Here is a 71,283-nt window from a genome sequence, read left to right on the forward strand (position 1 = left end):
TGGGGACCGCCGGCCCGAGGGGAAGCCCGCCGCTCAGCTCTCCTTGCCTGCAAGCGGCGTCTCGGCCACGGAACCAGCCCCCGCCCCGCCCCGCCCCGCCCCGCCTGCGGGTCCCGGGGGAAGGAGGGGGGGCTTCTGGGGCCGCGGCTCCCCCCACCCGCCCCGCCACCTTCCGCGGCTGACCGCCCGGCGGGCCCAGCCGGAGCGCCTGTTTCTCGGCCGGCCCCCGTTGCTTAGTTACTGGCGGCGGCTGTTTCCTAGCAACCGGCAGCCTCGCGGCGCCGCCATCTTGCCCGGCCCTTGGCTCCCGGCTCCCGCCCGCGACCCCTCCGGCTGCTGCCCCGCAGCCGAGCAGCCCCCGCCCCCGCCATGGCCCAAGGGGCCCCCCGCCCCGAAGCCCCCCCCGCCGCCGCCGAGGGGAGCCCCCCGGAAGGGCCCCGCACCAGCCAGGTCTACCGCGTGCAGGAGGGCCTGCCGCCCCGCTTCGACCACCCGGGCTGGTTCCGCGGCTACCGGTGAGCCCCCCCCCCCTCCGCCGCCCCGGCGCCTGGCCGCCCGCCTCCCACTCCCAGGGCGGGAACGAGGCCCGCCGCCGCCGCCCCGCTGGGAAGCCAGGCCCCTGGCGGCGCCGCTTTGCGAAGAGAAGGCCGCGCCTCCCCTCCCCCCCCCGGCGCACTGCGCACTGCGCACTGCGCACATGTGCCGCCACCGAGTGGCGCGGCGAGGGGGGACACCCACACTTCCCCCCCCCGCACCTGCTGAAAAGCGCAGGAGTGGCAGAAATGCCCCCGCGTCTCCCCCCCCCCCCCGCTGAGCCACGCTGAAAAGCTCCGGCCTGACTCAGCCGGGTAAAGACGCCGCCCTTTAAAGGGGGATGGGGGGCGGGGGCGGGACAGAGGGAAGAAATGCCGGGCTCGTCCTCGGCCCTTCCCCAGCGGGGATGCGGCCAGAGCAGCCCCACGGACACCCGCCAGCTGCCGCCCCACAGCTCCGCTTGCAAACTGGACCAAGGCGGCTGCTCCCCAATCTGGGCTTCCGGGGGGAGCTCCAGGGGGTCCCTGGTGGTCCCACGTGGAAGATCTCTTTCCAAAAGTGGCTCCCTTCATTCCATGGAGGAGAAAAACCCAGCGCGGAAGCCGCCATATCTACCTAGGTTGTTTCCAGACAAATCTTAGCTTCCTTACAGCACTATTTTGGGGAGCATCCAAATGACACTATCTTCTTTTTTAAAAGTTTTTTTTAATGAGTTTCAGTGCACATTTCCCATTATAACTCTGGAAGGAAAAGGGCTAGGGACTTTAAAAAACAAGAATGCTGAGTAGATTGTGTCATAGATTGTTATAACGTTAGAGTGATCTAACAATTCTTGATTTTTTAAAGAAAAGCCCTCCTCCATGGGGGGGTGGGGAGAAAGGAATAGTGACCGCAGTCTGAGGCCATGAAAGTGCAGGGGAACCTGCTGTGCTGATGAGAACATCCCAAATTGTCTCCATGCGGAAGCAGCCCTGGTGATATACTGGCTGCAGCCAGATTTGAACTGAGGCATTTCTTGGCTCACAGCTCAATCTGTGGCCTGCATCACTCTTAAGTGTATGTCAGTTCCCTAGAAACAGCTCATTGGTACTGTCCTTAAGCATGCCCACCTGCCAAACTATTGTTTATTTGTTTGTTTGATTGACACTCAAAAGCCATATCAGGCATACATGAACATTCATGTCCTAAGCATTTCTGGGAGAGTAAGACTACCATGCAAGGGTTTCAGGAGTTCCCTCAGTGAGAAAAGCAAAGGTGGCAGATAGATTGCTTGCCCACCCTGCCACATACCCTTGCTTCCTCTCAGCCCGCATCTGGCAATGGGGAAGCCAATGGGGTGCCTTCACTCTAGAATGGCCCCCAGAATCCTCTGTAACATGAAGTAGAAACTCATGGGATGGCTTCCCTGAAGTTAGGAAAGTTGAAGATCACTGCTGTTTCTGGTTATAATTGATCTCTATAGCTTTGTTATTGGTTTTGGAAGAACAAATTAGAGTGGGAGGGGGGAATCTTGTGCCCCAGAAATCTGACATGAACTTGAACTCTTGTAATTCAGAATGAAAGAACGCAACCCATTGTTCAGAACAACTAACATGGACTACGGCGGAAAACCACCCACCGTACATGAAATGCCGGTAAGTACAAGACCAGGGATGAGCACAGTGGTGATGAATTCTATGGAGCTGGGCACATATCTCCATGCTGATTGACAGCCTTGGTTTTCAACCCAGGCACTCCATTTCTGCAAGGCAGCATGTCAGTCAGAGGCCTGGCTGGTGCTCTGACTGAATGTGCCCCAGCATCTTGGGCAAGGGACAGGGACCCTGTGGCAGCGTTCCCTAGAGGGAATGAGGGGGGGGGGAGGGGGGGGAGAAGGGGACGGGGGGGTTGCACCAGGGCCTCAGGTGCCTGCTTTGTCTGAAGGGGGCTCTGGGGTGTCCTGCAAGGAATGCTCTTGGGGGGGGGGTGACCATTGTTGGACGTGGGCCTGGATCCTGAATAGAACCTTAATGAGACACTCACCTTACTCAGAAGCCTGGAGGTTACAGGGTGGGAGGGACAGCACACCAGACCACTGTTCCAATTCTAAGACCCTCCCCAGGAAAAAGGTGCCCTCCCATATTGTCTCTGCTATAATTGGCAGTGTAAAAATATTTAAAACAGTATAACAAAACTAGAGACTGGCAGCCAATGTTTCTCCTCACTGAAAACACTTCATGCCTGTCTGCTCCCTCTGTGCTCCCTTTCACCCCTCCCCCCACCTCTTGAGTCCACTTCGTGCCCACCCCTCTGTCTCTCTCAGGCCCAAACTAGACAGTACATCCGCCTTGAGCACTTGGGAATGCTAGTTCCCTGACTTGACTCCTATTAGAGTTGCCAACCTCCAGGTGGGCTGCGGAGAACTCCCCGAATTACAGCTGATCTCCACACTGATCAGTTGGCCTGAAGGAAATGGCAGCTTCAGAGGGCGTTGTCTCTGGCATTATGCCCTGCTGAGATCCTTCCCCTTGCTCCACCCCCAAATCTCCAGGAATTTCCCAACCTGGAGATGGCAACTGAAGCAGGTCTAGTTTATACAATATTCCGTCACAAGCACAATGGGAAGCAGCCCCCAGCAGGGAAATTGGTCCCATGGCCTGCTTTTCTTCCCCAGGCAGGAAGGCCTTCTCCTGCAGCCAGTGACCGGCAAAACTTAAGCCCTGCTTTTGAAGACCTCAAGCAGCATTGGGAGGCAATGTCCAGGAGCAGGACAGTGTGTGGATTGTTAAAAGGGGCCCCACACTCAGCTGCTGAGCCTGAGGGGGGCAGGCTGGCCAAGGACACCTGGGCTGCATCCATACAACCTTGGATAATGTCCTAGCGTTGCACTAGATAGAGCACTTGTTCAGAACAGGATGGTCTTGTCTGCACAGGAAACCCGTTGTGAATTATTGCAATAGTGCAGCCGCAGCATGATACTGCAGGCGGTGTGGATGCAGTGCAGGACGGTTGACAGCTCTCCTGGCTAGGCTAGGGCTGCAAGAGTCTGCATTTCCATCCTGGTGACTGAGCCCCAACATCTAGGGATTTTGGACAGCCCATCTGTGTGTTTGTGTATAGATTCTTTGCATGCTCTAGCAAGTCCTCCATTTATTCATGCAGCAGTCGTCCCTCCCCAATCTCCCTTGAGGAAAGTGCCTTGGAATGGCCACGTTCCTTGGCTCAGGCAACAGTGACCCCAGGCTGATCTGCTGCTTATCAAAGGGGTTCAGGATTCCCCCTCCTCACTAGTTCTATTCACTTCCCCAAGGGTGCTGCTCAAAGGATGCAGCCCACAATTTGCCTAGGCAAACTACATGGAAAGGTAGCCCTCTCCCCCATACTTTGCTGCTTAAGGAATGCATCGCATCACCCACTCCCAGCCAGGAGCAACAGCTGTATACGAGAAGGACCAAGTAGTAGGTGATGGAAAAGCCCTCTGCCAGAGACCCTGGAGCGCTGCTGCTAGTCAGAGGAGGCAAAACTCACCTTGATAGGCAAAGGTTCTGACTCAGTAAGAGGCATCTTCATGCCCTCAGGTGTATTCCCTGTAAATGGAGAAGCAGCTGCTCTGCATACGGGTCCCAGGTTCAATCCTGGCATCTCCAGTGAAGAGAATCAGGTTGCAGGTGATGGCAAAAACCCTGCCTCTCAGACTCTGGATTGCCATGGCAGTCCCTTGGGAAAGGTCCCCCTATATGTTTACTTGGAAGTAAGCCATTCTACAAAGGCTCCTCTTCTCCCTGTAGTCAGTCTTTTACTCCTCTCTTCGAGCAGCCAATTCTATTTGTCAGCTTATTTGGTTAGTGACTCTTCCCTGATGGCATTCCTGAATCGGACCTTCTTTCAGGGTTGGGGTTGCTTCCCCCCCTTTTAAAATCATTATGTTAATTTTCCAGTTTCACAATTATATTCCCCTTGAATGGCGGCCAATCATTTTGGCTGCACAGGGAACAGCAGTAATGAAAGCCCCGCCTGCTACCAACCCAGGAAAAGAACTAATGATATGTTCAGGAATGCTGCAGCCATCAAGAGTCAGAGAGGATAGGATTAACATGGCTGCAAAAGAGCAGAATGGTAAGGGGCAACATGCCCATGATAGTTGCCCTGGGAAGCCTTTGCCACCCCACCCTGGACAAGCTGATGCTTCAAAGGAGCTTCCAGCTAACAAAGTGAGGGAGTGATGCCGTTCCAGGTGGGCAGCCTGGAGCTGTAGGACGTTTGGGTTAAGCTTTGAGGCCTCTGGCAGAAGGCCAAAATATCCCCTTGCCCTTTGTTCCTAACAGACCTGCTTCCATGCCAGCCCACACACCTTCACGGATCATCTCATCAAGTTTGGCATGTACAGGAATACCGGGATCAACACCTCTACAGAGAAGAGTGAGGTGACTGGCCCAGACAACTTCATCACTTGCTTTGACACGTTCAACTTCCACCCCAGTTACAGGACGGGCGGCCCCTCCTTCTGCGAGTAGCTAGGAGCCAGTTTTTTTCTTCAGGTCCTGCTGGTCAAATTACCAAGTAATGAAGCAAGAAACATTTCGTAAAATTCCTACCAAAAAATCCCAGAAGAAACATTTCATGGTGCTCCGTCCCCTTTGGGCTGGGGTGCAACCCTGACACTCGCTTCTCAGTCACTTGGAATGCTCCCACAGACTTTTATGAGATCCCCCTGGAGTAACTGTTTTGTGGATTGCAAGCTGCACCAAAGAGATGACTTTTGGGTTTAGCAAAGTTTGTTTAACATTATCACTTGCCATTACAAAAAATTGTAAATTAATAATGGATTGTTTCTTGTGTTGAGGGCTTCACCCCTCTGTGCTGTTTCACATGGGCCTTGATCCAAGGTTAGGGCCATGTGGTAGGCATTTATGGGTCTGAAACATAGATAAGCAAACAGACAAGAAAATAAACGCTCTCATGCAAAAAAAAAAATCTTGCTTAGAGGTATATACATTAACAATACAATTCAGAAATCGTTTGTTAATTATTATTTGCAACTAATGCAGCAGCATCTAAAAAGACCCAGGCCCCATGTGTGAATGAACCAACAAAGATAAAACATTTCATGTCATCTTGCCTCATGCCAAGCACAGTCCTTTTCAAAGAAATCTGTTCAGCTGCAACTCAAGGGATGAGAAATTCAGGAGCGTACAAGCATGTGCCAATGTGGCCCTCTAATTGTAGAAAGCATACAAAACACACCAAGGATTTTCATAGAATAAAAAAGTTTCAACAGCACAATTAAATGAATCTGATAGTCCCACCTCCAGGACAGCCACCAGGGCCTCTGCAACTATTCTTTCACAGGTCTGATTCTACTGGGCTTGGGGAGTTGTAGTGGCACATGTTGCGCCATGAAGCTGCATAGTCTGAGTAAAACCACTAATCTGCACAGCCCTGTCCTAGCTAGTTTCATTGGCAGTGAATCTTGGATTTCCAGAATCTCAGGCAAAGGTCCCTTGGCTCATCCGAGATACTTTTCAGTTAAGGAAACCAAGGACTGGACTGGGACCCAGCACTCTCACCCTAAGCCTCAGCAGCCAGTCCCCCAAAAGCTCAAACCAGGACTCACAGATTGAGCCATCACATTGGCACCAGGCAGTCTATTATAAACACTCCCTGCACCCCTTCAGAAAATTGGGCTACACGCCCCAAAAGAGTACACCATGTAACATGTACAAACATGCAAGGGAAAAAAAAACACATTTTATTACAACTGTGATTCGGTAGAGAACAGAAAAACATTTTGTGTACAAAACAAATACTGGAATAAAACACAAATGGCATCTTTCTGCCTGGAATAGTTCACCTATTTGTTAAGGAGACGCCTTGTTGTGATGGTGCTCGAGTGTTGCCAGGGAATCCTTCTCGTGATGCAGAGCAGGGTCAGCTCTGAGGTTTCACAGAATGCCAGGCCAGGGATTAGCAGAAAGAGCCCTTCCTCTCCCCCAGCAAGACACACGCCTGTGATCCCCTGCCTTCTTGCTAGTCTCCCAAGCACTGGCAGAGGGTCTGATCCAAGTCTGGGCATCAACTGATGGACCTTCCCACTAGCCCTCATACCGGACCGCTGCTCAGCTGGCTAGGTGCTGGCACAGGTCATCCAACAGGAAACAACTAACATGGTAACATTGCACACAACATTTTTGTTACAGCAAACAGGTTACATTCACTCTAGAATCAGGAATGCAACAAAAGGGAGTGCCTAGTGGAACCAGATATACGTCGAGATCTCTGGGACAAATCCAGTGCTACTTGCCATGTGTGTTTCTCAAACACATGAATATCTGGCAGAATCTGACCCCTGGCTGGAAGTTTATTTATCTTGTATGTTTCACATATCTTCGGCGGTTGGGGTGGGGGGAGGACACAATTACATCGGCCTTCCTCTTCATTTCCCACAATCAATATTTTTTCTAGGGCTGCAGAATGCATTTTCAGAGACTACAAATGTGCCATTAGAATACCTTCATTCCTTCCTGGGAACACACACAAAACAGAATAAATGCCCCTTCACTAAATGCTGCTGAAATCAAGGGGCTTCATTCAGAAGTTGAAGCAAGATGGAGACCAGAAACTAAAGTTGCTATATTTGAAATCTTCATACTCTGTGCTACAAAGGGAACAAAGAATTCTGTTTTGCAACAATTTACTAGTTTTCGTATTGAACGTTCAACGCAATGAAGGTTTTTAAAAAATAGAATTTGAGAGGTTTTTTTAAATTTTACAAAGATTCCTGTGATTATCTAAAGCAGTGATGCCAACCTCAATACTTCTCATTTGCTAAGTAATATTCTCCCCACGGAAAAATGCAGTGGCATCTTGAATACTTTTGTGGTTCAATAAACACTTGTAAAAAACTGCCCTGTACCAGTGTTAAGTCCATCACCCTCTCTTGTGGCCCTGTTCTCAGCATGTTTGTAAACCGAAAAGCAGCAAGTTCAGAGGAGCAACTCAGGCAGAGACACACGGAACAGCAGAGATGCATGGAACTGGTCATTCTGCCTCTGTTTCGGGAGTGAGTGGATGATTCAACCACCCCAAATGCAGAATTATGACAGAATTGCCTGTCCCTCTCAAGGAAGTAACAAGAACTAATGGCAGTACTAAGATGCAGTCGGTAGCCTCTTCTGCGAATGGGTACTTTGGTCATATGGAGGCATTCACTTATTTAATGAAGTCTCTACGGCACACATCCGAGGTGGTCTGATGATCGCCATCAATTACCAGGTTCTGAGCAAAAACCTACACATACGAATTCCAAAAGACAAACAACCATAACTACAACATAACTACATCTCTGATTGTCCTGTCTCCTGCCTTTATATGTTATTGTTCTGCTAATCCCTCCATCCTGGAATTCCAAACCGTTCCAGGTTTCCATCAAGCACCTATGAAAATGATAACCAAGAAAAATGCAGCATCAGTTAATGCTATCTGCCTCGTTTGTTGAAGCTGTAATTTTCCTGAAATGTGACTTTCAGGAACACGGAAGTTCACTATGGACACAGAGCTGTCTGTGAATGCGCACCTGACCTCTCCAGGTTTTTAAAGGGTTGCTTGTTGGTGAAAATGTGGTTGGAAAATCCATAGCTAGAAAGAAAGGAAGGAAGTGGCTGTATAGAACTATCCAGGGTCCCTGTTGCACTGTGCCCAACATCATTGTTAAAGCTGGAATCGTGCAAAACTTTGCTTGTGGACCTGGCCTGGGTGTATCTACACAAAAAGACCAGCAAATACAATCTAAATGCTGCTTCCAAACATTGCTCAAAGCAATTAATCTTTGACTGGGATGCCTGCCACTCAGCCTGTTCATGCACAAGCAGCACACAAGTATCTGCATGAGAGACAGACATACCGGAAGCTTGTAGAGCAGCAGCCCAGTTGGAAAGTCATCTCATCACATACTTTTTCCTCTTCTTTCCAGGCCTGCAAAGTCCCCAAGATACCAGCAGCTCCAATACCCAGCAAGTTTTTGAAATGTTAACTTTTTTAAAATACCAGGTGAAGGATAACTATGTAAATAGACACATTTGCATGCTTTAAAAATAGTAAAGTAATGCAGGTACCCTACCTAAAGCATGGGGGGGCAGTTGACTGTCATAAGCAACAGGCAGCTGGGCTCAATTACAGGGGAAAGATCTGCTCCTTCTCTTTCAATATTATTTGTCTTTTTTTTACCCTGAGAATTAATATGCTCCCCGGGGGGGGGGGAATAAAAGGGTAAGATTGCGATTTGTCCCCCTCCTAAACCCAATCTCCCCCTCTAGAGAAAGGCTGAAAGGCACATTACAGCAAGCTTAAGAAAGATAAGGAGGCGTGGACCTGATCAGAGCGCAAGGAGAGGCTGCCTGTACTTTGCCCGGAGTTCTACAATGGGAACCATATCCATCACGACTCTCTGAGCTTCTCAGATGAAGGGCAAGTTAAAATACATCCAAGATCTTAGGGAGGAGCAAGAGGATTTCCCCATCTCATCCCCACCCTGTTAGCAGATTACTTGCAATGGGGCCAGTTCCAGAATTTGGGGGTTCCTGAGGCAGAGCGTTCTCAGGGAGACCCTTCCTACCCACTCACCCATGAGTTTCACCACCTGCCTGAGCATCCTTCCCCTTCACCTGCTCACAAGCTCTCCCACTGCCCATCCTCACAGCCATCTGCACTGCCTGCAGCCCTTTCCCTGATGGCACTGGCCTCATGGGTGGCAGAGCACCCAGAAGTCAGCAGAAAGGGAAAGACATGTTGGGTGTGTGTGTGTGGGGGGGGGGGTCAGCAGCAGTCAACCCTTCCAGAAGGCCTGGGCCTCAGCAGCTGCCTCACCTGAGGATATGCTGACACCAGCCCTGGCCTTCAAAATGGAGGATTAATGAGCATGCTTGATGCTCAAGTATGCAGAAACCTTGACTTTGGCTGTGAACAGAACCTTGGCTTACCCGTGAGGGTTTCTTCTACTCTGAGGTCGGAGGACACCTTCAACAGCAGGTGGTTTCCTTCCCACGCTCAGGGAGGCAGGATTCAAAACTTCCTCTTCCTGTCCCCTGAGCTAGTACCGCCCTCTATGCTTCAGTCTGAGGACTTCCAAAGCTAACTTAGACAGGAATAAATGATAGAAAACACAGAGAACAATACGTGTGTGTGTGTGTGTGTATAAAACACAGAGAACAATACGTGTATGTGTGTGTGTGTATCTATACACACACACATATGTATATGAATGTATGTAAAGTAACTATTGTTAATAACAACTGAAATGTAGTTTTAATTTGATAACTGTAAGGTAAAGGGAAGAGTAGGGGATCTTCCATAGGTTCATAGGCACGTAGTGATGTTTATCTCTTCTGACACATGTTGTGTTCTTCATTAGATCCTTAGTACTTCACCCTGGTTGGGCAAGATGTCCTCCTTCCTCAGAGTAGAAGGAACCCTCACAGGTAAGCCAAGGTTCTGTTCTCACTCTCAGGTCGGAGGACACCTTCAGCAGCGGGATTTTCTAAACCTGGTAACTCTTGGGTGGGATCAGCTGTCACTCACTACGTGCTATAGTATTCTACCGAATGCTGCGACAGAAGATGCATAGGTGTTGAGTTTGTAGTGACGTACAAATGTGGACAGTAGACCACATTGTTGCCTTATATATTTCCTCTTTCTTATCGAAGGCAGCCGATGTTGCCACACTGTGTACAGAGTGTGCAGTGATTCACATTGGTACCAAAATATTGCTGTGTTGGTATGCTGTCTGAATGCACTGGTGGATGCAGTTGCTGATGGCCGCATTGGACATTTTGCCACCCTTATGGGGTGTAGAGACCAATATAAACAAGACATCCGAGCGGCAGAATGGCTCAGTTCGTTTCAGCTATATGTGTAAGGCTCCTCTCATATCAATCTTTCTCCCTAGCTGGGGGCAGAAGGAAGGTAGGCTTAGTTCTTGCTGCCTGTGGAATCTTGTAGTTACCTTGGGGGTGAAGGTTGGGTCAAGCCAAAGCACTACTTTATTGCTGTGGAACACACAGAGACTTTTTCTTGCCAAGAGTGCCCCAATTTCTGATACTTTTCTGGCTAAGGTAACAGCAGTAAGGAATAATACCTTCATCTGAAGGTGATTCAATGTCGCCTCTCTTGACGGTTTGAAGGGAGGTTTAGTCAGGGCATTCAGTACCATGTAGAGTCGCCAGGTGGGGAATCTGTGCACCACTGGAGGAGAAACAGCAGTTACTCCCTTTAGGAATGCAATCACATGCGGATGCCTAGGAATGGGATGCCCATCCGATTGAGGTATGCTATGGCAGCTATTTGGCAACGTAGTGTAGATGATTTTAACTTTTGTTGTAAGCCATCTTGTAAAAATTCTTGTAGGCTTCTCATGGATATATTTAGTGGGTCCAGACAAATGCCATCCAGGTAAAATTATAGATTCGCCTGGATGAACACATGAAGCTGCCTTATACTGAATCAGCCCCTTGGTCCATCAAAGTCAGTATTGTCTACTCAGACCAGCAGCGGCTCTCCAGGGTCTCAGGCAGGGGTCTTTCACATCACCTACCTGCCTAGTCCCTTTAACTGGAGATGCCGGGGATTGAACCTGGGACCTTCTGCATGCCAAGCAGATGCTCTACAAACTGAGCCACAGCCCCTCCCCCTGAAAGTCTCCTCACCTCCTGTATGGTGGTCACCACGTCCAGGGAGTACCCAAGGTCTAGCAGCCACTGCCTTTCAAGGCCCAGTGGTCAGATGAAGCCACCCCGAATCCGGATGAAGGAGGAGATCCTGGTGTAGCAGATGGACAACTCTTGTGGGGTTGAGAACCACGGCCTCCGTGGCCAATGCAGGTCTATGAAGATGACATTGGCTTTCTCCATTCTTATTTTCCATAGAGCCTTGGGTATTATCAGGAGAGGAGGGAAGGCGTAAAGAAGTTCTTTTGGCCATGGGGACAATAGTGCGTCTGTCACCTCTGCTCTTGGGTGGATAAATCTCGAGAAGAGTCTCTAAGTCTGATGATTTGTCGAGGATGCAAATAGGTCCACAGCGGGTTATCCAAACCTTTTTGTTATTTGTTGGAATACCTCCTTGTTTATGGCCTATTCCCTTCATTCACTTGTTGTTGGCTGAGCCAGTCAACCTGTGAATTTGGTGTGCCCTTGATGTGTTCTGCCCTTAGTGAGGCCAGATGTTTTTCTGCCCAATTTAGCATGGTTTTGGCTTCAGCATGGAGTGACAAGGAACAAGACCCTCCCTGTTTGTTTATATGTGCCTTTGCTGAGATGTTGTATGTTCTGATCAGTATGCAATGATTTTGGATCAGTGGTTGGAATGTCAGAAGGGCTTTTTTTCTCACTCGGTGACCACTGGCTTTGAGTAATGTGCTGTTGGAAAGTCGCTCCTCAGCCTTCCAAGCTGGCATTGGTGAAAACATGAGTTGTGGATATTTGCAGTTAAGTCTGGCCCTTGGACAGGTTGGTTGTTCTTGTCCACCATGTGAGACTGATTTTGACTTGATTGGTCAAGGTGAGTCATGGATTTCTCTTTTGCAGTATTTGCATTTGATGTGGCTTCAGGAACCACTGCAGAGGTCTTGCATGCAGTTGGGCCCATGGAACGGATCCTATGCAGGATACTATCAGACCTTGTAGACGCTAGGCCCACCGATCAGGAGTTGTTGATTTCTTTTGCCGATTTGGATATGGTGAGTATCTTGTCTTGAGGTAAGTATAGCATGTTGTGTGAGGTGTCTATGAACACTCTCAGATGTAGGATTTTCTGAGATGGAAACCGGTTGCTTTTGGCTCAGTTCACGAGGAAGCCATGTTGTTCCAGGAGGTGAAGAACTGTCGAGGTGTGTTGAATTGCCGCCTGTTTGGAGGGGGCACTCACCAGGATGTCGTCCAAGTAGGGAAAGACGTGGATCCCTTGCTTCCTCAGAAGCACTACCAGAGTGATGAGTACCTTTGTGAAGACCCTCAGGGCTGATGAGTGCCCAAAGAGAAGAGCCCTGAATTGGTAGTGATGTTGACCATGAGGGAACTGAAGGTACCTGCCTCCATGAGATCTATGGATGTTAGGAGTGACTGGGGTCGCAGAGCCTCGATGATGGATCGAAGAGTCTCCATCCTGAAATGTTTTTGTTTCACGTACTTGTTTACACACTTCAAGTCTAAGATTGTGTGCCAGTCCCCATTTCACTTTGGCACAGTAAAGAAGATGGAATACAGCCTGGTGTGCCACTCTGAAGATGGTACTGGTTCTATGGCTCGTATTTCCAGTAGATGATGGATCGCTTCTTGGTTCTGGAGGTGTTTGTCTCACTTTGGTGAGACTGGTGATGGGGTAAACCTGTCCGGTGGGGGGTATCTGAATTCTATCAGGTAACCATTGTTTATGATTTGTCAGATCCAGGCATCTGCCTGGGCTAGGTTCCAGAAGTTGGCGAAATGTAGAAGTCTTCATTTGAGTTGGAAGGCAGTCATTGCTTCCCTTGCTTATTGGAGAATTTTTCCAATTTGTCTGCTCCCTGGTGTTGAAATTGGAAGTTTTTGCTGAATCTGTATCCCCTACAGAAGGATCCCCTTCCACCAGACCATGCATTTCTCCTATTGTTTGTTCTTGGTCATGCCAAGGAATGAAAGGGCCAAAAGGAGTTTGAGGATGAGCTTTTCCCCTCCTTCCTGATGCATTGCCTCTTTTTATCCTTTGTTTCTATGAGGATATTGTCTAGTTTTTCGCCAAAGAGGCAACCTCCCTCAAAGGGGTAGGCCAGCAGGAATAATTTTGATGAATAATCTGCTGGCCATGCCCTAAGCCAAAGTGCTCTCCTGGAGGCAGAGGAAGCCACTAGGGCCCTTGCTGAAAAGGACATAGAGTCCAGAGTGGCATCTGCCATAAAGTTAACTGCCTTTAGTTCAGACCTTCTGACACTCTTCTATTTTCCTGTGGAATTAGGTCTATTAACTTCCTGGTCCACATAATGCATGCCCTGGCAAACAGTGGCAGAGGCTTGGACCGATTGGGCTGCAGTGGCAGAGGTTTGGACCGAGAGGGCAGATGCCTCGTGAGCCTTTTTGGTGGCAAAATCCGCCTTCCTGTCCAAGGGGTCTCTAATGTTGCCTGCCCCATCTTCTGAAAGTAGGCCCGAGGATTGGAGGGCTGTGATGGGGGCAGCCACCAACAGAACCTGAAGAAGGTCCATAGCATGTGGTTCTAGGGAATATAGCTTTTTTGTGCTAATGGGGAACTGCCTATTGGACATAGGCTTGACCCACTCTGCCCTTATTAGGTCCTCGAAGTATTCAGGGGAAGGGACGGATCTAGAGTGAGTTTTTAGCATGGAGAAAAATTCCATATTTAGACTTATTTTTGACAACTTCTGTCTCCTCATCTGAGTGTAAATCAAGCACTGCAAGGACTTTAGATAGTCTGATCATCCTTGCCTGCAGGACTGCTGCTCTTGGTGCTGTGATCCCTCCTCCCCTTCATCCTCTCCTGAGGAAAACTCTCCTTCCTGTCTGTCTTCCTCATCCGTGGGGGTTTGTGAAGGGGGGTAACTAGCTCTATTGCTGGGACTGAGGTGTTCTGGGGTGCAGCCTTGGTGGGCCAGGTGTGGCTAGTACTGTTACGCTGCCCCGGGATAGCTTCCCCTGTTTGTGCTGGGGTCATAGCTGGCAATAGAGAGTTAGCCCTGGAACCCATGGGGTCTCTCAAGGCAGGATCACATAGGTGCACAAGCTCTTCCCTCAGAGCTAATCTCATTAAGTTAACCATGCTGCAATTTGGCTGCCCACCCGTGGCAAAATTCTGGGAGAGATCTACGTTACTGGTTTTTGATGACTTCCCAGCTAAATTAGCCATCCGGGTGGTTTGTGCTCCCTCGGAACCCCTAGGGGTCGAACAGGGCATAGCGGCATCCATTTCTTCGCTGCACATCTTTTTTGCACCCTTTTTCTCCAGCGGTGGTGGCCGTTTTAATTTTGAGGCAATTGCCTCTGACTCGCTCGCCTCCTCTGGGCTTTTGCGTATGCAATTCCCAGAGGGTGATGAATTGCCCCGCTGTGGAGAGAGGAGTCCAGCCACTAGTTGCTCATCTCCAGACATGAGCTCTTCTCCCTTGCGTTCCTCCTGGGATGCCATTTTCTCTAAATAAGTAGAAGGGGGGGGGGACTGAGACAGATTGGAGAGGATCGAAGTAGAATAAAATACAATAGAATAGAACTGGAGATGGGTAGTAGGTAAGGTTAGAGAAGTAGATAAGTAGCTTAAAGGCCCCTTCCTAATCTAATAACTGTAGCGCTAAGGCTCTTATACTGCTGTCTCCCTCTGAGGCAGGAGGAAAAAACTGAAGGTGGTCCTAGCTTTAGGAAGAGGAAGATGGTTATCATATCATCTCTCAGTCTTCTCTGCAGGCTAAGCATACCCAGCTCCTTCAACCTTTCCTCATAGGACTTGGTCTCCAAGACCCCTCATCATCTTTGTTGTCCTCCTCTGGACACGCTACAGCTTGTCTATATCCTTCTTAAATTGTGGTGCCCAAAACTTAACACAATACTCTAGGTGAGGTCTAACCAGAGCAGAGTAAAAAGGCAAATGGGCTGTATCAACACAAGTAGTGTCCAGATCACGCGAAATGATGGTATCGCTTTGTGTGTGTGTGTGTTAAGTGCCGTCAAGTCGCTTTCGACTCATGGCGACCCTATGAATGAAAGTCCTCCAAAATGTCCTATCTTTGACAGCCTTGCTCAGATCTTGCAAAATGAAGGCTGTGGCTTCCTTTATTGAGTCAATCCATCTCTTGTTGGGTCTTCCTCTTTTCCTGCTGCCCTCAACTTTTCCTATCATGACGGTCTTTTCCAGTGACTCTTGTCGTCTCATGACGTGACCAAAATACGACAGCCTCAGTTTAGTCATTTTAGCTTCTAGGGTCAGTTCAGGCTTGATTTGATCTATAACCCACTGATTTGTTTTTTGGGCAGTCCATGGAATCCGTAACACTCTCCTCCAACACCACATTTCAAAGGAATCTATTTTCTTCCTATCAGCTTTCTTCACTGTCCAGCTTTCACACCCACACATAGTAATAGGGAATACGATTGCATGAATTAATCTAGTCTTGGTGGCCAGTGACACATCCTTACACTTCAAAATCTTTTCTAGCTCCTTCATGGCTGCCCTTCCCAGTCTCCTTCTGATTTCTTGGCTGCAGTCTCCCTTTTGGTTGATGGTGGAGCCAAGGAATAGAAAGTCTTGAACAATTTCAATTTCCTCATTGTCAACCTTAAAGTTGTGTAATTCTCCTGTAGTCATTACTTTTGTTTTCTTGATGTTCAGCTGTAGTCCTGCTTTGGCACTTTCTCTTTTAACTTTTAGCAGTAGTCGTTTCAAATCTTCATTATTTTCTGCCAATAATGTAATGTCATCAGCATATCTCAAATTATTAATGTTCCTCCCTCCAATTTTCACTCTTTTCATCTAAATCTAATCCAGCTTTCCTAATTATATGTTGTGCATATAGACTGAAGAGATAGGGAGATAAAATACATCCTTGTCTGACACCTTTGCCAATTGGAAACCATTTCATTTCTCCATATTCAGTTCTAACTGTGGCCTCTTGTCCATAGTACAGGTTGCACATTAAAACGATCAGAAGTAGTGGCACACCCATTTCCTTTAAAAACAGCCACAGCTTTTCATGATCCACACAGTCAAAAGCTTTGCTGTAATTGCTTTAGAATAATAGAGTTGGAAGGGACCACCAGGGTAATCTAGTCCAACCCCCTCACAATTCAGGAAACTCACAACTACCTCCCCCACACACCCCCAGTGCTGAGATGGCCAAGATGCCCCCCCCACGAACTGCCCAAGTTCATAGAATCAGCATTGCTGACAGATGGCCATCTAGCCTCTGCTTAAAAACCTCCAGGGAAGGAGAGCTTACCACCTCCCGAGGAAGCCTGTTCCACTGAGGAACCACTCTGTTAGAAAATTCTTCCTAATGTCTAGACGTCCCCGCGCCCGGGCCAGCCCCAGACGCGGGACTGCTCGGTGGCGGCCTTACCGCGCAGGAAGACCGGGGCGAAGGGGCGGGGCCGACTGCTTCCGGCCCGCGAAGGCCCCGGGGAAATCGCCGTCCCGGCTGGGAGGGCTGGGGACGAGCAGCGTGACGACGCGGCCCGGTGGCGTCGGGGTCCGCGGGGTGCTGCCTCCAGGGGCCGTGCTGGCGGCCCCAACTCTGCCGCGGTCTTTCCCGACTCAGAGGGAGCCGAGCGGGGAGGTGGCAGAGGGCCAGGCGGAAGCGAGTGGGGGCGGCGGAGCAGGAGCCGCCAATCAGCTGGGTTGGGGCCGCGGCCCACCTGAGAGGTAGGGCGGGCTGACAGAGCCGGCAGGGGCCGATTGGTGGAGCCCCTGCCCGGCAGGAAGGGAGGATGGGGAAGGGGCGGGTCCGGGGGGGGCAGGCCCATATGACGAGGAGGGAGGTGGAGGCCGGGAAGGAAGCGGTGACGGTCTACTGTGGAGCAGGTGGCTTGGTGGAGCAGAGACTGCCCGAGGGGCTGAAGAGGAGGGAAAGGCCTTCTCTCAGGAAGCCCCTTCTGAGGCCAAGGAAGCCCCCTCCGGGTCGAGTTGGCCAGGCCGCGGGGCAAAAAAGCAGGGGCCTCAGGGATGGATCCTCACAAGACAGAAACTCTTTTGATTTAATGTCAAACTGTTGGTTTTAGTCTGACCTTCTGGGGCAACAGTAAACAACTCTGCACCATCCTCTATATGACAGCCCTTCAAGTAACCATCTTCATTGTATCTCCTCTCAGTCTTCTCCTCTTCAGGCTAAACATACCCAGCTCCTTCAACCTTTCCTCATAGGACTTGGTCTCCAGACCCCTCACCATCTTTGTTGCCCTCCTCTAGACACGCTCCAGGGTCATAGATGCACTCTTATACCATTTCTGTTTATTTCCTGGTGGTCTGCAAACTTATTTTTAAAAATCATTTAATGAAGGGTAAATTTAGCACCGATTTTATGATCACTAGGCCTCCCAGCTCTTTTCCAAGGGAAAAGGGAAATGGTCTACCTGGAGCACTTTCTTCCTACTCTGCATCATTAGAGTCTTGCTTTCACACAGCTGCCCTGGCGACAAAGTGATGTACGGCTGAACTGTCCACCCTGGGTCAATGCAGCTGCCCAAGCTGAAAAAGGAAAAAGAATCCGCACTCATCACTGGTTTTGGTTAAAAACAAACTAACATGGAGATCTGGGGGATCATTCCAAGCAAGATATATTTTTGGCCTAACTATCTACCACTAACTGAGAGCTTCCTTGAATTATCTCCAGCTCTGAAAGCATTCAATGCAAATGTTTAACACACATGAAGAACTAGATTCAAGTCCAGTAGTACCTGAGAGACCAACATGATTTTCAGTGTATGAACCTGTGAGAGTCAAAGCTCATACCCAGAAAATCTTGTTGGTCTCTAAGTTGTTTCTGGCCTCGAATATAACTCTTCTAATGCAGACCAACATGGCTGCCCTCTGACACTAAAACACATTGACTAGTTCTAAGGGAGACATGCGTATAGCTAATAATAATAATCTTTTATTTATACTCCACCCTCCCCGACCAGGCTGGGCTCAGAGCGGCTACCCACACAATTAAATATACATACTTATTTAAGATATAAATAAAACAATCTAACACATTTACAAACATTCTAAAACATAATAAAACCTTAAAAAGCTAAAGGTCCCCTGTGCAAGCACCGGGTCATTCTTGACCCATGGGGTGATGTCACATTCCGACATTTTCTAGGCAGACTTTGTTTACGGGGTGGTTTGCCAGTGCCTTCCCCAGTCATCTTCCCTTTACCCCCAGCAAGCTGGGTACTCATTTTACCGACCTCGGAAGGATGGAAGGCTGAGTCAACCTTGAGCCGGCTACCTGAAACCAGCTTCCGTTGGGATCGAACTCAGGTCGTGAGCAGAGCTTTGGACTGCAATACTGCCGCTTACCACTCTGCGCCACAGGGCTCCTAATAAAATCTTAGCAAGCTGTAATTCTATAATTCTAACTTTGGTGCCCAGTTTCCTATGTAGGGAGCAATGACAGTATGGTTGGGCTAGTGGTTATGGCATCATGGCCATATTACCAGTCTCAGGGAGGGGGGCAATGGACCCAGGACATATGCGGAAATGAAGGGTTTAGGAAGGGTCAGCCCACAGAGTTGATAGTTCTAGACTTTTGTATAGTGAACACAAATGAACATGCTTGTTCGAAGGCTTTTAACTGCTACTTGTGAGGAAACACTGCTGAGAGAGGGGCTGAAGAAACCATTTGGCCATGTGAATGATGATGGGGACTGAGCCAGTGTGGTAGATCCAACCATCCTCTAAAAAACCTTCCTCCACTTCAGGAAGACTTCAAACACGAGTCAACTCGTATACTTTGATAAATGAATGAAGAGAGGAATATGCTTTGCCCACTGGAGTTGCAGGATTGGGATGGGGTCCCCCCCCAGCACGTGGCTGTTTGGAGGGTGGGCAACAAGAAGAGCTGCAGGCAGTTTGGTTTTCAGGGAACTAATGTGGCTTGAAGAGCCGTACTAGCAGCCGAGGTGTCTGCCTCCTTCCCTTCCTGCGTATCTTACATATTTTAGAAATAAACAGATATTATAAAGTGGCCAAAAAGAAACTGTTCCTATAAAAGCCTGGAATTTCTGACACTTGGGAAGTGGGGAGCTGTGGAAGGCAGGGTTGCCTGGGACTGTCACCAAGATGGCTTCTCTCTCCGCTTACATCAAGCGCATCGGCTCCCCAGCACATCAGGGGGACAGGCCCGGAGAGGAATATGGCACTGCTGGTGGATGACTATTCAGACAGAACACAGTGCAGAGCCCCTTTGCAGGGCATGGTAGCCAAGCACAAACACGTCTGCTGAATCTTGTACAACAGACCTTTTAGAAGCATTCAGAGCTTGTCAGCATCAGGAGCAGCCCCAAGAGATAAGGAGATGTAGGCAGCCCAGTGTGACATCGCTGCAAGATCCTTTGCTGACCAAACCTCTCAGTTCCCGTCTGACTTATTAATTTGGGAGTTGATGGGTGTGTGTGTTGTCAGATATCCATGGTCACTTCAGAGAATCATAGAGTTGGAAGGGACCACCAGGGTCATCAAGTCCAACCCCCTGCACAATGCAGGAAATTCACAACTACCTCTCCCCCCCCCATACCTAATGACCAGAAGATGGCCAAGATGCCCTCCCTCTCATCATCTGCCTAAGGTCACAGAATCAGCATTGCTGACAGATGGCCATCTAACCTCTTCTTAAAAACCTCCAGGGAAGGAGAGCTTACCACCTCCCGAGGAAGCCTGTTCCACTGAGGAACAGCTGTAACTGTTAGAAAACTCTTCCTAATGTCTAGACGGAAACTCTTTTAATTTCAGCCCATTGGTTCTGGTCCGACCTTCTTTGGCAACAGAACACAACTCAGCACCATCCTCAATATGACAGCCCTTCAAGTACTTGAACATGGTTATCATATCCCCTCTCAGTCTTCTCTTCAGGCTAAACATACCCAGCTCCTTCAACCTTTCCTCATAGAACTTGGTCTCTAGACCCCTCACCATCTTTGTTGCCCTTCTCTGGACACGTTCCAGCTTGTCTACATCTTTCTTAAATTTTGGTGCCCAAAACACAACACAGTACTCTAGTTGAGGTCTAACCAGAGCGGAGTAAAGCGATACCATCACTTCGCGTGATCTGGACACTATACTTCTGTTGATGCAGCCCAAGACTGCATTTGCCTTTTTAGCTACCGCATCACTCTGCTGACTCATGTTCAGTGTTTGGTCTACTAAGACCCCAAGATCCTTTTCACACACACTACTGCTCAGACAAGTCTCCCCCATCCTATAATTATGCATTTGATTTTTCCTACCTAAATGCGGAACTTTACATTTGTCTTTGTTGAAATGCATTTTATTAGTTCTAGCCCACTTCTCCAGCCTGTCAAGATCATCTTGCATCTTGGCTCTGTCTTCTACCGTATTTGCTACCCCTCCCAATTCAGTATCATCTGCAAATTTAATAAGCATCCCCTCTATTCCTTCATCCAAATCATTTATAAAGATGTTGAACAACACAGGGCCCAGCACAGATCCCTGAGGAACTCCACTAGTCACTTCTCTCCAAGTGGATGAGGAACCATTAACTAGCACTCTTTGGGTACGATTCTGTCAACCAGCTGCAGATCCACCTAACAATAATAGGATCCAAACCACATTTTCCCAATTTGTCAACTAGAATACTATGTGGAACCTTATCGAAAGCCTTACTGAAATCTAGATAAACTATGTCTACAGCATTCCCCTGATCCAGCAAGGTAGTAACTTTCTCAAAAAAGGAGATAAGATTAGTCTGACATGACTTATTCTTGAGAAACCCGTGCTGGCTCTTAGTGATCAGATCCATCCTTTCTAAATACTCAAGGACTGACTGTTTGATGATTTGTTCGAACACTTTTCCTGGTATAGAAGTCAAGCTGATGGGTCGGTAGTTAACCAGATCCTCCTTTTTCCCCTTCTTGAAGATTGCCTGCCTCCAATCTTCTGGCACCTCACGTGTTTGCCAAGACTTTTCAAAAATAATGGGCAGAGGTTCCAAAATTACATCTGCAAGTTCTTTGAGTACCCTTGGGTGCAATTCATCTGGCCCAGAGGATTTTGTTTCATTTAAAGAAACCAGGTGTTTGTGCACTACCCCAATGCCAATTCTAGGCTGCAAATCCCTTCCCTCATCACGTTCTGTTTATGCCATGTTGAGCACCACTTCCCTCACAAGAAAAGACTGAAGAAAAGTAGGAATTGAGTTCTGCCCTCTCTTTGTCTCCTGTTACAATTTCACTTTCCAGTCCCCGCAGTGGGCTTATCTTGTCCTTGTTCTTACTCCTACTCTGTACATAGGAAAAGAACCCTTTTTTGTTGCATTTAGCATCTAAGTTTATACTGAGCTTTAGCTTTCCTAACACTCTCCCTACAAACACTAGTTATTTGCTTATATTCCTCTTTGGTTATAAGGCCCTCCTTCCACTTCCTAAATGAGTCTTTTTTATTTCTCAACTCTTTAAAAAGCTGTTTATGGAGCCACCCTGGCCTCTTTAGGCTCCTCCCATTTTTCTTTCTCATAGGAATGGTTTGGGATTGCGCCTTCAGTATTTCATTTTTAAGAAATGCCCACCCTTCTTGAACTCTCTTCTCCTTAAGTATTCTACCTAGCATAAGGTTAAGTTTGTTAAAATTTGCTCTTTTGAAGTCCAACCTATATTTCTGACTACGTACAGGTTTTCCTTTCCCCAAGATTGTAAATTCCAAGAGTACGTGGTCACTACTACCCAGGGTGCCTACTACTTTAACCTCATTGACCAGTTCTTCCCTGTTGGTGAGAATCAAGTCTAAGATAGCAGATTCCCTTGTGTCAGGCTTCAGCAAATACACAGCATTTCAGGCAATAGACTTTCAATCCAGGCAGAGCAGCGATTCATCCGTTGGTACACTTGGTCGCGAAGTGTCCCATTCTCCCGCAACGCAAACAGGCCCCCTCTTTGAAACGGCGCACCTTCACTTCGGAACCTGCCTCGGTTCTCCTCGTCATGGTGCGCCCCCGCCGCGGCATTCCCCCTGGTTGGGCCTCGGGGGGGGGTTCCCTCCCCAGGCGATCCTTGGCAAACTGCAAGGTAAGCTTACGGTGCTCCACTTGCCCTGCCAGCCGGATCCAGCCCTCCACTGTTTCAGGGTCGCCCAGAGTCAGGCAGCCTTCCAACACTTCCCATCGCAGTCCCTCGCGAAAGTGTTGGACCTTGGTGGCCTCGCTCCACTCCCTTACTTTGCACGCCAGGGACTGGAAATCTTGGGCATATTCCAGTACTGTACGGGGCCCTTGCCTCAATTTGCGCATGGCGATCTTGGCCCTCTCCGCCCGGTGCGGGTCCTCAAACGGGCGGTGCAGGGCTTCCAGGAAACCATCGAGAGAGCGCAAAAGTCCGGGATTAACTTCCGTTGCTGTTACTGCCCACTCCACCGCCTCCCTCTCCAGAAGTCCGATGGCGTACCAAACTCGGGCTTCTTCAGAGGGGAAAGTCTCACCCTGGTCTTTCATGAAGCCAGAAAGTTGCAGTAAGAAGTGGGGTAACAGGGCGCAGGTTCCATCAAAGGAGATCTTCAGGTCCCGGGCGACTGTGCATGGAGGATGAACGGGGGAGGGGGGAGGTCGTAGCAACGATGGACGATCTGAGTCCTCGCACCGTTCCTGCTAGTGCCGTCATCTCCCTCCTTAGGGTCCCCAGCTGGTCCTGAAGCTCCCGGTTCTGCCGAGTCAGGTCGTGGTTCTGCTCCTGCAGAAGATAGTGTTCCTCTTCCCGGGGGCACGGGGTTGAGGTGACTGTAGCTCGGCCTCGGAGCGGTTCCTAATCCCTGGAGTACAGGTCATCCAGCGGGCCTTGATATAGGAGATCGAAGCTTGGCCCCGTGGTTGATTGGTGGACGTACTGTCCGGTGATCCGCGGTGCCCCCTCGGCAAGTTTTGCGGGGCACCTTCCCGGGGTTACTTCCTCCCAGCTTGGGTCTGCTCCTCCCCGGGCTGCTTCCTCCTGGGGCAGGACCGCTCCCTGCTGCTCCGACAGGCAGAGGCGTTTGTACTGCCGGATTAGTTCTGTGGATCGGGTCGAACTGGGGAACATCTTTCCCAAGAACTAACTAGTAGAAAATAAAAAAGATGGATTCCAGCCTAATGTCAGGCTTCAGCAAATACACAGCGTTTCAGGCAATAGAATCCAGGCAGAGCAGCGATTCAAAGATTTGTTTCAGAAAGTCAGTGATTTCAGTAAGAGACAAGCAAGGCTGGAATACATGGCTGGGGAAGTATGGATATATATATAGGGCTAATACAATAGACATGATTGGGTTACAGGAACAAAGAAACAATGTAGTCGCTTCCTCCCGGTGACGACTTAAGTTACACTGAAACAGAAACAATTTGGAACAATCAGTGGAGGAGATGGCTGAGCTCTCGGCTTTGTGCGTGGGACCCGATATCAGATCGGAGATTTACACGGGCAGGTCCCAATAAAATTGTAAATCCCTGGCCAGAGCTCGTGTGCAAAACGGGGGGGGGGGAATGCACCGCTTGTTCGCGGGGAAACCATCTTGTTTGGGGACGGGGCTGTCAGAAGCCCTATCTGACACCTTGTTTCCTTGCCCACCTTCTGGAATAGGAAGTTGTCAGCAAGACAAGTCAGGAATTTATTGGATCTTGCGTTTTTAGCAGCGTTGGACTTCCAATAGATGTCCCGGTAATTAAAATCTCCCATGACCACCATGTCCCTTCTCTTTGAGAACTTTGTGATCTGGTCTAGGAGTGTCCCATCCAAGTCCTCTGCCTGGTTTGGCAGTCGATAGCAGACCCCCACCAGAATATCATGATTATTTCTTACTCCTTTTATGTTTACCCATAGAGTCTTGACTGCACTACCATGATGGGATCATCCTGGACAGAGTGCTTGAGATGATAAACCTGTAAACTTTACCTGTGTTCTTTTGTATAGGTCAAGGTTTGCTAGGAAAATTTAAGGACACCAGTGGCCAGGATAATCAATACCACTCTGTCAGTTTTCAAGGGAGCTGAAAGAGGCAGCTGTACAGATTTATGGAAAACAAGCTCCCTGGATAAGGCTAAACTCTTAAATTGTAAACCCAGTTCAAGTCTGCCTTTCTTGAATGAGGTAAGTGGGTGGCAGAGCAACTCCAGATATTCCTGAATGAGACATATTCTCTCTACCCATTGTGGTGTACTGGTTAGGAGCGGCGGACTCCAATCTGGAGAACCGGGTTTTATTTCCCGCTCCTCCACATGAGCAGCGGACTCTAATCTGGTGAAGTGGGTTGGTTTCCCCACCCCTACACATGAAGCCAGCTGGGTGACCTTGAGCCAGTCACATTCTCTCAGCCCCACCTAGCACACAAGGTGTCTGTTGTGGGGAGAGGAAGGGAAGGAGATTGTAAGCCACTTTGAGTCTTCTTAAAAGGTAGAGAAAATCAACATATAAAAACTAACTCTTCTACCCTTCTCAGACTGGTTTCTACACTGGTTATGGGACAACTTTAGCAACACTGATGAAAGGTCTTCAGGGGCTATTCTTTCCTTTCATTTTGTTAAATCTGTCTGTTGCATTTAAGTAACCATATAATAAACCACTTGGTTTCAGTCTTTCCAGTCTGATCAATGGCAGAAATTCCTTTGGAAAGTCTGCTTCAGCACCATGGAAGTTGCCATGTGGTGCTTCTCCCAATGTTCTTTAGTACTGGTTTGAAACCTTTGGGCCCATTTCTGAAAAATGGGCCCAAAGCCCTTAGGAGGCTGACTACGGCCTCTGCCAGCGCAGGGAACCACACCGCCGGCGCCCAGAAGGCACACGCCAGCGTGAGTAGCCCCAGTGCCGGCATGCAGGGCCGGGCACCGCTCCCCAACCTGCGCTGCCTCCTGCCGGCCTCTGGCCACCGGCACAGACCGCAGCAGCGCCCTGGGAGATGCTCTGGGAGGCGTTCCCGGGGTGTAATGGTGCAGGCTGCGGAGCGGGGCCGACGTTAGTCAGCCTCCCGAGCGCTTTTGGCTCGGGAATGCCCCTTTTTATTTTTGTGAAGATACACCAGCTTTTAGCTTGCATATCTCCCGTGCAACCGGTTTTTGGCACCGGGCAGAGGTTTTGGCAGTGCCGAAACCTCTTTAGGAGGCAACGCCGCCAGTTTGCCTCCTAAGCCCGGCGCGGGCATTCCTTTCAGGAATGCACTGTGTGAATGAGAACTTTGGAGTTGGGTGTTGTTAATATACTCCAGACGCAGCTCTCTCTGTTCTGAATGGCAGTGCCGAAACCTCTTTAGGAGGCAACGCCGCCAGTTTGCCTCCTAAGCCCGGCGCGGGCATTCCTTTCAGGAATGCACTGTGTGAATGAGAACTTTGGAGTTGGGTGTTGTTAATATACTCCAGACGCAGCTCTCTCTGTTCTGAATCGGTGTTTTGATGCTGTGGTCAGATGAATGGAGGTGGTCAAGCTGACAATGAATCCAGACTAGACAGAACTGAAGGTAGCCAGGAAAACAGATTTTCTGGAGGGAAGAAATTTAGTGAGGCTGGATGGGGTCAAACTGAGTCTAGCCAACAGTCTGGGGCTCTTTTCAGATTCAGCCTTGCTTTTTGAACATCAGGTTTGCCATAGCTGCCAACAACACGTTTTGTGCTCTGCCAATCTAGCTATGCAATACAGCCTTCTGTAGACTCTAGACTGGACTACTCATAACACACTCAATGCTGGGGATTATTAGGAAAGTGAGTGAAAATAAAGCAGCAAGTCGTATAGTACCTTTATAGATATACGGGGTGGCCACACTTGGAATACCGTGTAGACTATCCAATAGATAAGTAAGCCTATATTAGAAAGCTTATTGTGGAGTGGCAAAAGGTACAGAAAGGGCCACCAAAAATTATCAAGATTAAGTTTAGGATGAAAAAAAGGATGGGTGGCAGGGCTGAGGATACACATGGCAACACAGTATAGGTTTATAACATGATGTATGGTCTATTCAAAGTTTGAAAACTGATTTGGGATGGAAGACGTTAGCAACTTCGGAAGAAGCCTGGCAGAATAAAGGGCAGAAGCAGAAGAGGGAGGCTGCATCTCTGGAATGTAGGAGACATCACTTGAGATAACTTTTGGTTCTCGGTTCATTGTCCGAACCTAATTTATTAAATTTTATAAATGTATGAATGTACACCATTTCTTATATACACAACAATTTTTTAATTTAAAAAGTGCTCCTCAAAATCAGATATCAAAATCACAAGTGACAAGGTACTGCAATTCAAATGAAATGAATTAACACAAAGGGATCTGACACACACCCTGGGAGGTGACCACATTCTCCCAACCTTCAGGTCTATTTCCGTGAAGAATTTAAATGGAAGGAATGCTCAGCAGAATTTGTAGTCAAATGACAAACTGGATGTTCACATAAGTTTAGTCCTATTTACACAGTATTTTGTAAAATAAGATTCTAGTTGAAAATCAGCAGGCCGGGTCCCAATTCCAAGCTAAGTAGAGTTACACCCTTCTGAGTTCACTGAAGTCAATGGGCTCAGAAAGGTGTGACTTCTTCACTTCAGCTGCTTCCTGATTACACACTTAACTTTCTAACATAGCAGTGGGCTATAACTTTCTGCCGCTCGCTCTTTTAGACAGATTCATGCCTTTTACTTCTTATTTAATAAGTCGTTTTCCCTGGGGCAAAACTGTGTATGGTAGTGGGGGAGCCATATCTCCTGTTGTTGTTTTTGTTTTTGGGGGGGATGATGTTCATGTTTGTGTGTGTGGGGGGGGTGAATCACGGGAACTACATTATAAAGGGAATTTTAATCCCTACCCCCAACTTACAATTTGTCCTGCAGTGGCCCAGCCCAACTTTGACCCCTCTGCTGCTGCTATTCACTTTTTAAAAAAGATGCCAGAAATTCAGTTCTCTCCTCTGGTTTTACTAGACTGTATTAGTCCCACTGAGAATCAAACGGCACCAAAGTTCATGCATCTTTCTACTGCCTGGCAACAGATTCCAATTTGGAAGAAAATTCCAGAGGCATTAACAAAAAGAAGGTCTTGTAGATAATTGGCAGAACACCTGCTTTGCACACAGGCAGTCCCTGGCAGCATCTCTAGTTTCAAAGGACCTCAGGAAAGGAGGGGCTGGGAAAGACCTTTCTCAGCCTGAGACCAAGGAGAGCCAAGGTAGATCACAGCAGCCAGTATGGAGTTAGACGGAACAAGGCTGTGACTTGATAAAAGGCAGGTTCATAAAAACAAACAGTTCTTTGAATGAGAAATGCACCCTAACCCAGTGAATATTTATCTCTTGGAGCTCCTCTGTCAGTACACAGAGCTCTCCTGCTTTCAAGGCAGATACGTGAGTCCACTCTTTTGTATGAGAAGTTCTGGGGCTTTCCCAGGGGCACAAAGCACAGGAAGGTATCTCTAGAACAAGGCCTGTAAGAAAGTCTGCTTGGATGTATTGATCGCCCCATAAATAAATAGTATTCAAAAAGCAGAACGAACAGGAGAGCATCCTAAATTAGCTTACTTTTTGTGATAATCCAAAAATGTGCTTGTGTCACTGAGACCTTTCAATTCCAGCTATTCACAATGGATTAATCATTCAAAAGCACAAGAAGGTATGCAGTTAATGCTTAAGTGAATCATAATTTAAAGCATAACAAACCACAATTATCTCCATCTCTTACAATAAACATGACAACTACAGCTCTGCGTAGTTAGTTGTGCTCTATAAAATTTAAAAAGATTTTCTTAAAGCACCTTTTAAATAATTTTAAAAAAATTCTACCAAGAAGAAAAAAATTAGTACACATAACTGGAAACATATTTCTTCACATTTGTGTGTACAGATGCGGCCTATCAGTATTTACCACTTTTACCTTTTGGTTTTAAGTTCTCTTAAGACACTGATATGATCATTTGCATCACAGCATTAACAGAAGTCAATCTGTCAGGAAAAAACATTTATTTTTGTAATGTATGAAGGGCAGCAGAAGTGTCCTTCACACCACGGGCAGAAGGTCCACAGCCACTGAGTCCATCAGCCCCCCATTTCAGGTGCACCAAAATCATATGGAAGAACACTCACACATCAATCCTCTTCATATGCTAAAAAAACTCACCTCTTTCAAATATGACACAGCCTTTTGAGTTACCTTAACAATGCTTAAAAGCTTCTGAAAAATATAAAGTACTTACAAACTGGAGGGCTTGTTTTTCTCCAGACCATGACTGTGTGCCACCACAGGTACATCTGTGAATTCTGCAGAACCCCCCTCTACATCTTTCTGGATTTGCTTCTCAGCTATTCTGTCTTGATGAGTCATCAACCCTCTCTCTTTCAATGGTGAGTCACAAGACTTGGGGGTACCGAGTCCCTCCCAACTGTTGCTGTGATCATGGATTTTCCCTTCCTTTTCCTTAACAGGGATCTCAGATGGTATCGAGCTAACATGAACCCCCCTGGCATCACCCATGCTGGGCTCCTGACAAAGAGAGCGTTGCTTTGAATTTGCATGAGGACAAGGCTCTTCATCACCAAAAGGTCTGGCTTTTGCAAGACTGACCACTTCTACACTTAAAGGGACAACCTCCGTTTTTTCTGATACATGGGGATATAGCTGCTCTGCCAAACATCTTAGATATAAGTCTGCCTCTTCTGTCTCACTTTTGGAACCCAGGACCCCTTTTTGCACAAGAGCTTTACATTTCTCAACAAGCAAACCTTCTTGCCTCCTGAACACATTGCTCTGGGGTACTGACAAATCTGTGCTTCGCCTTTTCCTCAAAAGCACAGATTTCTTCTTCTGGGCACTTTTGAAGCCTGCTATACACTTGCTGGAAATTTTGAACTCACGTGGGCTCTTTCTTCTGAAAGGGGACATAGACTTAAAATAATTTTGCAGTTTGCAGTTCTCAGCCTTTTCCTTCCAAGACAGAAGGCTTCTCTGATCAAGCTTGCCGTCAGAGACCCCCTTCCTGTCTACTGCTATTCTCTTTACAGATAAACCAGCCCCTCTGGCTTGCACAATTCTCTGGTTGCCCTGCAGCTTCACTGTTGCTTGGCTGTGAATGTCTTCTGCGCATGTTACGGCTTGCTCACCAATTCGAGAAGCAGTTCCTGCACTCTCTCTTCCAGTTCTCAGACAATTTCTCAACGCAGTCATTGGCTGACAGCACTTCTTCGCTCTCTTATTCTGCTTCAATAAGGCAATGTCCCCAGCCACTGACTGTTTGCGCTTTGCTTTTGGCTGAGCAGTTCGGGGCTGAGCAGCTTTCAGAGTGTCAACAATTCCAAAAGCCCCAGCTATTTCCACAGTACTTGAGGAATCTTTGGCCTTTTCTGCCAAGAACTTCTGGATTTCTTGTTCAATGCTGTCGTCACTATCCAAAGAACTGCTGTCTTCCATCAAGGGTGTGGCCATCCAAGGATGCTGATCATTTATTGCTGCTGCTTGGCTGTCTGGCCCAGGAACTGGTTGGCATCCCTTTCCGAAGGTTAATGCAAGGTGCCTAGCCTCTTCCCTTTTGGAACTCCCTTTCACAATGCACTGGGACTCCTGTATACTCTCTTCCCTAATGTTGCTTCTGGATCTTATGAGGCAGCTTTTTAGCAAGGTGGGGTTTTTGGATTTGCAGTCTTTGTCTTGGAGGACTTCAAGTTTATCCTCAAAAATATGCATCTTGGTGTTCCCAAATCTCACCTTCTTCTTACACTGAATTTTTTGGTCCTTGGATTTTTTCTTCAGCTTCCGTTTTGACCTTAAAAGGTCTTTGATTGCTGTGTCCAGATCCTCATCACTGTCCAAGGAGCTGCTCTTGTCATCTGTGCCGTATTTATGCAGAGCTTGTCTTGTATTTTTTACCAGCCCCTGCGTGCCCAGAAGCCCCTGAGATGGAGGGTTCACAAAATCCACAGAACTGGCTGTGGCTGGAGCGACTTCTTGTTGCTTAGACGCCCCACCAGTGTCACTGCTTTTCACACTGTTCAGAACGTTCTCCTTTTGGGATGTAAAGGGTTTTGAATGGCTGTAACTATCCAGATGGCTGCAGCCCATCTCCAATAATGTCATTTGTTTGTCCTGTCTCTGTCTTGCTACACTGCTTTCCTTTTTAAGGTTCCTTTTATGATCCAGGGATAATTTCAATGTGTTGGGGAAGGACCGCTTCGGCCTCTTGGTCTGATCCCCAGGCTGCCCAGAAGACAGAGGAGTCGGGTTAGTGTTTGAGGCCTCATCAGATCTTATTATCAAACGTTCCGTCTGTGCTTTGATAGCCAAAAATGCCCTGATCTCTTGTTCAATGCTGTCATCGCTGTCCACGGCATTACCATCACTCTCTGGGTGGGAAGAAGGGACACTCTGGGAGTGGAAGAAAGGGTCTGTCAAGAGGGATCTGTTGTTGCCTGCCACAAAGGGTGGCAAGATGGTTTTGGAGATGTCCAGGATGGCTTCTGCACACATCAGCTCAGCTGCAGTATCTGCTCTGCAGGACTGCGATGTGACAGCACCACTGGCAAAATTGTTTGCTGGAGATATGCAACATCTGCCTTTCCCCAGCTCATTACAGCCCGAGCCAATCCTATTTAATTCTGTAGGTTTTGAGCTGAGCTGTTTCCTCTTGCTGCTTAGGGCTGCTCTGGGGTTTTCTGGCAAGGCACTTTTCTCTTGATGGATTGTCAGGTTTGCAGATATATCTGCTAGCTCCCCGGCCCCAAGGCCTTCCTTCTGAGAAGGAACACAGCCTGCTTGGGCATTTGCTGCTTTTCTGACTTTTTCTAGCTGGTAAAGCTGAATAGCTTCTTCAATGCCATCATCACTACTTGAATCAGATAAATTCGCACTTTCAGGGCCTTGTTCTCCTCTGGCTTTACAAAACTTCTGCCTGATCTCACCATCATTACTTTGCTCCAGTATGTAGGAATGGCCAGCCGCAGGAACTTTAAGGTACACTTGGCTTGTTTTTTTGACATCCACAAGCTCTTCTGTTTTCAGCATCAGACATTTGGGAGGAGTGCTAACGTTTTGCACTTCAGGACAGCTCCTTAAGAAGAACGTCTTGCCTCCTCGTTTGAAAGAACTTGGGCTTGCTTTGCTAGTTCCGATTTTCTGACTTGTAAACTTCTCCTGTGCCTCTTTCTGATCCAGATTCCTACTCCCCCCAGACACCATCTTCTTTCTTGCTTGCTGTTTCTTTTCACTGAGGAACTGTTCTATCTCAGCTTTTATACTCTGTTCAAATGAGTCATCACTGCTCACGCTGCAAGGGGAGGGGGTCCACTGGAGCGTGTCATCTCCCAGAAAGTCAGGAGCAAGGTGCTGAGGGATCACATCAACTTTCACACTGGCAGGGAACGCATTACAAGCTACATCATAGGAAGGATGTTCTTTTCTGAGCCTCTTGTCTGCATGAGTGCTGGGCAAACTCTTGGCATCGCCTGGCAAGGGTGGGATGTTCTGGCCTTTGTTTTTCAAGTACTCTTGAATGGCTTCCTCTATTTCTTGATCAACAGAATCATCACTGTCAGAATTCAGCAGGAGGGGCCCAAACTCTGAACGCTCTTCCACTTCCATGCCATCAGAGTCAGCAGGGCAACTGCCCCGGGCATACTTTGCAAGCCCCTGTGGTGGCATCCTGCCATGGCCCCGCAGGTTGTGGCCTCTGAATTTCACTCCCTTCCTTTTTTCCTGCAAAATACAGCCATATTCACTGGTAGTGCCCAAGGATGACTCTTCACTTTGCAGATTGTTTATGATCATCTGTACTTTGGTGCTTACAGAAGTTCTAGCAATGTCATCTTCAGATTCTGAGAAGCAGACAGGGTATCGACAGCTCGTTGCCTGGGCAAAAGGCTCCCATTTTCTCTGGAGGGCTACCAAAGGAGAGGTATTCATAAGAAACATTGTACTAGATGAATGAGAGGGCCTGCACATTTCTCAGGCAAATCACTTTTCCACCCTAAACAGAAAAGGAAACAAAAGGGAAGAATGCACCTATGACATCACAGATACACAGGTAGGCCCCAAAGAACAGTGAAGTGAGTCACCGCACAAGTTTTATCCTAGCTTGTCAGATGAACGTTATTTAAATATCTACATTATTTAAATGACTAGCAGCTTCAGTAAGTTTGTATTAAACTGAGCCATCTGAAATAATCATCTTGCCAAATACAATCTTACCACCACCTCAGTAATCTGCATCCTGCAAGTGTACCCACTCACACAGAAACAACTGGCACACTTTTCTCTTTTTCTAAGATCTTATGAGGTGGTAAAAGTGATTAAATGGACACACATCAGATATAAAAATGGGCAGGGTGAATATTGTGAAAACATCTCAGTCCCCCAGGACACTATGCTGCTGCACCAGCCTTCAAAAAGACAACCTGAAAGGATCAGGCCGGTATGAAAATAGTTGAATGAGAACTCAATAGCAAATTTGACTCCATGATGTTTGGATTCAGTTGTGGCTACAAAAAAATAGCATTTTTAGCACTCGTTCTTATTGTGCATGCCTGGCCTTGGGTCTCCTTCCGTCTCTTGCATTTCACAGCCTTTTCGCTCCACTGTTTACACTTTCCTTTATCCCTTTCTATCGTCGTGCGTACACGTACCCGTCGACTGAGAGTAAAGCCACCCCCAGGAGCGCCATTCCCACGCTCCCGCGTCCCGGGGCAAGGCAGCGACGCCGCCAGGCAAAGGGAGACCACCCCGGCCGGGGCCCGCAGAGCCAGCCCGGGCCCCAGGCGGCCGCTCTCCCCGACCCACCCCCGCCAGCCCACCCGCCCGCCGCCCCTTCGCCCGCGCGGCCTGCACGGGTTCGAGCGCCCCTCGCGCCCCGCCCCCCGAACGCAGGCGGGCCCGCTCTGCCCAGCGGCCAAGGGAGGACGCAGCTCGGGACGAGGCCGAAGCCGCCGGCGGAGGCAGCCCGGAGGGAGGGAGGGAGGGAGGCCTGGCGGGAGGCGCCCGCCCGCGGCCCCCTCCCTCCCTCCCTCCCTCCCGAGGCTGGCGGGCTCGGCCGGCGCCACCGCACAGGCCCCCCCGCCCCGTCGCCACGGCAACCGCCCGGCCTGCCGCGGCGGCGGCGGCGGGCCGGAGGGGGAGGGGTGCGGGCGGTGGTGGCGCGCGCCCGCCCGCCTCTGCTCTCCTCTGCTGTGCCTCCTTCCTCCCCGTGCCCGGCTCCGGCGCTGCCTCACCTGCCGGCCCCCGGAGGCGAGCCGGGCCGGGCCGGGCCGGGCCGCCGGTGCTGGCCGGGCCGTCTGCCTGCCTGCGCGCCGCTGCCGCTGCCGCCGCCGGGCCCTGAGCGCGCGCGAGGGACAGGCGCCGCCCGCGGGGAGGGCTGCTGGCCGGGGGCGGGACCGGGCGGCCGGGGGCTGGGGCGGCGGGGGCCGTGTGGCCCCTCCGGGCCCGCCCACGCGCCCCGCCGCCCCGCCCCGCCCCGCCGCCAGGCCCGCCAGCCGAGGGTGGGGGCCGCAGAAACCCCCGAGGGAGTTTTTGCCGGCCTTGGTGCAGACGCGGAGAGCGCTGTCCTGCGGGACCTCGCACTCGCGCGCCGTCTCGTGTGAACTGGGCTGCTACCCGTGCAGCGCAGATACGTGGGATGCTTTGAAATCAAGCCTCACGGGAGGCGGGGGGGGGGGGAGAAGAGCTGCTAGGTAGAATTGTGCACGCACGCACCCGAGCAAGAAGTATACCGGTGCGTGTTTTCCTTTTCAAAGGTTAAGTTGAAGAATAACAAAATAAGAGCCACTATTAAAAAAAAACAACAACTATTAAAGCAATTAGTCAGGTCTTCTAGGTTTTTAAAGAAATGACAGCATGTTGAACTAAAAATGGCATCCTTCGCTTCCTGTCTCAAATAACAAGCACTGAACGGACAATATCTGGTCAGTCAATTGGGGTGCCTACACTGGTAGCTCGACTTGTGAAGGCCTAGGAAAGACCTTCCTTTGCCTGGAGAGCTGGGCAGAGAAGGCAGGACCAAGGGAACAATCCAGATGTGCCTTCCGGTGTTCTGCTCCTGGACCATGTACAACTTCTCAACAGCAGCACTTGGAATGCAGACCCAAACATGAAGTAGTAGCCATTGGGGCTCTGTGGACCACATCCAGTTCCGGACACGCACACGCCAGGAGGGACCTGGCAACCCTATGGCCGTCAAGGGCCACCCCACACAGAGTGCATTATAGTGGTGACATCATTATTATCCCACTAGTTGTACAGTTGGTGTGCCACCCACAGTTGGTAAAACATGCTTCTGGTGTGTGCATATATAGGACATTCACATCTACAAGTTTGCTTGGCAATCCACACCAGTCTAACACTGATGTTTCCCATAACAATGGCAAAGTGTAGATCTGCTTCATTTGTATATTCTGTGCAACTGTGAACAAACACATTTAAGGCACCATGTACATATTATTTAGTAGTAGAAATTATACTGGGGAAATCCAGTGGAACTTCTTTGCATCGTGGGCCTGCTGCAATTCAGTTACTTCCATCGGTGGAATGCATAAGGCAGCAACCTTCAGGGCTGAGGTTACAATGACCAGACAGAAATCAGGGTTGCTAACAGGCCTGGAAAGATATCCCTGTAACAGAGGCTTAATGTGTAGAAATGGGCAGCAGAAAATTTTCATGGAGGAAAATAAGCATGTGGTACATAACATGCCACTGCACTTCTGTTAAAGGGATGGGCCTTTTTTCCCTCCAGGTAGTTGGCAACCCTGAAGAGATTACGGAGGAGGGGCACTGGCTCCGTTGTTTGCATGCTGATAGTTTGTATCAGCTTTGCATTGGAAGAGCCCAGATTCAGTCCTCAACTAAAAGGATCAGATAGTACAGGCAATACCAACTGTCAAGGGAATGAGCTTTCTTCCAGTAAAATTCTATGTCCAATATTTTTTCCCCTGTTCTCAGCTCAGTGGATACCAGATGTTTCCAACTGGTGAGAGCCACTCTCCCCAGTTCTGACTTAATCAAGGCCACTTCGCAGGTATCCAACAACCCTGCTATTTAATTTACTGATTTCAGCTGTAACAGGTGCGGGGGCGGGGGCAGTTTTGCTCATCTTCCAGAAAGCTCTCTTGGGATAGGGTCGTGATTGGTTGAAGAAGGTCAGAAGATCAGTGGCTATCAATATAGACTATTCTCATAAGTATCACCCTTACCTTTACTTCTTAGCTTTATCTGCTATGTTTGTTGTGTTGTTTTACTTTGCCATTATATCTGAACTTGGATTATGCTCCTTGACTTTTTACTGAATATGCTAAAAATTTGTTCAAGAACAAATTAAGCCTCTTTGGCTTTATTGTGTTGTGTTGCTGTGAGTTAACTGGTCCTAGCCGTAACTGGTCCTAGCCCGTAATGGGTTGAAATTAAATCAAAAGAGTTTCCATCTAGACATTAGGAAGAATTTTCTAACAGAGTGGTTCCTCAGTGGAACAGGTTCCTCGGGAGGTGGTGAGTGCTCCTTCTCTGGAGGTTTTTAAGAAGAGGTTGGATGGCCATCTGTCAGCAATGCTGATTCTATGATTTTAGGCAGATGTTGAGAGGGAGGGCATCTTGGCCATCTTCTGGACATGGAGTGGGGGTCACTGGGGGTGTAGGGGGGAGGTGGTTGTGGGTTTCCTGCATTGTGCAGGGGGTTGGACTAGATGACCCTGATGGTCCCTTCCAACTCTATGATTCTATGTTACCCAAGGAGAGTTTTGTTCCAGGGTCTCGGGTCTGAGACAGGAAATGTTCTCTCAGAACAAGGCAGGGCAGCCTTGACACCAACCTTGACCACCCTGTGTTTGGACTCCAGTGTCCAGAAGCTAAGGAGCACAACAGGGCTCCTATAACTGTTGCACAGAGAATTGGGTGGATTTTGTCAGAGGTAGCTGCATGGCAAGCTGATCCTGACAAGGTTTCCTCTCCTATACCAGTTTTAACAGTGTAGACACCCTAACCTTTGTGTCTCATCAAAGAATCATAGAGTTGGAAGGGGCCATATAGGTCATCTAGTCCAACCCCCTGTTCAATGCAGGATCAGCCTAGAGCATCTCTGACAAGTGTTTGTCCAGCCTCTGCTTAAAGACTGCCAGTGAGGGGGAGCCCAGCACCTCCCTAGGTAGATGATTCCACTGTCAAACAACTCTTACTGTAAAAAATATTTTCCTAATATCCAACTGGTACCTCTCCGTCTGCAATTCAACCCCATTATTGCGAGTCCTATCCTCTGCTGCCAACAGGGACAGCTCCCTGCCCTCCACTAAGTGACAGTCCATCAAATACTTAAAGAGAGCAATCATATCCCCCATCAACCTCCTCTTTTCCAGACTGAACATTCCCAACTCCCTCAGCCTTTCCTCATAGGGCTTGGTCTCCAGGCCCCTGATCATCCTTGTCTCTCTCCTCTGCACCCGCTCCATTCTGTCCACATCCTTTTTGAAATGAGACCTCCAGATCTGCACACAATACTCCAGGTATGGCCTGACCAATGCTGTATACTGCAGAACTATGACATCTTGCGATTTGGATGTTATGCCTCTGTTTATGTACCCCAAGATTGCATTCACTTTTTTGGTCACAGCATCACACTGGCTGTTCATATTTAACGTACGGTCCACCCATACCCCAAGATCTTGTTCACACATACTGTTACTCAAAAGTGTATCCCTAATCCAGTATGCATATCCCTCATGTTTGTTATCCAGATGTAGAACTTGGCACATTCTTGTTGAATTGCTAGCTAGGCATTGGCAGGTCGTGGCAGGTGGAGAGGTTGATACAGAACGCTTCCCATCACAGCAAAATTGGTGTCAGAGCTAGGATTGCGGGTGGGGGAAGAAAAGAACTGCTCTTAGTTCTGAGGTGAAATTATATTTTGTGACTGTGCATAGCTAAATACCTTTCTGAGAGAAATAAAAAAAACACTTTGTGAAGTAAAAATCTGTCAAGGTGCCTCCAAAGAAGGATAAGATGTTTGAGCTGGTAGAAGGCAAAGGCAAGGGAGCTACAGCTGAGGAGAATGTTAATTTAAACCAGCTAGAGAGTTGGAAAAAACTAAAAAGAACAGAGTTGGCAAAATTGGCCCTAAAAGAAAAAACAGCAGAGGGTCTTTGCCCTCAAAGAAAAAGAGGAAAAAGAGGCTGCCCTCAGGGGAAAAGAACCGGAACTGGCTCTGAGAGCCCCAGAGGGGAGAGAGAACTGGCTTTGAAGGAAGAAGGTGCAGGACATTGAGCTACAGAGACTGGAAACTGAGGAATTATGGGACAGAGAACCCCAGAAGATCTACCTGTGAGGGTTCCCAACCTCCCTGTGCAAACTCCATAAAATCACTTGCTCAGACGGTCATGCAGAAACAAGGAACTTTATTGGAAGCTTCAGGTAGTACAGGCCTTACACTGGTAAAGTTGCAAGTGCTCAGATTTCACAAAGACAGAATTATAACCCCTACAGGGAAGCAGATGTCAATCGTATGTTATGGGAATCTATGAGATAATTGTGCATGGTACAAGAACATCAAAGACCTCAGGGAGCTCGTTATTGCTATCTACCCACCAAGGCCACAGCTGGTGGGAGGGAGTCAGAGAGAGCAAGGGAGGTGGACGTGGGAAGAGACATTCCAACCTGGGGCCTGTCAGACGCAGCGCCTGAACCAAGGAAAGGCAAAAGGCCTGGACTGCTTTTACGAGTCCGGGGGGGGGGGGGGGAACACACCAGGCAAAGGCATACAGACCCTCACATTCTGCCCCCCTTAAGGCCCCCCTCCCCCGAGTCCGGGCGGACGAGGCTTGTCCGGATAGGCAGAGTGAAACTCTCGAACCAGGCGGGGAGCCGCCACATGGGGAGCGGCCACCCATTCATCATGGGCGGATCCCAGGTGCTTCCAGCGGATCAAATAGAACAGTTTTCCCTTTTTCAGCTTAGAGTCCAACACTTTAGAAACTTCAAGATGCGTTTCCCCCCCCCCACAACCGTAGGAATTTCGGACTTAGGGAGGGGGTGGAACTGAGGGGCAGCGACGTACGGTTTAAGTAGGCTGATGTGGAACACCGGATGCACCCCTCGAAGAGACTTGGGAAGTTCCAACTCTACCGTGACGTCATTGATCACTCGGGTGATGGGGAAAGGACCTACATACTTGTCACTAAGCTTTTTGCAAGGCCGAAGTGAACGTAGGTTCTTTGTGGAAAGGTAAACCTGCCCTCCCACCTTGAGTTCCCACCCCGGAGACCGATGTTTATCGGCCTGGTCTTTGTACTTGCGCTTGGCTCTTTCCAGGTTTTTCTGCAGCCAGGGCCAAGTGGTCTGCACTACTTGTACCCAATCCTGGACCTCCTGCACCCCTTCAAGTTCAGGAGTGATGTTAGGAGAACCAAAGGGCCCAAAGTCCTTTCCATAAACCACATGAAAAGGACTGAAACCTGTGGAGGAATGGGGGGCATTATTATAGGCATATTCAGCAAAAGGCAGTAGGTCTACCCAATCGTCCTGGTGGTAATTGACATAACACCTTAGATAGCATTCTACTACAGCATTGACACGTTCGGTCTGACCGTCGGTCTGGGGGTGGTAGGCTGAAGAGAGTCCTTGCTCTTCCACCCCCATGACTTTCAGGAAGGCCCTCCAGAATTTGGCAACGAATTGGGCCCCTCTGTCGGAGAGGACCTTCCTCGGAATCGAATGATGCTTCACCACGTGATTAATAAACAGTTTAGCCAACTTCTGGGCCGATGGTAGCCCCGCACAAGGAACAAAGTGAACCTGTTTAGAGAATAAGTCTGTTATCACCCACAGTACAGTTTTCCCCCGACTTGGGGGCAAATCAGTGATAAAATCCATGGCGATCACTTCCCAGGGCATGGTCGGGGTCTCCAGAGGCTTTAAGAGTCCGGGGGGCTTTCCCATCCGTTTTTGGCAGTGGCGCAGACGGGGCAGCTGCGCACGTACAACTCCACATCGGCTCTCATACCTGGCCACCAAAATTGACGCCGCAATAAATGCAAAGTCTTTACAAACCCAAAATGCCCCGCAAGTTTGGCCCCGTGAACCATTCCCAGCACCTCTTTTCGGAGTCCTTCGGGGACATAAAGCCTACCCCCCTGCAACCACAAGGATCCCTGTTGGTTGAGATGTGCGGGGAGAACCTGCTGATCCGCCTCCCTCAGAGAAGCATCCCGGAGCTGCTGTTGAAAAGCCTCCGGGATTCCCTTGAGGGGAGGAACATCCTGGCGGTGGGACTGGGACCTGGTGGTTACTGCAAGTCCCGAGACTTCCCCTCTCTGTTCAGGGGTAAACAAGGAATCCACTGGCCGGTCAAAGTCATTGCAGTATTGGGGGAGTCTAGAAAGAGCATCCGCTAACGCATTGTCCTTCCCTGGCACATGTTTCAGGACAAAGCGGAATTTGGCAAAAAACTGTGCCCAACGAATCTGTTTCGCGGTGAGCTTTCTAGCCCCTTTTAAGGCCTCTAGGTTCTTGTGATCGCTGCAAACCTCAAAAGGGATCTCTGCCCCTTCCAGAAAATGCCTCCAGATGGTGAGGGCATGTTTAACAGCAGCGGCTTCCTTCTCCCAAATGGCCCAGTTGATTTCGGATTGGGAGAATTTTTTAGAAAAATAGGCACAAGGTTTCAGCTGACCGTTCTCGTCCCGTTGCAAGAGGGCCCCCCCCCCCCATGGCGACGTCAGAGGCATCGACCTGGACCACGAAAGGTTTTTCACAATCAGGGTGCGCGAGAATGGGTTCGGACGAGAAAAGCAGCTTCAGCGTATCGAAAGCCTGCTGGCAGTCCGAAGTCCATTGCAACCTAGCAGAGGGCAAGGCGGCTCCTGCCCCTTTCCCTTTTGTGCGCAGGAGCGAAGTGAGAGGGAGCGCTACCTGGGCAAAGTTAGGGATGAAGTTTCGGTAAAAGTTAGCAAAGCCCAAAAACTGCTATAAATGTCTGCGCGTGGTGGGGGGCCCCCACTCCATTACCGCCCGAACCTTCTCGGGATCCATCTCTAAGCCTTGATGGGAAATCACATAGCCCAGGAAAGTGATGGAGGGTTGATGGAAATCACATTTAGAAACCTTAGCAAACAGTTTGTGCTCGCGCAGCCGCTGCAGCACCTCGCGCACCAGTTGTACGTGCTCCTTCATGGTTTTCGTATAAATGAGGATATCGTCCAAGAAAACCACCACCCCGCGGAACAATAAATCATGAAGTACTTCATTAATCAATTGCATGAACACACTCGGAGCCCCCGAAAGTCCGAACGGCATCACTAAATATTCAAACATTCCAAAACAACTGGAGAAGGCAGTCTTAGGTTCGTCCCCTTCTCGTATGCGGACTCGGTGGTAAGCCTCCACCAAATCCAATTTGGTGAAGATTCGGCCCTCTTTCAATTGTGCGAGAAGGTCTGGAATGAGAGGGAGGGGGTATGCATTAGACTGAGTGACAGCATTCAGTCTACGGAAATCAATACACAGTCTTAGGTCTCCCGTCTTTTTCTTGACAAAGAAGGCGGGGGCCGAGTATGGAGCCTTAGACGGGCGGACAAAGCCCCGCGCTAAATTGGTGTCCAAATATTCTCGCAACACCGCCTTTTCATTAGGACTCATGGGGTAGACCTTCCCTTTGGATAATTTGCCATCCCCCACTATTTCAATAGCACAGTCCGTCTCCCGGTGGGGGGGCAATTCGTCGCATTCCCGCACGTCAAACACATCGGCAAACTGGGAATACTCGCTGGGAAGCTGGGGCAGGGAAGTCTCGATAGAAGGGGCCCCCACGAGGGCGGCTGCGGGAGTGTTAAGTACTCGGTCTTTATCATGGAATTCACACGGGTTGCGGGGAAAGGTGAGCGTCCGCTCAACCCAGTCTATGGAGGGATTGTGCCCCAGCAACCAATTCATCCCTAACACAACGGGTGCGGCAATGGGGGCAATGGTAAAATAAAGTTGTTCCCAATGCTCCCCTATGGCCATGACGACCGCGGCGGTGCGGTGAGTTACAGGTCCTTTTTTAAAGTCACTGCCATCCATCTGGGAAAAGCGGATAGGTTCAGGTAGCCGCTTTCGCTTAACTCGCAATTGTCAGGCAGCCTCTTCGCTTATCAGGGTGCGGGCACAACCCGAGTCAACTAGGGCCGTAAATTCTAACATGGGCCCCCCTTTTGGCAATGAGAGATTGACCTTTACATACACATTGTCTTCCTGAGCGCTTACCATCAGTGGAGCTCCTTGCACAACGTTTGGAGCGGTCTGCTGAGGAGCCCCCTTTACAGCAGACCGATGGCGTTTTTTGCCGGCATGTCCCAGTCCTCCTCCTCGCTGGAGGAAGCAGACGCGGTATTTGTAATCCGTGACTCCGATGAGTCAAAGGCTTCATTTGTAATCCGTGGCCCCGATGGGCCAGAAGAGCCCGAGGCTTCGACCTCGGCGCGTGCGTGCAAGGCCGAGGGTGTGCCCCGTCGGCTTGGTGCGCCGCTCCGGCGGCGAGGTTGCCCCTCGGGAGGGGGCTTCTCAGGTTCCGTCGTTGCCGGACGAGACGGTCCCGGACGTCCGGGTCGGGAAGGGCATTGAGAGGCAAAGTGTCCTTTCCCCCCGCAAACGAGACAGACCCTGCTCTCAAAGCGTTTGCGGCGTTCGGTCACGGAGGGTCCTCCCCCCGAGGGGGGACAAGAGTCCTTCGGACCGCCGGGCCTGTCTCCACGGGTCTTGGTCTCCCGTCCGGTGCGTTGTCGGGACAGGAGCAGCAACTGCTTTCGGTTCTCGATGTCAGCGGCGTGACGAACCCACCCTTCAACATCGGGAGGGTTACCTTGCATGAAAGCCCAGTGTTGCAATTCCGGGTTCAAACCTTCGCGGAAATACTGCACCCTGGTAGCTTCACTCCAGTCCAAAATTTTACTCGAGAGCGACTGAAATTCGCTCGCATACTGCGTGACAGATTTCGTCCCTTGGCGCAGTTGTAGCAAGGCAGTTTTTGCTCGCTCACCCAAATGCGGGTCCTCGAAACGGTGTCGAAGGGCGATCATGAAGTCATCGAGACTTCCCAAGACCGGGGAGCGGAGCTCATACTGCAGTACCATCCAGGCGGCCGCCTCACCTTGTAGGAGGGACGCCACATATTGGACCCGGGATTCTTCCGAGGTAAAAGTCCGGGCCTGTTCGCGCATAAAAATGTCCACTTGCACCATAAAAAACGTCAGCTGTCGCTCGACCCGTCATACGTGATCTTCAGATCTCGGCGGGCCGGTGGAGCGGGACGGATGGGAGCTGTGGGAGCCACAGGTGGGCCTGGTTGCTGCCCTCCGTCCGCCGGAGCCACGGGTGGAGCCGGAACCTTCAGGTCGTCCATGGCTTGAGCCATGTCCAGAATCACCGCGTTCATGGCATCCATCCGGTCCAGTAATTCCTGGCGCTCTTCCTGCCAGCGCTGCCGCTCCTCATCCATCTGGTGAAGCAGCAGGGCTTCCTTTCGGGCGGGATCGTCCTCAAACCCCAACCCGTGAACCGCAGTCCGTCGTGACAGCGCGTCGCTCTGCGGGAGCAACCAACCCCGGGGAGATTCCAGCCAGGTATTCAAGCGGGTAGACTGGGGCTTTGTACCCAGACCCGATCCTGAGTCAGCTCCACTGGGCGTCTTCCCAGTCGACTTCCCTTCCAAAGGGGCCGGATCGGGCTGCTTGGGTACGGCGCTGTCCTTCTTGTTGTTGTCATCCCCGTTGCCTGCCATAGCTGTCCAAGAACGGTACAGGAGCAGGACAACGAGGCAGAGGACTTGCAACTTAATGTGAGGGTTCCCAACCTCCCTGTGCAAACTCCATAAAATCACTTGCTCAGACGGTCATGCAGAAACAAGGAACTTTATTGGAAGCTTCAGGTAGTACAGGCCTTACACTGGTAAAGTTGCAAGTGCTCACGATTTCACAAAGACAGAATTATAACCCCTACAGGGAAGCAGATGTCAAACGTATGTTATGGGAATGTACGAGATAATTGTGCATGGTACAAGAACATCAAAGACCTCAGGAAGCTCGTTATTGCTATCTACCCACCAAGGCCACAGCTGGTGGGAGGGAGTCAGAGAGAGCAAGGGAGGTGGACATGGGAAGAGACATTCCAACCTGGGGCCTGTCAGACGCAGCGCCTGAACCAAGGAAAGGCAAAAGGCCTGGACTGCTTTTACGAGTCCAGGGGGGGGGGGAACACACCAGGCAAAGGCATACAGACCCTCACACTACCTCAGGTGGACAGAAAATTCCCTAGCTATCAAAAGGATGATGGTATAGGGAGGGGTTTTTTCATTAGTTTCAAAGAGCTTGTAACTATTTTAATGTGCTTGATGATAAGAGAGTGATTTACCTGAGATTTCAGATCTGTTGGGGGATAAATGAGATCTGTTCTGAACCCACCGAGGTCTCTTTGTGTGGGGGTTACTAGGCTCCTGACTCACCTAGGTCACCAAAACCCCTTAGGCCAGCCATGCATTTGCCTGGTTGCATGCAAAAAATGCTCCTGTACCATTTTTGGATCAGAAAAATTCACCATCCAAATTGGGTCCTGATGTGGTTGGGAACCCACTCACATTTGACTGTGAGATGATCACAGCTGAATTTGAGAAACCAAGACTCATACCAAAACCTCTCATCTGGTTTTGAGCCTGAGATTTTGTCCCATGAAACAGTCACATGGAATGGGCCAAGTCACGCTGTAGAACACAGGCAGGATAATGCTGTTGCAGTTGTCTTGTTTGTGGGCTTCCTAGAGGCACCTGGTTGGCCACTGTGTGAACAGACTGCTGGACTTGATGGGCCTCGGTCTGATTCAGCAGGGCTTTTCTTATGTTCTTAACACAGGCAGGATAATACTGCTGCAGTCGTCTTGCTTGTGGGCTTCCGAGAGGCACCTGGTTGGCCACTGTGTGAACAGACTGCTGGACTTGATGGGCCTTGGTTTGACCCAGCAGGGCTTTTCTTATGTTCTTATGACATCCATAATGTTGGCTGTGTTGGAGTGAGTGACTCAGCATGCTCCGACATTGAGGGGTGCTAAATCACTCTGTGTATAAGTGTTATCTCTTCAATTGGATGTTCTTCTCTTTGTCTGAACCTGGAAGCTGCCCTCTGACCCCTCCTCCTTCTCTCTCAGTAGCCATTGCTTTACTCTCTCCACATGGCCCTTCATGGAGTCAGATGTATCTAAAGGTCTCTTCTGTAGAAACAATAGCTCATACTTGCACACATATGATGCTGGACCAGCTGGCCATTTGTGACAGAGAAATGTACTCTTTAGATTAGGTTTTTATATTTCTTTCAACTACAACAAGAATGTGAGCAGAATCGGTGTGTGTGTTAAGTGCCATCAAGTTGCTTCCGACTCATGGTGACCCTATGAACCAATGTCCTTCAAAACGTCCTATCTTTAACAGCCTTGCTCAGGTCTTGCAAATTTGAGGGCCATGGCTTCCTTTATAGAGTCAATCCATCTTTTGTTGGGTCTTCCTCTTTTCCTGCTGCCTTCAACTTTTCCTAGCATGATTGTCTTTTTCAGTAACACTTGTCTTCTCATAATGTGACCAAAGTACGACAGCCTCAGTTTAGTCATCCTAGGGTCAGTTCAGGCTTGATTTGATTTATAACCCACTGATTTGTTTTTTGGGCAGTCCACGGTATCTGTAACACTCTCCTTCAACACCACATATCAAAGGAGTCTACTTTTTTCCTATCAGCTTTCTTCATTGTCCAGCTTTCATACCCATACATAGTAATAGGGAATACGATGGCATGAATTAACTTGATCTTGGTTGCCAGTGACACATCCCTACACTTAAGAATCTTTTCTAGCTCCTTCATGGCTGCCCTTCCCAGTCTCAGCCTCCTTCTGATTTCTTGGCTGTAGTCTCACTTTTGGTTGATGATGGAGCCAAGGAATAGAAACAACTGAGCAATTTTAATTCAGTTTTCTTGTAGTCATTACTTTTGTCTTCTTGATGTTCATCTGTAGTCCTGCTTTGGCACTTTCTCCTTTAATTTTGAGCAGTAGTCATTTCAAGTCTTCGCTATTTTCTGCCACTAATGTAGTATCAGAAATCAGAAACATTTATTGCGGCATTGTGCCAATAAAAATTAAGAACATAACAGCAATATTACAGTGGATACATTGATATTGTTTAAAGGTTGTGTCATGTTAATTTAAAAGAATATATATAAATTAAAATGTTTCACGATTTGGATAAGAAATAAACATTTTGACACAAATTCAAAAGAAGATTTTTAACTTTGTTATTTCTTTGACTTTCATTTTACTAAACTTTGACGAAGTTTGTAGATTGCTGCGCAGAATTTGGCGACCTCTCTAATTTGTAAAGGAATTTCATCTGAGAGGAGCTTTCTAATCTGAAGTTTTTCAGAATAATCTGAGATTTTCTCAAGCATGGACCGGGACAGCTTAGAGCGGGCATCCTTATAGAATGAGCATCTGAAAAACACGTGTTCCACTGTTTCTATTTCCCCAGAATTGCATGGACAAAATCTCTCTGATCTTGGGATCTTGTTATACCTCCCTTGTAAAACTGCAAAGGGTAGGGCTGAACACCTAGCTAAAGTGAATGCCCTTCTATGAGTGTGGATTTCCAAGGTGGAAAGGTAGGCAGCTGGGGCTGGGATGTATCTGGTTTTAGGGGCAGACATAATTGCGGGTGCCCTCAGCAAGTGAGACTGCCGTTCAATATCGTTAACTCTCTGGATTATAATTTTCTTTTCTTGATCTCTACCCACCTTCAGCAAAGCCTGGGGGAGAGACCCAAACTCTCCAACTTACTTCTCACGGCCTTCTTCCATTTGGATTCAAAGTTGTCAATTAAAGTCAGGGGAAGAAGACCATGGGGATTTAATTTTATTTTTAGTCATAGAAGGATAGATGCTATGCTCACTCTTGCTTCTACTCTTAACATACCTGTTTCTAGACGTGCCAGGGAGTTCGATACACATCTAGGGACCTGGAGGACCAGTCTAAGAAACTTAGACTGGACTCGTTCTAGTGGTACAAAGCAAGAAGAGGGGGGTCCGAGATGTGTTCCGTAAAGCATTTGTGCCAGTGTTTTGGCCTGATATAATTTTAGGGCTGCTGGGATGAAGTGCGCCCCCTTTGTGCGAAGGAATTTGGTTATGTTATAAACTGATCTATCCCCCAGGCTGGCCACGTATTTACTATGAACACTAATGTAGTATCATCGGCATATCTCAAATTGTTAACGTTCCTCCCCCCAATTTTCACTCCACCTTCCTCTAAACCTAATCCAGCTTTCCTAATTGAATAAATATAAGTTTTACTTTTTGCAATTTACTTCTGGGGGGGGGATTGATTTACTGCATTCAATATCACGCTTCCATGACTGGGCAAAACTCTCCTATGTTAACCAAATATACCCAATAGGCTGGTATGTGCCACTGGCCCTGACCTGGATAGCTCAGGCTAGCCTGATCTCGTCAGATCTCAGAAGCTAAGCAGGGTCGACTCTGGCAAATATTTGGATGGGAGACCTCCAAGGAATATGAGGGTTGTGACATGGAGGCAGGAAATGGCAAACCACCTCTGAACTCTCTTCTCTTGAAAATGTCTCTTCCCATGTCAGCTGTGACTTGAAGGCAAAAAACAAAACAAAAATGCACTGCTGCCCTCCTGCACACAGAAGACTCATTACTATTGTCCCATCCATTTCACAGCATGACCTTTGCCCTCCTGCCATCTCTTCTTGCTGCCAGAAGTGAAGGACGATGTCATGTATCCCTTTGCAGCTAGCACACAAGACTGCAGGGGCAGCACAGCTAGGGAGGTGAACAGGTCACACCAGTCTGTCTGCTTTCCTCCTGTCTGTTCTGCTGATACCCTCTGTTAACCTAAAATGCTAATCTTAAGGACTTCTTTCCTTTTGGCTGATCTCTCTCTCTCTCTGCAACTGCAAGGGGGCAACATGCACTCTTGTTCTCTCCAAGTTAGCTAGCTAGGTAGAATGCCTGTCACCTTTCCTATCACAATATGGATTTCTTTACCGATAAAGAATATCCTTTCTCTTCTCAAAGGAATGAGCCTCATGTGGACTTTGTCTTAAGGCAGCCTCCCCTCTGCTTGTGCCCAGCCAGATCAAGCTAACACACATAAGCTGTGTGGCTTATAGGGCTGCCAGGCCTCCCACTGTGGCAAGAGGTTTGAGCGGTGTGGGAGAAACATTTTTTCTAAAGCAACATTGGCAACATTGCTATGTCACTGCTGTGGACAACTCAGAAGTTATGGGATTGACAGAAACTCTCATCATTTTACCATAGAGCTTCCAGTGATTCCTAGATCTATCCCCACATCACTTCTGGGTTTTTCCTGGAAATGACATAGCAACATTGCTGACATCACATGCACGCCCCCATGTCCCCACCCCAACCCTTCTGCTGGTTGCCAGATTGAAACCAAGCAACCCTAGATTGGCTTATCAGATCCCAGCAGTGACATGAGTGACTTGACATTCTGGAGACCTGTTTGCTTTCTTGTGGAAGAATATACCAATGTCCGCTGCACCCACCCACCCCATGTACCCTCCTCACAACCCCTTGCTGCAAACCGCATGCTGAAGACAGCTGACTACGGGCTGAGCCTCATCTGATGAACCCTGATAAGACAGAAGCACAACTGTAGAGCAGCCAACACATTTATTGAATAGCATCAGGAAACCTGGAACCAAGTTAGATAGATGGGGTTGCCAAGTCCCTCATTCCAGTGAGGCTCCTGTGCCTTTGCAAGGTGTACTGCAGAGGCACTGGCAGAGCTGTCTCAATAACTACACACCCATCAGCTTGAAAGGATGCAGGAATTAGGCAGGTGTGAGAGAGTTGGCACCTCCCAGCAGAGTAACAAGATGCACACTGGTCCTCACAGATATTGGTTGTGTTGTAGGCTCAGCTGGGGGAGGGGGGGTCAATGCCCTTAGAATCCAGTCCATCCTGGCCTCCACCCACTGGATCACTCCCTGTAAAAGAGAGATGAATATTTACTGAAGTTCTGCAGTGCCAGCAAAAGGGCAGTGAGCTCATAAACCCTGTGGGTTACCTCATCTCCCCCTCCCTGCTTGGGGTTCCAACATGGTGGGCTGACCCTGTGCAACCTTGAGCCAGCAGCACTTGCCGCTCCCTCCTGGGGACTGTGTCTGCACTGATTGCTGGGCCTATTTCCGTGGGGCTCTGATCCTGCAAGAGAATAACAGGTAGAGCCAGCGACGCCTGGTCCTCAGTGACACAGAGCAGAGCGGAGCGGCTGGTAGCCCTTGCTATGCTTCCTGTGCCTCCTACCTGCAAGGTGGCGGTGGGGTGAGGGTGACAACAGCATGGCATCTTCATGATGGCATGGTGCAGAGCCCCCCACCCTTTCAGCAACTAAAGGGCAGTTGAAGCTTCTCAGAGCATGGACCTAAATATCTGACTGCTTGCAGATGGCAAAGGGACAAAGCGAAGGCCCACTTTTCAAGGGCTTCCAGTCCTGCTAAAAGGCCCCAAGCCGGAATGGTTCCATCTCCTTTCATTCTGACGACAGCATTTTCTTTTTTTTTGGCCGCTTGAGGTCAGGCTTTGCACGCTGGTGCTCAGCTGTGGCTTGTTCTGCAAACTGCCACTCCAGAGCAGGAATCAGCCGGCACTCCAGAGCAGGAATCATCCTATTAGTACCAATGTGAGCGGATCTCAGGCTTGTCTGGAAGGTGGGGAATGACCTGTCTGGACAGGGATGCTCTGTTTTCCACACTGGTCACTATGCCAAGCAGCAGGCCATGGCAGGCACCATCTTTTAAAGGCGATACCGATCCTTGGTGTTTGCCGGTTGTCCTCTTTGCCCTGGGTAGAATTTTCACCTCTTCCTGAGTGCAATGCTTTTAAACAAATAGATATGCATGCAGCACTTTAAAATATGCATACAAGCCAGTCTATCTGAATCATGGGTGGGGGGGTGTCCTTTAATGACAGCTCAGCTGTGAAAGAGAGCTACCTGGCACGGGGCTAGGGTGTGTGCACGTGGCATGGATGAGCCCCCAGAATGGATTGCAAAGGGGAGGGGCAGCGAGAGCTGTGAGTGGTGCACGCAGACCCCAACCCCACAAGCCTCTGCCCTACATGATGCTGCCTCAGGGGCCCAGTGGGGGAAGACTCATTTTTGCACACTTAATTTGTCTGTAAGGCTGTGACTTGATGGCACTTTTCACACACACAAGGTTGAGGTAAGGCCTACAGAGACCTAAAGCTTGGCCCCTCCAGCAATCCCCGAACATTGCCCACCACCCAATCTCAGAGTATGTGTTCCTTTTAAAAGGAGAGAGTTGGAAGTTCCTCACTGGATTCCCCTGGCTCTGGCTTTGTTTTGTAATGTCCAGACAATTAAATTCAAGGACATTGTAAAAAGCAGAGAAGTGTGGCTTTCTCCACGGCCAGGGTGTAATGCCTGAAAACATTATATGCTATGGGAAATGTATTCTTTGATTTGAAATATATTCTTTGTACTCAATAAAGCATATCTGCACTTATAAACATGCCACACTCAGTATATAAGAGGTGGCATCCCTTACTATAGTTACACCAAGCACTTGCATATGTTACAGGCCTCAAGTATAAGAGGCCCAGTGTTGCTCCTTAGTTAGAAGCTAATTAAAGAATCCTTAGTATGTTTTCATAAGCTGGTTTTCCAGAGATAAGAACCAGCTAGGAACCCCCTTAGTTAGCTTTGGCAGAAGCCAAGGTCCAAGATCAGAAGGACAGCAGTAATTTAGGATCAAACAGAGAAGCACCTGGGAATGTAGGTCTTCACTGCTCATTAGAGAGCATTAGATCACCACTTTCTCTGCAACGCCTCCGATTCTCTAATAGGGTACGCTAATCCTGGGGTCCCTAGTATTGGGTATTTGGGTCCTTACATGATGTGTTTCATCTTTGTACCACCCATTACCAAAGATTATATCCATGCTTGCAATCCTTTGATGTTGGTGTGAATTGTCCTGTGCTTTGGGCAATTTTCACCAGGTGTTTTGTGTATTGGCCAATAAACAAACTGCTTTGAAATCTTCAACCTCCTGCTGTGTTATTGTCATTGGGTACTGATACAATAATACAGGCATTTCAAGGGGAAGGCTTCTCGGCTTGATTGTAAAGGGATGCTGGCAGAGGGGAAAGCCCCTTCCCAGGGGAGTTGGCAGTTGCAGGGTGACTTTGCTCAAAGCAGCCAGTGTTGCTGCAGCGAGTGAAGATCAGGTAGGCCAGAGTGCGGCTTCGCACAGATAGCAGCCCAGGGGTTAAAGAAAATGTGGTGTGAGTGCAAAGTCCAATTAAATTGGGCCACAGTCTCCTTCCAGGTGCTATTCAAACTCTGGTCCCCACCCAAGGGGACATTTATTTAGAGACTTAAACCCCCCTCTCTTCTCTCCCCCCCCCCCATTAACAAAATGTGTATTTAGTGCTGTTGGACCAGTCTCCGAGCACGGAGGGCTTGGATTTCATCCTTTGACTGGATTATAAGCACAGCCGATACAGATCTGGCAGTTCCAGAGGGCAGGGAGAGAAAATGGCTATCACGTTTATATCCTGCCGTTCCGCTAAGGAGCTCAGGCTGGCATCTGTATTTCTTCTTCATTTAATCCTCAGAAGGTGAGGCCAAGGGAGTGATGGAGCGGGGAGCTGAACCCGGGCCTCCCCAGGCCTCGTCCCACCTGCAGCAGCCCCTGCAAGGGTGAAATCAAGACAGAAGAACCATCTTGTTCTTTGCTACCTCGCTGTTCTCCATTTTGTGTGTCTAAGATTTAGCACTCAGTAATTTCTCACAGGCCTAGCTCATTCTGTTCTCACAAGCAACACCTGTAGCTTGTTATGCTAACCTGAGCTATCAAGGCCACTGGTTCATACCATCCTAATTAATTGAACCAGCATATCTGTGGGGGATGGGAGGGGTGAGATCACTCTTTTCCTCTGAGAACATCATTCTAGCTTGGACTGGTTTGAACCATCTAGAGGCTTCTCCCAAAAGTCCACCCTGATTGGGAGTTAGAGGACATCTGGCCTGGGTCCATTTCCCCTTACATTTGGCTATGCCTTACAGTAGATATAGCTTTCTCTACACTTTGACTTCAGCATGTTGCTCTGACGCTTGGGATAACATCTTTTTAGCTTTTAAGCCCCAGCTTATCATGTAACATCTTAGCAAGTATTATGTAGCCAGCTATATTTACTGTTTTATTATTGCCATTTGCCTATTGACTGTCTAACTTGTGTTTTAACCTCTTTTTTGAACTTTTTTTAATTAATAAAGCTTTTTAAGCTTTGAGGTTTGAGTTTACTGACCCAACCCAGAAATGTTTGGTTACTCTACTGATACACGGCGGGGTCTCTGTCATCAAGGAGGTGATGCTGTCGTAGGAAGTACAACAGGGGCACCAGGGATGTTGCTCTCTCTCGGCCATCAGGCGAGCTGCAAGGCCTTGACTGCTGGTCAGAGTGACTGACCAGCTAGGCGGGCCAAGAGACTGCTGCTTCCTGGCTTGGTGGTCACAAGGTTCACCCTGCTCTGGGCTAGGACATCTTTCAGACACAAATCCAGTCACAACCTCTCAGGGCTTGATCAGAAAGCAGGCCTGGCCTGCTTTCAACTGGTTCTCAGTGAGTCCCCAGCCCCCTGCCACAAGAAGTCCTGTTTGCTGTGGCTTTGCCGACCGCTCTGCTGGGGGAGGTGGCCCAACCAGGAGGCCTGGCTCTTGTCCATCTGCCTTGGTTAGATTTTGGAAGAGGAGGGAGGCAGACAATCTAATCCGAGGAGAATGAGACACTGAGAATTACTAGTAGGGTTGCTAACAACCTAGAGAAAAAAATTACCTTCCCCTTCAACTAGGGTTGCCATGTTTCTGGTAATTAGGAAATCAGTACAGGGGCGACAAAATTGTACAATAACAATTACTGTTAAGTGCAACCAATATTTATCCTATGGTGTCTAAATACAACTATACATATAAACATACAGTGTTATGTACAAGAATACAAAAATAACAAGCACAACCAAACAAGTCCACATGGATGGTGACACAGACACTAACAAAATTCACAAAAATGCAAGGTCTTTGGCAAGGTGCTGCATTCTTCTATAAGTCCCATGCAGGTAAGTGTGCAATTCTAGCAGAAATACCAATTTTAGAGGAGTAACTTGATGGAGGATACGGCCGTTTCAAATTCTTATGGGTAGAATTCTTCATCAGTCCTTCATATAGATTCCTCTAATATTGCACATCTTAAAGATTAAATTTCAAAATACTAGATGCATGTTAGTTCCCACGAAGGGTAGTTATCCTTAAGGCAGCCTGCTAAACACAGAGCTGGGTGAGAACCCAGGCACAGGGTTACTCACAAAGGAGGGTCAGCATCATTTATGCATTAGAATGGGGCAGGCCCATAGCTGCTTACAAGCAGAGTGATACACAAAAGCACCAATACACGTTAGGTGTCTAATCCACGTTAATTAGCATAGCCTATACATATTGCCTGAAGGTGTCACTGAACGAGTGCTTGATCTTGTGAGCTAGGAAACAGAAACTACATTCCTAAGGTTAGAGGTAATTCAAAGACAGCTTCCTCTCTACTGGTGAGAGGCAGTACCAGGCAAGCAAGTGTAATCTGTTGGCATCTTATAGTTGTGGATGCCAACGTTCCCAAACATATCTATGTGTATATATGTGTGCATATAGTATAGTTTTATACTAGCCTTTATATATTTGGGCACTACACGATTAGCTTCCTCTGCCCGCTGTTGAAAAACTTCCAGCGGGAGAAAAAAAATGGCGATGCTCTATAATTTTGCCTTTATAGTCTCTATGGTACACCATAGAGACTATGGAGGCCAACACAGAGCGGCAGCGCCGCCTTAAAAGCGGCCACACGTGGCTGGCCTCCACTATTGGCTTGCTAGTTGCTAGAGGAGGAGGTAGGTTGGTACGTTGCTCCTCCTAACCCGAGTCCGCCTCCCTCCCCGAGTCCCCGGGGTAGTTCTCCCGACCTGGACTGGAGTCTGCTGTGTTTCCAAGTGCAACTCTTCCCCCGCCCCCGTTTTCTTTCCTCCCAGCCTGGGCTGGAAACAAAGCAGCAACTTTCCTTAGTTGGAGGGGGAGGGTAGTTCTCCAGACCTGGAGCCTGCGGTGTGTCCAAGTGCATCTCTTCTCCCCCCCCCCGCCGTTTCTTTCCTCCCCCCCCCCCGTTTCTTTCCTCCCAGCCTGGGCTGGAAAGAAGAAGCTACTTTCCTTAGTTGGAGGGAGAGGGTAGTTCTCCCGACCTGGAGCCTGCTGTGTTTCTAAGTGCATCTCTTCTCTTCCCCACCCCCATTTTCTTTCCTCCCAGCCTGGGCTGGAAACGAAGCAGCAGCTGCCCTTAGTTGGTGTGTGTGTGGGGGGAGAGGGTTCTCCCGGAGCAGGCTGCTCTTCCCTGGTGCTCGTCTTTCCCCCTCATAAGAACATAAGAAAAGATGTGCTGGATCAGACCAAGGTCCATCAAGTGCAGCAGCATTATCCTGCCTGTGTTCCAAAGCACCTAACATAATAGGCATGCTCCTCTGATCCTGGAGAGAATAGGGATGCATCATGACTAGGGGAGAGGAGAGTTCTCCCTTTTCTTTCCACCCAGCCTGGGCTGGGCAAGAGGCAGGAGCTGCCCTTTACCACCCGCAGGAGAGGCAGGAGTGACAGCCCCCAGAGTGGAATGACAGTCCGGTCATTCCAGTCCCAGAACACTTCTGCTAGTCCCAGAGGCTGTCACTGCACTCTGGGGTCTGTCATTCCAGTCCCAGAATAATGTAGCTAGGCTCAGAAACCTTACTGGAAAATCCATTCCACATTTTTTTTTGCTACTCTTTCGCCATGAAGCTAAGGGTGGCTCACTTAGTTAGCCTCAGTTTTATCCTTACAACACTCCTCAGAGATAGCAAGAGACACTGTGTGTGTGTGTGTGTGTGTAGCCAAGGTCATCATTTGCAGTTTTGTGATAAGAGTGGGATAAATGTGTTCTAGCCAGACGAGTGAGCTAAGCTTTATAAGTTCAGCAATAGACAAGGAAGCAAGTTGTGTGCATGTGTTTTACTGTCAAGTCACATCTGACTTATGTCTGGTGGGATTTTTAAGGCAAGAGACATTCAGAGGTGGTTTGCCATTGCCAGCCTCTGCATCACCACCCTGATATTCCTTGGTGGTCTCCCATCCAAATACTTGCCAGAGTCAAGTCTGAGAGTGTGTTACTGGGCCAGGGTGACCCAGCAAGTTTCCATGGTATAGGGATTTGAACCTGGGTTTCTCAGATCCTAGTCTGACACCTTAACCACTACATCATGCTGGAGAACAACCAGGAAATTGTTAATCGTTTAAGCTAATTAAAATGTTTTGTTCTACTGGAAGGAGGCCAAGGCTGCCTAGGAAGCATACAATAATGAAAGAAGGAGGAAAGTCGAGGTTTGGTGGTGGAAAGCAATGTAAGACAGGAAATTTAAATGAGGAAAAGAAGTGACCTCACAGGAAGTGGTCTTGGAAGTGACATTACAGGAAGAGGTGTGTCATGGTTGTCCTCAAAGTGACATCACTTGCCCTTTGACCTGGAAGTGACATCACAGGATGTGACATCACAACATGACGTCACATCCTTGATAAGCACCGCCCCAAAAATCTCCAAGTATTTCCCAAGTGGGACCTGGCAACCTGTCAGCCCTTGGCCCACAGAACCAGAAATCACCACAAAGTCATATAGAGTCCAAACAGATGGCTTTTACTGATCAAATAGGCATACAGTGCAAACGAATAAAATGACAGCTATGAAAGGCTCACTAGCTGGGAGATATTATAAGGCAGGAAAGGCGGGAGATTACATGCAGGAATACAGTTTCCCAGGAGCTGAGTTTTCCCAGGCTTAGGCATGCGACCTTGGGGGGCAGACAATACAGCACAGAGACGAAACCGAGATAGCAGCCTGACATTCTGCTCCCCTTAAGGCCCCCTCCCAGTTCGCAAGGGGGCTGGCCTGTCCGGGTAAGCAATGTGAAAGGCGTCGACGAGGTCGGGGGCGGAGACATCCTGTGCGCGCACCCATTCGTCATAGGCAGGGGGGAAATGTTTCCAACGAACTAGATATTGGAGAGTGCCATGGTGAATACGGGAGTCAAGGATCTTGGAGACTTCGAAGTGTTCTTCCCCCCCCACCATGATGGGTTGCGCAGGCGGTGGGTCCGGATGCCACCGTGGAGAAGCAACATGGGGTTTGAGGAGGCTTATGTGGAAAACAGGATGCACACGCCTCAAGGATTTGGGGAGAGCCAGTTCCACTGTGACAGGGTTTATGACCCGAGTAATGGGGAAAGGGCCAATGAATTTGGCGCTGAGTTTATGGCACGGTTGGGTGGAACGGAGGTTTTTGGTGGAAAGGTAAACCAAAGCACCCACTTGCAGATCACCCCCGGGGGAGCGATGTTTGTCAGCTTGCTCTTTGTATTTACGTTTGGCCCGGTCGAGGTTGCTAACGAGCCAGGGCCAAGTGGTACGGAGGGCGTGTGCCCAGGAGGCAATGTCGGGGTTCCCCTCCCCCTCTACATCATCTGTAGGAACGATGGGACTGAAGTCTTGTCCATACACAGCAAAAAACGGGCTAAAACCTGTGGATTGATGCATGGCATTATTGTAGGCATATTCTGCTAAAGGTAACAGTTCCACCCAGTTATCCTGGTGGTAGTTAACATAACAACGCAAATAACATTCAAGTACAGCATTGACACGTTCAGTTTGACCATCAGTTTGAGGATGGTATGCGCTAGACAATCCCTGTTCCACCCCCACCAACTTGAGGAAAGCTTTCCAAAACTTAGAAACGAAACCACTTCCGCGGTCACAAATTATTTTACGCGGAAACGAATGTAAACGAAATATATGCGTCACGAAGAGGCGGGCCAGTTTCTGCGCAGAAGGGATCCCTGCACATGGAATCAAATGTATTTGCTTAGAAAACAAATCAGTAACAACCCACAACACAGTTTTACCCCCACTGAGAGGGAGATCAGTCATGAAGTCCATAGCAATTACTTCCCAAGGTCTGCTGGGCGTTTCAAGAGGTTGTAGCAGTCCCGGGGGTTTGCCCTGCGATCGTTTCGCAGCGGCACAAACGGGACAGCTGCGGATGAAGGAGTCAATGTCGGAACGCATTCCCCCCCACCAGAACTGTCTGCGCAATAAGTGAAGGGTCTTCAGAAACCCAAAGTGCCCAGCTGTTTTGGCTCCATGAGCTAAATGTAAAACGTCCTTCCGGAGAGCTTTGGGTACATACAATTTTGAGTCTTTGTACCAGGACCCCCCTTGTTCCAACACACCAGGAGGTAGGGTATGAGCGGAACGTTCTAAAAGGCACTGGTCCCGAAGGACAGTTAAAAAGGATTCGGAGATGGGGATTTTGGAGGGAGCCCCCCCGTCGGTCTTGGAGATCTGAGAAACAGTTATAGGGTTAGTGCTTACGTGCGGCGGCGCGCAGACTGCAGGCGGCTGAGCGGTCGGAGGGGTAGGAGGGGCGGGAACTCCGGTCTGTTGCGGTGGCGGCTGGGCAGCCGGTTGGGCTGGCGGAGCTTGCGAGTTAGGGAAGGTGTGTTGATGCTGGGATCGGGTTTGCACAGCCAGCATAGGTAGGGCCCCACGTTGCATAGGGGTGAACAGAGAGTTGGTAGGTCTTTCGAGTTTTACCGGATATTGTGGTAAACGGGAGAGGGCATCCGCGAGAACGTTCTGCTTCCCAGGGACGTGCTTCAGGGTGAAACGGAACTGAGCAAAGAACTCCGCCCACCGTTGTTGTTTCGCCGACAGCTTATGGGACCCCGTGAGGGCAGCTAGATTTTTGTGATCGGTCCAAACTTCAAAGGGTACTTTAGACCCTTCCAAGAATTGCCGCCATAAAGTCAGTGCATGATGAACTGCAGAGGCCTCTTTCTCCCAGATGGGCCAGTTTAATTGAGCGTGCGCAAATTTTTTTGAAAAGTAAGCGCAAGGGTGAAGAAGACCGTCCGGTCCTTGTTGGAGGAGAGCCCCTCCCATGGCTACATCGGAAGCATCGACTTGCACAATGAACATTTGATTTGGGTCTGGGTGCCGTAGCACCGGCTCCGAAGTGAAAAGGCGTTTGAGGGCCAGAAAGGCGGCTTGGCATTGCTCAGTCCATAGGATTTTTGCGGAGGGCAAGGCAGCCGAGCTTACTTTCCCCTTAGTTTTCAGCAGGTCCGTAATGGGTAGAGCCACTTGGGCGAAGTTAGGGATGAATCCCCGATAGAAGTTTGCAAATCCCAGAAATTGCTGTACTTGCTTGCGGTTGGTGGGGGGAGTCCAATCGAGGACGGCTTGGACTTTGGCGGGGTCCATGCGAAGACCTTGGTGGGAGATGATGTATCCCAAAAACGTGAGTTTGCTTTGGTGAAATTCACACTTAGCTAGTTTAGCGAACAGTTGATGGTTACGCAGGCGTTGTAGAACTTCCCTGACCAGAGTCACATGCTCGTCCATAGTTTTCGAATAAATGAGAATGTCATCTAAGTAGACCACCACCCCACGATATAGAAGGTCATGTAGGATTTCATTGATGAGTTGCATGAAGACCCCCGGGGCCCCTTTTAATCCGAACGGCATTACAAGGAATTCATACATTCCGAAACAGCTAGAGAAGGCAGTGAGGTGCTCATCTCCTTCGCGGATACGGACTCGGTAGTAGGCTTCCACCAAGTCTAATTTAGAGAACACACGGCCTTCCTGTAATTGTCCCAAAATATCCGATATTAATGGGATAGGATAGGCGTTGGTCTGGGTAACCGCATTGAGCTTTCTGAAGTCAATGCACAGGCGAAGGTCGCCCTCTTTTTTCCGGACGAAAAACGCGGGGGCCGAGTTTGGGGCATTCGAAGGGCGAATGAACCCTCTGGCGAGGTTTTTGTCCAAAAAGTCCCGGAGGACAGTGCGCTCGGAAGCGCTCATAGGGTAAATCTTACTTTTGGTTAATGTGCAGTCCTTTACTACTTCAATCGCACAGTCTGAGGCCCGGTGGGGGGGTAAGGCATCACATTCCTTAAGGTCGAAGACATCTTCAAAGTCCCGGTACACAGCGGGTAGAGCCGGTGGTACTGGGGCAGTAGAGGTTAATGCTGGAACGGGCGGAAATGGCAGAGCAAAGTTTTGCCGATGCTGGTCGCAGGTGGGACTAGCGAAAGAGATAGTGTTTGTTTCCCAATCAATACTGGGACTATGTCCCTTAATCCAGTTAATTCCCAAGACCACTTCAAATCGGATGGGGGCTATAGTGAAGTCTATTTGTTCCCAGTGGGAACCAATTCCCATTGCCACCCCTATGGTGCGATGATCAACTGGACCCCCCTGGAATTGGCTCCCGTCCATTTGAGCAAATTGGACGGGGGCGGGTAAAGCCTCTGAGTCGGCTCTGAGTGCAGCAAACGTGGCTTCGCTTATGAGAGTGCGACAGCAACCGGAGTCAATTAGTGCTTTGACGGGGATTTGAGGACCTCCGTTAAGTTGTTGTAAAACTGCATCTACGTAGACGGTGGAGTCCACTTCTTTGATTTTGGTAGGAGCATTCGGTTTGATAGGAAGATCCTGAGAGGTCTGTGGAGATGCTCCATTCACCACAGACCGGAGCCGTTTTTTGACAAGTCGAGGGGAGATTCCAGGTTTAAGGCTGGAGAAATCCAAGGGTTTTCCTCATCCGAAGAGGGAAAGCTGTCCCCCAATGGGGCACTTGTAATCCGAGACCCGGCGGGGTCGTTGGAAGCAGGCAGGGAGGCTGGGTCCCCGGCATGGAGTGCAGAGGGTGTGGGCCTTCCCGGAGCTGCGCTGCGGGTGGCCGCGGTGCCTCTGCGTGGTGGACGACCTCGGGCGCGGGTTGTCGTGCTGGGACGAAATAATTCCTGGCGGCGTGGACAAACGGCTGCAAAGTGGCCCATTTCTCCGCATGTAAGACAGGCACCCCTCTGAAATCGGGCTTCACGTTCCTGGAGCGGACGTGGGGGATTTCGTGGGACGAGCAGTGGTGCCTTGGGTTGAGGCTTTGGGGTGCCCTTCTCCTTGTGCTTTTGACGGACGAGAGAAATAAAACGGCGGCGGCTTTCCACTTCCTCGGCTAATAGGATCCAGCCTTCGAGGGTATCGGGATCGCCCCGCATGTAAGACCAGTTCAGAATGTCAGGATGCAAGGCTTCCCTGAAATGATGGATTAGGGTGGTCTCGGGCCAACCTACAATTTTACTTGCCAGTCGCTGAAATTCATCGGCAAATTCTCGAACTGTAGCAGAGCCTTGTTTTAATTGTAAGAGTTCCGTTTTGGCTCTTTCTCCCAGGAAGGGGTCCTCAAACCTCCTTCTCAGGGCAGTCATGAAGTTGTTGAGGGAACGAATCGCACGAGAGCGGGTGTCAAACTGAAGGACCATCCAGTCAGCCGCTTTGCCTGTCAGGAGGGAAGCTACGTACCGCACCCGGCTATCTTCCGTGGGGAAAAGTTGACCTTGTTCTCGCATATAACTGTCCACTTGATGCAAGAAACAAGGCAAAGTCTCAAGAGATCCGTCATACATAGTCCTCAATTTGAGTTGCTTCCAAGGGCCGGGCGCGGGTTGACCCGGTTGCACGGGTGGTCCGGGCGGAGGAGCAACAGGAGCTCCAGGAGGCAAGGGTGGAGCAGGCACATTAGCAGGTGGTTGCACAGGTGGTCCGAGCGGAGGAGCAACAGGAGCTCCAGGAGGTAAGGGTGGAGCAGGCACATTAGCGGGTGGTTGTACGGGTACCCCCTGACCCGGTATCGGAACGGGCTGTCTCTGAGCTATCAGGGTTTGTTGTAATTGCCTGTTCTCGTGAAGCATAAGTTCCATTACTTCTTGGAGTCGATCAACACGGTCGGAGAGCTCCCGATTCTGGGCTCGTAAAAGATGAACCTCCTCACTTGGGCCACCAGTAAGATGAGGCTTACTGGTTCGGAAGCTCGTGGCCCATTGAGAGCTATCCCCATATAAATCCTCGTCTTCAGACTCATCTGAGTCTCGACGTCGGTCAGCCAAACGGCGTGCGCGTTGGGTCGCACGCGACGGGACAAACGCCGGGGAAAAAGTTAGACCTGATAGTCCCAGTATATAGTCCTTGGGGCGCGTGTCCACGTTCGCCTGATTCCGTGCTGCAGCCGCCCTGGCTGCTTCCGCCGCCTCTCTCTCTCTTGCGACCCTAGCCGCTTCGGCGGCTTGCTGATCCGCAAGAACTTTGGCGTTCTCAAGTCTTAGGGCAGCCTCTGCTGTAATGCGCGGCAAAAGTTCTGTCTCGAGGAGCAAGAGTATGGGGTCAGGTTCCCCGCCCAGCAGAGGTTGTACTCGAACCGCTAGTGCGGATGCCTCGGCTCCAAACGTCGGGGTCAAAACTTGAGCCAAGGTGGCTACCGGGGTGTCCTTTGTACATTCCACAAGGAGAAGAGCGGTGCTAATAGCGACTCGCTTGGCCTCAGCCTGGCAGCTGGCCGCATCCGGGATCAGGGAAAAACCCTCCGGCGGGGCTCCCGCCATGGTAGAAAGAGTTTGTCGAGAAATAAGAGTATCCAAAAGTCCAGTTAATATTTGTAAATCCTCAGTCGCCAATCGGGCATCGTCCAGTAATTGATCCAAGTCCTGAAGATCTAAACGAGCATCAGTATCCTCCGATGTTAACATCCAGAGACGTCCTGTAAGAGATTGCCACTGCGCGTGTACCAGTCCCCTCAAGCGGCAAACCTCTCGGTTCGTTCGGAAAAGTTCAGCGATTAAGTCCTGTAACAGAGTAGGGTCCTCTGAGAAGGGCTCCAGGGTAGTAGATCACCTGGAGAGCTGCACAGCTCCCATCCAAGTGGCAGGCGAACCCCCCTGGGCTCCAGCCTGGCTAGGAGAACGGTGAAGATGTGAGATAGCTGTCATAATGTCAGCCCTTGGCCCACAGAACCAGAAATCACCACAAAGTCATATAGAGTCCAAACAGATGGCTTTTACTGATCAAATAGGCATACAGTGCAAACGAATAAAATGACAGCTATGAAAGGCTCACTAGCTGGGAGATATTATAAGGCAGGAAAGGCGGGAGATTACATGCAGGAATACAGTTTCCCAGGAGCTGAGTTTTCCCAGGCTTAGGCATGCGACCTTGGGGGGCAGACAATACAGCACAGAGACGAAACCGAGATAGCAGCCTGACACAACCCTACCTTCAGCTGGAGCTTGCAGGGTGAAAAGGGGCAAGTGAAGCTTTTCATGGCTTCATGAAAGTCAGTGACATCACCCAGTAAACAACATCCTGTTAAGCCTTGTGGGGGAAATCCAAACCCCCACCCAGATAGGTTCAGTCTATAGGTTGAACTCAAATATTAAACTCAGAATATCTGAAAAATGATAAATACTTAATTGAGAAGGAAAATAGTTTGTGCAAACAGGAGAGACAGTGCCTGACCTACAAGGCAACAGAACACTCTCTCCAAAATATCACAAGTATCAACGGTTTTTATAATAGGATGTAATAGGGAATAAATAAGCCCCTCTTAACTAGCATGCATGATAGTGTTGTGCCTAGAAATGCTATCTAGATATATCTGATCAAGAATAGCCACTGGAAATCAGAAGTTAGTTTTTAACAGCTATGTTGTTTAATGGGACCAAGTTTTTAAACAATTACAAAGCTGGGATGAAGTCTCTCCAGCCCAAAACACAAGGATTCAGACTGCAAAAATAAATCACCATTCTGTGCTTCAAGCAGCACCCTTTATACATTTTTAGCAAGAAAGATACTTTTCAGAATCACCCCATAGCTGTAATTTCTTGGCTAATGAAATCAACAAGCATTTCTGCATTAAACCAGTTTTTTAGCTGAGACATGAATGTTCCTTTCCACCAAGATAATACTCTTAGCAAAGCACAAGAGAAGCCCATACTGTTCAAGATGTTACAAGTATTCAGAAATGTTAGTGTATGTGTGTGCTTTTGTGCAACTGTTTGAATAGAGAGAGAACACAGAAAAGACAGAGTGGAAAGGGGGGGTCGATTCTTGACACGCGTTTATCTACACGAGTGTTCTGTCTAAAAGGAGGATCTCTGCACCTGTTCATGTACACAGGGCAGTTCATAGTGCCACAGGTAAAAGACCTTTATTGTGGGCACTTCAATAGCAACATGGTTACAGAATTCTGGGAACAAACATCTGGGCAGACCCCTTTCCCTTACTCTGAGCCACATCCACAGAATGTTCTTTCTGCTAGCCAGAATGTCAAACTAATCCTTGGCATTCGATATCCTTAAGTATCCTTGAGAGGAACTCTTACCCTATTAGAAAACGTGTTTACAGCTGGCTGTACTCTGTGTAGAGATTAGCAATGCTTGCAGTTTGTCTGCATAAGGTTCAAACAATCTCTGTAATATTGAAGCTAGAATTCTGGTTCATTTAAAAGGGCTTCTGGGTAACTAGTAGGCCTCAGCCTGAGCTCAATTCCGCTTCAGCCTCTGTTAAAAAGTCAGAGTATTTTTTTCTCCAGGCTGTTGGCAACAGAAAGACATAGTCCTGCAACTGTGTCCACACGGCCATGCAAAATCATAAGCAGGGGTGCCAAGAATCAAGTCTGCATTTACGACATTGCCCTTTCCAGACCAGGCACATTTTCAAATTTAAATGAATAAAATCAGTGTCAAGTATTTGGCAATCACCCCAGCACCATTTTCAAACTTAAATGAATAAAATTAGTGTCAAGTATTTGGCAATCACCCCAGCACCAGCTGATTTCTTATGGAATAACTGGGCAGAATCCTAGAATCCCAGAAGGTGCCTTGACAATTTCAACAGAAATGCCAGCATACATCCCAGACAGACAGACAGACAGACAATCCTGCCTGAATACTTTCCCTTCTCTTCATGGCTGCCCCGTTTTATAAACAATTGAATCAATAAATGGGATGCCATTGGTGGTGCTGGTTTTCTTGGCAGTCTCAGACAGGTTGGCAAGGTGAGTGTGCCCAGCACCTTTTTTGTGCAACTGAATAACCAATAGGACTTCATTTTGCTCCTGGAATGAATGGGTGGGGGTAGAGGCTTCTAGTGTCTGTAGGTTCAGCTGCATTCCTGGGTGGAAATTCCCAAAAATTAAGCTTACAGAAGGGTGCTGGTGTCTTTGGCGGGCTGTCTTTAGGCACTATTTTGCCACAATAGAGGACTTTGCAGAGTTTCTGCATGGAATGTTTTTATTATTCTGGGGGAAGGTTGAGGAACAGAAGATGTGAGGGAAGAGAGAAAAAGACCATGCTGGCTCATGTGGATAACTATTTTAATTGCTTCTCCCTTGTTCCACCCGGATAATTTATATGAATGTCACAAGCACATCTGTTCCAAGGTGGAAGCAAGACAGGTCCAGCTGAGTAATAAAACTGCATTTGGAGCTAGTTTCCTTCCAGAGTGAAAGGTCGCTTGCTCTGTTCCACTACAGAATAGATGTAATATTTCCCCCCTCCCTCTTCGAAACAGCATATTTTTTATTGCTTTTGCAACCTCTTAAAAAGGCAGGCTGGGCTGGCATTTCCTGGTTTAGCCCCAGATAAAAGAAATGGCAAACATGACAGGAAAAGAACTTAGAAATGACGCTCTCCCTCCTGCTTCTGAGTCCCTCTAAATAGCTAGGGGCCTTGAAACAGGTTGCTCTTGGGCCTAGAAAGCCCAGCCTCAGGACCTCTAAGTATTGGGTTGAATGGTCCTCTGAATATCTGACACTGCCTTCTCTAGAATCAGACCAGTGGGGAATTGTCTCCTCTGACTGGCAGAAAAAAGGTCTTTCTCAACAGCAGAACCAGAGTTCATTGAACAGGAGGGGGTATGGATGGAACTGCAGACTTGCTGGCAGGGCGAGAGACAGTGCAGAAATCTTATCTTTTGTCAATCATTCTTTTCCATAATGAAAAAGAGAGGGAGAGGAGCTTACAGCAGAAATTGAGATGTCGGCTGCGGTTAACCTATTTGAATAAAATAAGTTGTTTGGTGGCATCATGTGAGTGAAGAAAGCCCAGGCACACAGCTTTCATTTATATAGTGCCAATACTTAGGGTTGCCAACCCCCAGGTACTAATATACAATTTTTCTTTATGGTGAGGTTGAAAAGTCCAATTCAAGTAGGATATCCAATGAATGGTATTGTCAGGCCTGCTCTCTGCAGCGACTGCCTGCCTGACTGTTTTGTTTTGGTTTCACCAGGTGCTGCTCAAGGTCGGCCCTGTTAACCGCCAAATCCCTATTCTGACTCTGACTCCCGTGGGAACAGCCCTCGTTGGGAGGGGGGTTGCCATGGCTGCTAATGCTATCTTGATATGACCAATACTCTTTCATATAGGCCTTGTACCGTGCCTCTAGTTCTAATTCGTGCCAACTTACCTATAGCTGCTGTAAACCCGTAGACTTTTCCCAATAAATCAACTCTATTTTGGACCGCTCGTCTGTGGATGTTGTTTATGGGATTGTCACGGGACAAGTGCTCACATTTTGGCACGAATTCCCTCTTTACCTTTTGACTAACTCTACTTCCTGGCTGGAGCCCTGGAGGGATCGCCGGGATCTTGGATTGGAGCAGGGGACGTGCTCTCCGAGTGAGTTGCCTGTGGCTGGAGCCCCGGAGGGTTCGCCTGGGCCCCGAGTGGGAGCAAGGAAAGTGCTCCCCGGGTAGAGTGTTCCTGTCTGGAGCCCTGGAGGGTTCATCTGAATACTGGTATCTTCCCTTGGGAACATCGGACGAGTACCCTGATGACCCTACTCTGCTGCAGGACGCCCTTGCTGAGGCGCTACAGACTGACGCAGAGATCAATCACCTAGTTGTACTTATTCGAGTTCAGTGGCGTCGCCTGTGAGGTCCGGGCTGGGAGAGCAGCTGGAGTCAAGGACAAGTAGCTTTGCTTATGTTATGACGGTCTGCACCCCGGCCGATAGCTGTAATCTCTACAGAGACTCTGGGAACCTGAGTCAGCCTACTTTCTAACGGTGCCTTTCTGATGTATATGTATTCAACCTTCCCGCCGTTTCCCCGCTTGAGTCCTCGCCTCTCTTTCCTGTAAGTTGCTGCTTTCCACCTTATGCTTTCCAAATAAATGGCTTCTTAGACAACTCTGTTTTGATGTTCTCTTGTTTGGAATTCGACAGTTGGACCCAGACCTTACATTAGGACTCAAGTCTTATTTTTTATATTTTGCTTTATTATTTTAGTTTTTTGTATTTTACTGTCAGGAACATGAATGTTTCCTCGTTCCTAACGTGCATGGCAACAGCACCTGATTCCACTGATTCCTCATTGGGAGAGGACAACCGAAGGGAAGGTCCACCAATGACCTCCACCGCTCGAGAGATCCTCTGACAGCTCCTGCAAGGGGAGGCTGAGGATCAGTTCTGAAGTCTCCAGAGGGAGGTCGACCGACGCCGACGTGAGGAACGAAGGAAGGCTACCAGGTCTTACCTACTAAACCAGTTCCGCTGCTTGACTACTGGTGCTACTAGGAGAGCGCGGGGGGGGGACATACCCTGCTCGCCCAAGAGGGAACTTCCTTACTGACACAGTGGATCGCGAGCACCGCAGCTCTCGAGGATTTATTGGACTGCCCTTTCTTACGAGACACTATGGTTGAGGGCTCAGGAGGCATTCAGTTTGAGGCGAGTAATGCCGCCGCCAAGATTGTCTTACGCATCATGGAGCTACCCCCATCAGCATCAGAAGCCCAGATTTACGAACTGCTACTGTCAGATTTTGGCTCTGCTGCCGCAAACGTGGATCGACAAATAATGCCATTACTAACCAACCTGGAGGAGGTAAAACTATTTTTAACTCCCCTGTTTGTGCAACTTTTCCAAGACACAGCCGATGCTCAGGCGGCAAAATCAGGAGCGGCTGTCGCCAGAGCCGAGGCCCGGTTGGCGGAGTCGGTTGCAGCCCGGGCGCTCGAGACCGTCCCGAACACGGCGGCCGCCCTGGGAGCGCGGCCCAAGGAGGTTGGGCCAGGCTCGGGACCTGGAACTGGAGAGGAGGACTACTCGCTTTTGCTCTCTCCCGACCGGTCTTTTATAGCACTTCCTAGACACTTAGCTCATCGTCAACGAGCTACCATTCACTATGCCCTGACCCAGGATATCTGTGCCTACCCCGAGGAGGGGGATTCTGAAGGAGAGGATGCTGGAGACTGGAACGCACCTTTCAATCTCTCTCAGGGGCAGCACAGTAGAGACGTGGCCGAGGATTGGAATACCCAATTTGGCATTTCCCAAAGTCTGCGCAGAAGCGGACCGGCAGATGAAATTTCTCGTTTGTGCCTCCAAAACCGTGAACTACAGCACCAGATGGCCCAAATGCAAGAGCAAATGGATGCGCTATGCCGGGAATGGAGGCAAGGGGAACAACCGGTAAGACTGCTGCTGCCGCCGCCGCAGTGACCCAGTGCCCCTCCACCCGGTGCCTCTCCACAGGCGCCGCCGCAGGCTCCCCCTCAAGCGCCCCCGCGGGCTCCGCCACAAGCACCCCTGCAGGTGCCGCCACTAGTGCCTCCACAGGCTTCGCCACAAGCACCCCTGCAGGCGCCACCGCAATTCCTGCCGGGGTGGCTGGGGGATTTCCCTCCGCATTGGCAGTACCCGCCGCCCTGTCCTCAAGCATCCTTAAAAGACTTACGAGTGACTTTTGATGGCGCTGTGGAAGCGTTACCCTATTTTTTACATCAAGTTGACAGCTTCATGAGAGAGCAGAGGCAGTTGTTCCCCACTGAGGATAGCCAGGTGCGGTATGTATCCTCACTATTACAAGGGGAGGCGGCAGAGCAATTTGATTCATGGGCCAGATCCATACAGACTTTAAATGGTTTCATGTGGTCCCTGAGATGGCGGATCGAGGATCCCTTCAGAAGTGATAAGGCTAAGGCAGCCATACTTCAATTGCGCCAAGGCACCAAGTCGGTCCGGGAATACGCCGGTGAATTCCAACACCTAGCCAGCAGAATTACTGACTGGAGTGAAGCTACTCAAGTGCAATACTTCCGTGAGGGCCTGCACCCAGAAGTCCTATATTGGGCTTACATGCAACGTGATCCACCTACCCTCGAGGAATGGTCCTACTAGCGGAGGAAGTAGAAAGCCACCAGCAATCCCTCGCTCTCTCCAGGTGCAGAGCCAAAGAGACAGGTCCGCGACCAGACCGTACCGCCCCTCCACCTCGGAAAGCAACAGCTCCTGTTTCGGACAGAGACAAATGTTTCCAAAGAGGAGCATGCCTCACCTGCAGGAAGATGGGGCATTTCGCCACTGATTGCCCTACTCGTGCTGCTCACCCCAAACCCAGTCAGCAAGCCGAGACCCATCCCCAGGGTGGCGGGCAGAACCGTCACGTGAGCACTACTCCAGGCGGGCGCAAACCGCCTGTCGCTCTCCACATTTCCGACGAGTTTGCTCGTCAGGGGTCGCCAGCGCCCTTCCTCACCCCATCGGGGGCTTGGATTACAAACGAGGCCCCACCAGGGGCCCGGATTACAATCGCCACTGGCCCAGCCGATGTGGATACATCGGAGGAAGAAGAAAATGGAACTTTGGGATCCATAGCCGCCCTGAACCTCGTTCCCACCCAAGAACCGGCAAAAAACGAGCAAGGTCTGCAGTGAATGGAGAGCCACTGCAGACCGAGGTGACTTAACCCCCCACAGCTCCACTCATGGTGAGAGAAGTAGAAGACACAATGTTTCTTGATGTAATCTTACAACATTTTAAGGGGGGGTCCCCAAGTAGCAGTTAAAGCTCTAGTGGAGTCTGGATGTGCACGTACCTTAATCAGTGAGGACACGTTTAAAACCCTAAACTTAAAAGCTAACATTTTACCACAACTGCTACAATTCGCCCAGATGGACGGGAGTGACTTCAAGGGGGGCCCAGTTGACAGGCGAATGGGCATAATTGCCATGGGAGTGGGAGACCATTGGGAACAGATCCGTTTCACTATAGTGCCCGACATTCATTTTCCAGTAGTTCTGGGAGTGAATTGGCTTCGGGGGCATAGTCCCATTATTAACTGGGCAACCCAAACCCTTGAATTCACCCTACCGCAATGCGAACAGCACTGGAAGGAGGTAGCTGTCCTAAACTCTGCCCTAGCGGTAGAGGATGCTGATCCACAGGACTTTGCAGATGTTTTCAATGTCAAAGAGTGTGATTTACTACCCCCCCACACCGCTCCACGGACTGTGCTATTGAAGTGGAGGGGGGGAACACTTAACTAAGAGCAAGATTTATCCCATGAATCCCAAAGAAAAGACAGTGTTAAAGGACTTTATTGACAAGAACCTAGCATGGGGCTTTATCAGCTCCTCTAAAGCCCCCCACTCCTCACCTGCCTTCTTTGTGCGTAAGAAGACAGGTGATCTAAGACTATGTATAGACTTTCACAAACTCAACGCAGTCACCCAGACTAACGCCTACCCCATTCCCCTCATTCCAGAACTCCTAAGCCAGTTGAAAGAAGGATGCATCTTCACCAAATTGGATTTGGTTGAAGCATATTACCGCATACGAATTTGTGAAGGGGACGAACTGTTAACTGCCTTCTCCAGTTGCTTTGGGATGTTTGAATACCTTGTAATGCCATTTGGATTAAAAGGGGCCTTGGGGGTCTTCATGCAAATGATTAATGGGATCCTCCATGATTTGTTGTATAAAGGAGTTATTGTTTACTTAGACGATATCCTAATTTATTCTAAAAATGTGGAGGAACACATCTCCCTAGTCAAAGAAGTTCTACAACGACTCAGGGAGAACCACCTCTATGCTAAAGTTTCCAAATGGGAATTCCATAAAGAGGAACTAACCTTCCTAGGCTATAGAATCTCGCACCAAGGAATAGCCCTGGATCCGAACAAAGTGCAAGCAGTAGTTGACTGGCAGCCCCCGGCTACTCGCAAACAAGTGCAAAGATTTCTCGGTTTCGCGAATTTCTACCGCAATTTCCTCAAAGACTTTGCACAAATTGTACTCCCAATTACCAACTTACTCAAAACTAAAGGTAAAGGCATTACTGCTACCCAGCCCTCCACTAAGATAGAATGGACCCCAGACTGTCAGATAGCCTTTGAGACTCTGAAACGTTTGTTTATGACTGAGCCGGTAATGAAGCATCCAGATTGTAACCGCCCTTTCATTGTTCAGGTAGATGCTTCAGAAATGGCCATGGGAGGGGCTCTCCTGCAGGAGGGAGACAGTGGTCAGCTCAACCCATGTGCCTATTTCTCCAATAAATTTTCCCCATCTCAGCTCAACTGGCCGATTTGGGAAAAAGAAGCCGCAGCTGTAAAACATGCTTTAACAACCTGGAGACACTTCCTGGAAGCTACCCCAACCCCTTTTCAGGTTTTAACAGATCACAAAAATCTGGAAGCTTTAACTGGGACTCACAAACTCACCGTGAAACTGATCAGATGGGCAGACTTCTTTTCTCGCTTTCGGTTTGTAATTAAACACATTCCGGGCAAGAAAAACCTTTTGGCTGATGCTCTTTCCAGACTTCCTCAGTATCCTGTTAAGGTGGAACGACCCACTGAGTCCCTGTTTACTCCAGAGCAAAGAGGTGTTCTTCCCATCTTAGCAGTCCTCACGCGCGCTCAGGCGTGACAAGCCCAGGTCGAGAGCGACTCTCCACAACCCACTGAAGCGGTCGCCCCTCCTGGTTCTCCGCCGCCATCCAGGGATGCTAGCACTCACTCTTCACCCCAACCCCAAGCGGAGAGTGATCCTGTCATTCCGGCAGGACTGCCCCAATCTTTCCATGACACTTTGATTCATGAGTGCCTAACCGAAAGGGATAACAATGCACTACATACATATCTTGGGCAGCAGGGGGAACAATGGGTCAAGGACTGCAAATTGTACGTGCCTAAAACGTTACGAGCAGTGGTGTTAAAACTAGCTCATGGAGCAAAAACCTCTGGGCACTTTGGATTTGTTAAAAAACTGCGTTTGCTCCGTAGTCAATTCTGGTGGGCGGGAATGAGTTCTAATCTGGACTTCTTCATCCGCAGCTGTCCAGTATGCGCCACTGCCAAACGTCTAACGATCAAACCCACTGGACTGCTGAAACCGTTAGAAATACCTCAAGGACCATGGGAGGTGATTGCCATGGATTTCATGACTGATTTACCCTTGAGTCGAGGGAAAACTGTCTTGTGGGTGGTTACAGACCTTTTTTCCAAACAAGTGCATTTGATTCCTTGTGCAGGCATGCCCTCTGCCCAAAGACTGGCTCGCTTGTTTGTGACACACATATTCAAACATCATAGCTTCCCACGCAAAATAATTTCAGACCGCGGCTCTATATTTCTAGCCAAGTTCTGGAAAGCATTCCTCAAACTGGTGGGTGTTGAACAAGGTCTCTCAAGTGCCTTTCACCCCAAACAGAAAGAGTGAATGCTGTTCTTGAATGTTACCTCCAATGTTATGTGAATTATCATCAGGATGACTGGGTTGATCTACTGCCTTTTGCAGAGTATGCCTATAATAATTCTGTTCATCAATCCACAGGATTCAGTCCATTCCACATTGTGTACGGCAAGGAATTCAGCCCCATTGGACAGGTGCATGTATCAGGGGAGGAGGAGGGTGCTGAATTATCAGACTGGATTCAAACCATCCAGTCTACCTGGCCATGGTTAAGTAAAAACCTAGAAAGGGCCAAAAGAAAGTATAAGGCCCAAGCTGACAAGCAGCGATCTTCAGGCATGTCATTCAGGGTGGGAGATCAAGTATATCTCTCCACCAAAAACCTCAGGTCTCTACGGCCCTCCAAGAAACTGAGTGAAAAATTCATTGATCCTTTTCCTATCACTCGTATAATTAATGAAGTCACAGAGGAGCTGAAACTCCTCAAGAGATTGAAAAGGGTCCATCCGGTTTTTCATGTCAGTTTATTGAAACAGTACGTGCCCACATCCCTGTGGCATCCTGAAAAGCCCCCCGAGGTTCCCGAAATGGTGGGGGGGAGGAGTATTGTGAGGTTTCCAAAATCCTCGATTCCCGCGTT

The 71,283-nt window shown here is 49.1% G+C and overlaps 2 protein-coding genes across 2 annotated transcripts; one reads left to right on the forward strand and one right to left on the reverse strand.

Annotated features, from left to right (window-relative positions):
- Positions 1-369: 369 nt before the first annotated feature.
- On the forward strand, positions 370-5,027 carry PIERCE1 (piercer of microtubule wall 1). The gene is made up of 3 exons (XM_056860206.1): positions 370-515; positions 2,090-2,168; positions 4,839-5,027. The coding sequence occupies exons 1-3, from the start codon at positions 370-372 to the stop codon at positions 5,025-5,027; spliced, it is 414 nt and encodes a 137-aa protein (XP_056716184.1).
- A 7,315-nt stretch (positions 5,028-12,342) lies between these two features.
- Positions 12,343-32,128, reverse strand: PPP1R26 (protein phosphatase 1 regulatory subunit 26). The gene is given in 7 exon segments (XM_056860207.1): positions 12,343-12,547; positions 16,601-16,793; positions 16,896-16,947; positions 17,551-17,649; positions 17,652-17,724; positions 26,574-26,576; positions 28,377-32,128. Coding segments are annotated over 7 exon segments (4,359 nt in total). The 5' UTR covers positions 32,111-32,128.
- Between the last annotated feature and the right edge of the window lie 39,155 nt (positions 32,129-71,283).

The sequence above is a fragment of the Euleptes europaea genome, chromosome 14 (assembly GCF_029931775.1).
Source record: "Euleptes europaea isolate rEulEur1 chromosome 14, rEulEur1.hap1, whole genome shotgun sequence".
NCBI classification, from domain to species: Eukaryota; Metazoa; Chordata; class Lepidosauria; order Squamata; family Sphaerodactylidae; genus Euleptes; species Euleptes europaea.

What these genes read in the sequence shown, in the direction of transcription:
- PIERCE1 (XM_056860206.1), top strand. Translation starts at nt 370, where the DNA reads ATGGCCCAAGGGGCCCCCCGCCCCGAAGCCCCCCCCGCCGCCGCCGAG. An exon ending in GGCTGGTTCCGCGGCTACCG is followed by an intron (nt 516 to 2,089) that starts GTGAGCCCCCCC and finishes CTTGTAATTCAG; the next exon opens with AATGAAAGAACGCAACCCAT. An exon ending in CCACCGTACATGAAATGCCG is followed by an intron (nt 2,169 to 4,838) that starts GTAAGTACAAGA and finishes TGTTCCTAACAG; the next exon opens with ACCTGCTTCCATGCCAGCCC.